Raw genomic sequence first — 69,177 nt, forward strand, 5'->3', positions numbered from 1 at the left:
CCCGCTCGGTTCAATGAGTGAAACCTCACCCGGAGAGTCAGCTGGCTCAGCCACCTGAATTAAATGAAAGACAGCCTCAAAAATCAAAGTCAGCCCCACCCAGCACACGGGGGTGCTGCAGGGGTCGGGAGGAGCCGTCGCGGCTCTCACCTGCAGAGCCGACCGCAGGCCGCAGCGCCCCCTGCTGGCCAGCGCCGCCTTGCCTCTGCCCCTCCTGGCTTCCTCCAACCACACAGACCGGGGGTACCAGCAAACCGCCGCGGCTCGGTGTCCAGCCCACCTGGGTGCAAACCCTTGCTGGCTGTCTGGGCAACCCTGTAAGCGTCGTTTCCTCCCATGTACCACGGATTAATCACGTAAACCCTCAGAGCACTGCTGTGACTATGAAATGCCTGGTACCCAGCCGACCTTCAGTGCACAGGGCTGTCCTTCTTCATCAACTACATCCTAGGCACTTGATGACCACTCTCCCATAGGACCCCAGGACAAGGTTGAACGAAGGCATGAGGAGGCAACAGGTCCAGCAGGTGTGCGGCCTGCCCGGGGAGTGGCTGGGCGTGGATCTGTACTGCAGAGGGTCTGACCTGGAGCCAGAGCCCCTGCTAGGAGGCCACATGGCCTCCCCAAGGTGCAGCATGGCCTTGATTTACAAGCCCGAAAGCCTAGGGTTCAAATTCCAGGCCCACCACTCACGGGCTGTGGGCTGCTTTTCTGGAGGGCCTGTTTCCTTTCTGTTCAATAGGGGGTTCAAAATACCATGGGGGTTCTTGTGGGGGTTTAAGCCAAGAACACTCATAATGTGCTTAAAACAGGGCCTGGGCATTGAAAGCTGTGCCGTTGTTACCATCTTCCTGAGCTCCCAGATCACAGCGGCCACTCTCCCTCGCCCCCCAAGGCCCTAGGAGGGGCAGCAGAGGGGTGGGGATGGAGCCAGAGGCTGTCGCTTCCCCTTCCTCCTCTAGCCCAGTTCAGGGCTTCGTCCCCCAGTGCAGCCTCTGCCAGCCCCCTCAGCTCTCCGCATTTATCGAGGATCTTTAAAACGAAAGCTGCAGGGGAGGGTAATTAAGTTTAATAGGAGCCGCTGTCGATTTAAAGCCACAGGGGAGAAGTAATTAGATTTAACAGAAGCCAAGGCTTTCTGAACCAAGACGCGCAGCGTGGGGGTCCCTGGTCTATAAAGCCTTCGAGATGATGTCTTTTTGTAAAGACTTTCCTGGTGACATTTTCTGCACGCTCCGTCATTAACGCCAGTCACTGACTGGGGCATGAACATGGCCTTTGCTCATTGAAATTCATTAGGCCTGGCATTGCTTTCTCTCCCGGCGTCTCCACTGTTTGACCTCCCATCATCTTTGCACTGAGCCAGTATGGCTTGTCCCCAAAACCAGCCTCCTGGGGCCCACACTCAGGAATTGGGGGGGTTGGAGGAACAATGAGAAAGAATTAGTGTCCACCCAAAGTCCCCTAGGAGGAACCCTCTCTTTTCCCCCAAGGCGTTCTCTGCATGCTGTTTCCTTTTTCAGAGCATTTTAGACAAGGCCTCTGGTTTGCAGGAGCCACTTCACTGGGTGGCCCCAATTTCCCCACCTGGTGTCTGCCCATCTCTGCTCCTCTGCTCCTCCGCACCAAATACGACCTCTCCGACCATGCTGCTCCGCATGTCCCCCGCAGACAGCGCGCCCCGGCACCGGAGAGCGCTCAGGGACCCAAGGACCGGGCCAATGACAAAAGACACCTCAGAAACAGAGGGGCCTCCTTGCGCCGCGCGCCCAGGCCTGAGCTGGGAGGGCAGAGTTTCCTAATCTGCAGCTTGTAAGCCCACCCTGCCCCCGAAAGGCGCCTTCACAACGACTGCCCTTCCAGGCTCCATCTCCGGGGACCGCCGCGGGCCGCGGCAGAGGCCGAACCCAGAGGGGGCGCGGCCCGAGCCAGCCCAGAGGCCGAAGCCGGGGCTGAAGCGCCATCTAGCGCTCGGCCGCGCGCGACTCCCCCATTGTTCCTCCGAGGGCGGAGATCGCGCCCGGCCCCCCGTCGGGGGGCAATTTACCGGGATAAAGGGGGCGGGGCAGGGGACAGGGATCGCGAGACCATAAAGCCCGGAGACAGAGGTTCCGAACCGCGGGAGAAATTCTAATGGACGGCTTTATGTCTGGAGATCTGAGGGTTGGGACCGTCGCGGAAGGCAGTGGATGTAGGCTTTTAAGGGGAGAGAGCCCCAAAGCCGAGGCGAGCCCTTTCCGGACAGGGAGTGACGAAGGCAAAGCTCAGTGCCCCCCAATCTCTGGTCCCGGGGTTCCTGTCCCCCGCCCCTGCTAGCGCCCCGCGACGAGCGCATTCCCCGGGGAGCCGTGGCCTGGGGGCGGGGCTCCGGTTGTCTATTTTATTGCTTTATAAAATCAAACTCGCCCAGCCAAGAGCCACCGGGCCGCCGGCCCCGCCACCGAGCCGCGGGGAGGAGCTCCCCCGAACCCTCCCGCGAATCGGGGCCTCCTCCTCCCCCAGATCCGGGCGGCCTGGGCGGGGTCACCCGGGCGGGGCCCGGGGAGGGGGCTGGGGCCGGAGGCGGGGTGTGAGTGGGTGTGTGCGGGGGGCGGAAGGCTGATGCAATCTTGATAAGAAATGCTCCCGGGTCGCGGGCACCCACCCGCCGGGTAAGACGCACTATTTAAGGCCGCCGGCCTCGAGCCGCCGCGCCGTCGGAGCAGGAGGGCCCCGCGCCTAGAGCGCACGGCTGGCTCGAGCGCCGCGGGCACCGTATCTCGGCACGCACGGCCTCGCAGCCCGTCCCGGCTGCCGCCCAGCCTCCCGCACCCCTGCCGCCCGAACTGCGCCCCGAACCCGAGGAAGGTGCCATGCGGAGCGCGCCGAGCCGGTGCGTGGTGGCCCGCGCCCTGATCCTGGCCGGCCTCTGGCTGGCCGCAGCCGGGCTCCCCCTAGCCTTGTCCGACGCTGGGCCGCACGTGCACTACGGCTGGGGCGAGCCCATCCGCCTGCGGCACCTGTACACCGCGGGCCCCCACGGCCTCTCGAGCTGCTTCCTGCGCGTCCGCGCTGACGGCGCCGTGGACTGCGCGCGGGGCCAGAGCGCGCACAGTGAGTGTCCGTGGGGCCCCCCACCCGCCCCAGCGCCCCTTCTTTCCGTTACTTCCTTCGGCTCTCGCGGCTCCCCACTCACGGGAGCCCCAGGGCTTGGCACCTCGGCGTTTCACTCCCTTCCGGGGCCCCCAGACAGCGCGAGGAGCAGGAGGAGTGGGGGAGGGGGCACAGGCCCGTGCACCAACCGCATCCACGTCTTGTGGGCCCCAAGGCTCTTGGATGCAGCTTTTTGCTTCCCTTGCTCCCTCCCAGGTTTGGTGGAGATCAGGGCCGTCGCTCTGCGGACCGTGGCCATCAAGGGCGTACACAGCGTCCGGTACCTCTGCATGGGCGCCGACGGCAGGATGCAAGGGCTGGTAGGTGTCTCCACCGGGCGGGACGCGCTGGGGCGCGGGACCTACGCCTGTCCCCAGGCGGGGGCCTGCAGGGGAGAGGGGCGCGCTGGATCGGATCCAGGGTTTCCTCGCTTCCCCCGCCCTCGCCCGCATGGAGCTCCGAGGGAAAGACTTCGAGGGGCCGGATTAAGCTCTTGTTCGACTTTTTTTCTACGGAAGTTTTTGGTCCCGGCCAGTAGCAGAGAAGGGGTGAGAGCAGCCTGTGAATTTCCAATTGAGCCAAAGGCCGGCCCAGTCGGACAGAGGAAACCCATTACTCGGCTCTCTTTGATATGAAACAGGAAAACCCACCTCCGGCCTTTTCAGCCTCCGCCTGCGCGTGTGTGGTCCTCGCCTGCGTTTCCCTCCCCGCGGTATTAAAAAAAAAAAAAGAAAGAAAAGAAAGAAAGAAAAAGGGTATATTCATAACTTGGATCTTTTTTTAAAAGTCATTATTCAAATTAGCCAGAAAAAAAATTGGATTGGAGAGATTTTTTTAAGCTAATTTTTATCTACCAGAAAAGCAATGTGGTTTAAGATGCAGACGCGTTAGGATATCCCAGTGGCGGCGGTGCTCCTGTCTGGCTCACCTCACCTGTACTGTAAACGCTTTTTGTTGGGGGGGCTGGGGGGCCGGCTGGGAAAGCCCAGGTAGCCACGGAGGTCTCAGGGCAGGAAGTGAGCGGATGCTGAGGCTTGGGTCGCCGGGAACAAAGGCTGAGAGTTCAAAGGCAGCCCTCGCCTCCTCCGCGCCCGCGGGCGCACAGAGGAGCCTGTGTGAGGTCCCGGCCAGGCGCAAGTCTTCAGTGGAGGGGCGGGGGGTGGGGGGATCGCGCCTCACGGGATGCCCCCACCCCCCAAGAAAAGATGAAGATGCCGGGCCTCCCCGGAAGCGCGAATCTTTTTAGTGTCTCCAAATTGTTTTGTGGCTCTGACGCCCACTTACTGTCTTTATCCAGAGTGCCTGGTTCAGATTTTAGGGCGGAGTCCTGCGTGAAAGAACAAGAATGGAGGCAAAGGAGGTGGTCGGCTTGCTGAAAGCTGACACCCAAAGCCACTTCAAACCCTCGGTTGCAATTTTGTCATTGTGACATTTACTTACGGGGGGGCTAATGGAGGGAGTGCCAGCAGGGGCAAATGGGTCTAACCCGCCATTCTCCTAATCCAAACTGGGGTGGGGGTGGAGGAGTCCCCACCTAAATCCTGTTCTTCTTCTTGATCCCGCAGGCATGGCTTAGCAAGAACTGAGATTTAAAAAAACAAAAACAAAAACCAGAAATTCCACATTCTCCTAGAAACTCGAAATCATTTCATTTTCTGTGTGGAGAAGAGAATGAGATGCTAATTTCTCCCAAAGACCCAGCAGAGCACCGTTTGGTTTTCCTTCTCTTGTTTGTTTATCACTTGGAACACCCGCAGCTCGCTGTCTGGTGGCTTTATCCCCTGGCAGGAGCTTCACTGGAGGCGGGCCTTATCAGAGTTCTTATCAGCAGAGCGCTCACCCACCTGCAGTTCAGCGACCTTTGTAGGCTTGGGCAGAAAGGAGACTGGGTGCTTCCTGGGGCTGTTTACCTGCCAGCCTTCCTGGCTGTCTGTGTCCTCAAGGGGTAATGACATTCCAGTCTGAGACCAGACTTGCCCACTGGCACCTCTCCACCGGGAATGTTCTGGGATCAGGGACTGGTTCCTTCCTTCAGCATGCATTCCGGGCCACCCGCTGGGTGCAGGCTCCTGCCCGGGCCTGGGGGAGGGGGCTGTCTTTATCTTGAAGATCCTGGCAAGCTGCCTGGAAGGCTCTCAGCAACTCAATGAAGGAGCAGAGGGGACAAGGGCCCCAGACAAAAAACGACTTAGAATCACTCACAGTCTAAACAGGCAGTGGATGCTTTAATCTCTGCCCCAGATTGGATTACAGGTAATTCTTGATTAAAAGATTGATGCTAAAAGGGTAACGTAGTTTAGCAGTATTTCCAAAAGAGCCAGTGGAAAGCAAGGGACTTTGTAATGTCAGTGGTTAGGTATTTAATGTGAAGGGTGAGGGAAGCATGAATGCGGATCATCATGCTTCTGATTTTATGGATCTTATCGCTCAGAAGACAACTAAGTTTCAAAAAGGACATATAGTGAAAAATACTAAGGATCCATGTAAAGTATTTATAAATATTGAGAATGTACATAAAATACACATATATGAACTACATGTATATACTCAGAGTATTTATGTCTATGTATAGGTAAGGGTTATAAAGTATGAAGGTATATAAGGTATGAATACATATAAATTTATGTATAAAGTATATATGTTTAATGTTACTATATATTTATATTGTATATTAATCTATGTGTTCAATGGGTGTATTAATAGAACAATACATGCTTTATGGATACTTTATATATATGTAATATATACATATTATGTTATACTAACTACATACACTTTACATATAAATACACGTGCTTTACATACCTTCATACTTTATAACCTTGAACTACACCCGCGCGTATATACGACTAACCGTGTGGACCTGAGCAGCGGTGTGCAGCACAGAGCCCCCCTGGGCGCAGTCGCACCCACTGGTGCTCACGGGCTGCCGTTTGTCTCCGCAGCCTCAGTACTCTGCCGAGGACTGCGCTTTTGAGGAGGAGATCCGCCCTGATGGCTACAACGTGTACCGGTCCAAGAGGCACCACCTGCCCATCTCTCTGAGCAATGCCAAGCAGAGGCAGCTCTACAAGGGGAGGGGCTTTCTGCCCCTGTCTCACTTCCTGCCCATGCTGCCCAGGAGCCCAGTGGAACCCCGGGACCTCCAGGACCACCTGGAACCCGACATGTTTCCTTCGCCCCTGGAAACAGACAGCATGGACCCTTTTGGGATCGCCACCAACGTGGGACTGGTGAAGAGTCCCAGCTTTCAGAAATAGCTGAGGCTCTGGCCTCCCGCCTGCCCCTGAAGGCCAGGACCCCAAGCCTGTGGTGTTGGCAGAGTGGGCTCTGGCTGTGCTTCTGCAAGTACGATCTGGGTCCATGTGCTATTTAGCTTTAGGAAGAAATGTTTAGAACTTGTACATAATATAGAGTTTTACATTGGCTGTGCCAGTTACTAGCAGATAGACTTGTATGATCATAAAATAGTGGCCCTCCACCCACCCAACCCCAGCCCCGTACCTGCACCCAACTGCTACCTACCCCAGCCCCCAGGCCTGTAACCTTTGCCATTCATTGCTGGACAAGTCACTGTGCTGCCCATGTTCTGCTTAAATACCTCCAGTGATGGGGAACTCACTACCTTTGGGAAAGTTCTTAACACCAAGCTGAAATTCTCTGCTGTCGTTTCCAACAGGGGCAGCCAGAAGGTAAGCAGTCATTTTAAACTCATGTACAGGTGATCAGCTCTGTGAAACCTCAGATAAATTTGACTTGACCGCATGTGAGAATTGATCCAGATCTCAACGCCAAGGAGGATGGTTGGCTCTCCCCAAACCCCTCCAGGACAGAACTGACTGGACACAAGCACAGCCCACCAGGCTTCAGGAGCCTGGGGATCCCAGAGCCCCCCTCCAGCCTGGGTGAGCCTTGAGAACTCTGTTACAGCTGGTTCTGAGATGCACTACTTGGCAGATAAGGCGACTCACCTACTTCCGCCCCACCCCTTTCTGACAGCCAGCGCCCTGCACATAGTCAACACGTGCCCGGGGTTACCCAAAGGTGAATGGCCATGCTGCCACCTCTGCCACCTGCTCAGAGAGACAGGACGTGAACACAGCCGGTCCCTGCAGCCCCTGCTTGCCACGGTGACTGTGGGTTTCCAGGGAATTGGATCTGCTCCGTCACGTGGATTTCCCATGAGGGCCCTTAGAGATGGAACCCCACAGGCCCACACACCCTTCCTAGTTCTCCCCCTTCACGCTGGGGCTCTGGCGCTCTCTCCTTTCTTAAGCGCTGTGGATATTGACCTGAAAGAGCAGACACCATCTTCCAGAAGCTGCTTTCACTTCCCCAGCCCTTTGCCCTGGGCACCAAGTCATTCTGTGCCTTGGGGAGGCTTGGCAGCCTCCCACCTTAGGGAAACCCGCACGTTCAACTCAAAAGCCAGGAAAATCCCAAATCTTGCCAGTAACTTGTGGACGGAGCAGGGAAGGCCGAGTCCTTTCCCCAGCACTTAGGTTCCAACGTGCTATTTATGAGTAATTTATTTTGTTTGATATGTACATCTCTTTATTTTCTTACTTTATTTATACCCCCAAATTGTATTTATGTATGTACATGAGTTTTGTTTTCTACATTAAAGCGGGATTGTTCGTATCAAAAGTTGCATTCTGTTATCCAACTGGAAGGTCTGTGAGCAAAAGGGAGGACGGGCCAGGAAGGAGATAGGGGTGCTGTGCACAGAAGGAGACCCTCTGCGTGTTCGCCACGTCCGATACTCTGCTCTTTCTACTGTAAGCTCCTGATCATTGCAACAACCCTCAGGGAGTTAGACAGTACATTTAGGTTAACCAGCTTGTGATGGGGGCTGGTTTGGACCCAGCTGCACTTGATGCCTGGATGCTGGCTTCCTCACACCACCTCTGCTGGGAGACTGAGTGGTCAGAGCGGCCACTGGGCCAGGAGTGTTTTCAGCCGCAGGAAACAGAAACCACGACTAGCAGTGGCCTGACTCAGGTGCGCCACCCTCGGCACACTGACATTCGGGGCCACGTAATTCCTTACTGGGGAAGGTGTTCCTGAGCATTCTAGGATGTTAGCATCCCCGGCCTCCTTAGATGCCAGTAGCAGCCCCCCATTGTAACAACCACAAATGTCTCCAGAAGGTGACACATGTCCTTAGGGGGCAAGATCACCCCCAATTGAGAACCACTGTGGAAACAAACAGGGTTTCTTTTTGTAAAGAATAAACCCGGAGGTGACATGTTTGTTCATGGCCCAGCGATGCCCAGGCTGTGTTCTCCGATTCTCGGTGTCTCCAGCAAGCTGTGGCCTGGTGGTCTCAGAGTCATTGCTGTGCCCAAGCCAGGGAGAAGGAATGCTTGCCGCCCTGAGCTCTGGAAAGCCAAAGCTTCCTTAGAACCTGCCAGCAGATTCTGGTTACATTCTATGAGCCGGGACTGGTGGGAGGGCACCCCCAGCTCAAGGCAGGCTGGGAAAGCAAGTGGCAAGTGGGGCGGATGTGCCCCCTAATCAAAGGGGGGGCTCTGTTAGCAAGGAAGACGCAGGGGAGAAGGACAGTGGGGTGACTAACAGTGTGGACCTACGTCATCAAGGCAAGTACATGTACGTGAACTCGGCTGCCAAAATGTGATTGAAAGTCGTGATTCTAACTTAGTGGCTGCCAAGTGTCAGGGGTGGGGGAGGGGTGGGCGTGACCATAAGTGGGTAGCAGAGGGAGGTCTTCGTGGTGGGTCCATTGTGTAGCTTAGTTGCGGTAGCGGCTGTGTTGAATCTACACACGTGTTACAAGGACAGACCACGCACGTTGCACTGACATCAATTCCCTGGTTTCGACATGGTGTTCTGGTTACTTAAGATGTAACCACTGGTGGAAGCCAGGCGAAGGGGACTCAGGACCACTCTGTACTGTCTTTGCAACTTCTTGTGAATCTATAATTATCCCAAAACAAAAAAATAAAAAAAAAAAACAAAAACTGTTCTCTGACGGCATAAAAACCACAAATGTTTGCTCCTCAAGCTGTCCGGGCCACCAGTGTGGTGTGGCTGAGTGTGAAGGCTGGGCGACAGACTGCCTGGGGGGCTCGGCAGATGCCCCACTTACCAGCTGTTCATTCTGGAGCAAATCATTGCCTCGACTTCCTCATCTGTGAAATGGGATGAGGATGGACATAGAAGATGAATGGAGGACTGACCAGGACGGTGCCCGGTACGGACAAGTGTCCAGTCCACTCATTCAGCGGGGAGTCACTGGGTGCTTATGTTGGCCATTATTATGAATAAAATGATCGTTATAGTCCACGAAGGCCATTTCACAGGGCGCCTCCCACCCCCACAGCAAGGGGTCCCCACTCTCTAAACCATTGCTTACGCTGATGACACCAGAGTTGAGCCCCCCACTGTCAAGATGCCACCTCACTCTTTAATGCCCCCGCTGTGTGACAAGGCTAATTTGAGACCTGGGCCAGCAGGACTGGATGTCGCATGCTGACACAGCATCCTCTATCCCTCGTTTTACAGAGAAAGGAGTACAGGACCAGAGAGGGGAAGGCACTCATCCAAAGTTGCACAGCCAGGAGGCAGCATGGCCCAGGGGCTGTGGGGTCAACCTGGCAATGACTCCTACTGTGTCACCTTGAGAAAGTCACGCCACTTCTCTGAGCCTGCATCCGCGTGCGGACGGTGAGATTAACAACGTCTGCATTGCAGGACCGCTGGGAGAATCAAATGGAATTAAGTCTGCAGGATGCCTGGTGCAGAGCTGGCTGCCGGCCGATGGCAGCCCTCACCAAGACTAGAACTCCCGGCCTGAACAGTCGTTTCCACTGGTTCTCAATTTTGGCTGCACATCTAAATCACCTGGGGAAGATCACCAGAGCTAGGCCTCCCCCGAAGAGATCCTGGTGTAATCGGAAGAGGTGTGGCCCGGACACTGGGATTTTGTAAAGCCCCCGGTGGTTCCAATGTGCAGCCCAGGTTGAGAACCACAGGAAAACAGTTTGCATTCGATCCTTGGTGCTCTGGAGACAAACACTTCAGGGGAAAATGAAGCACGTCCCCCTGAGTCTCCTCCCTGTAGTACAGCTCACAATAACGAGTAAATGCACAACTTTGTAAACTAATTCACACTAGAGTCTTGATGGTTAATATGTTTTCTTTCCAGGTCATGTTTTCACTTGACCTGGCAGCCGAAAAGCCGTGATGACTGTGTCCGTGGATGATGTGGGTCCTCTGGCAGGAGACGGGGAAGGTTATTTTTTGAGGCTGAATCTTAGGACCCCCCCACCCCATCTCTGCTCCTCATAGGATGGTGGCCTTGCCCTCTTGCCGCATCTCCCTTCCCTGCCTGAGACAGTGTTGTCAAATTTAGCAAATAAAACCACAGCATGCCCAGCTGAATTTGAATTTCAGAGAAGCACTGTATCTTTATAGTATAAGTATGTCCCATGCCATATTTGAGATATACTAAATATGTTCATCTGGAATTCAGATTTATCTGGGTGTCCTGTGTTTTATCCGGCAGCCCTAGCTTCAGATTCCCACCACTGACGTGGGGTTACATAATGAGGGAGGGGCAGGGGCAGAATGTGGCCCAGCTGTACACGCCTGTCCCATGGAGAGTGCCTTGAAGCAGAATTCGAAAGATCCCAGCCAGGGGCGGCGTGGCCTTGGGACAATCCCACGCTTCCTTTGGTTTCTTTCTTCCTTGGGTTGTGAAGCGAGAATCCTTACACTCCCTCAAGGCTGTGTTACCTTGGCGGTGGTTCCCTTTCCTGAAATGCTGGGTGGTGTCTGGCTCTGGGCATGCCGGGCCCCGGGGCTCAGACATCACCAGACATGAGTGTCTCTCTGTCTCCCAGCTTTTAGGCATCTTCCCCTTCCTGATGACAGGATGGTCCCCAGCAGCCGCAGTCTCCTTAGACAGGGCTCTCCCACCAGCGGCTCCAGCCACAGTCCCAGAATCAAGTCCCGTGAAACCTTATCCTTCCCAGGTTCATTCCCTGCCGGATCCCCACCCCTGTAGCCAGGGGCCAGGGTGCTCTGCTGGCCAGCCCTGGGTCACCCTCTCCAGCCCTGGGCGAAGTCAGCCCCAGGACCTCAGGGACTGAGGGAGGGGAGGCTCCCCAGGGGAGAACCCAGGGGGACAGAATGCCCTCTAAATGCCTGCTTTCATCAATTCGCCATCCAGTGCTGTGTTGGGTGAGCTTCCCTCTTCTGGATCGCGAAATGCCACCTAGATGTGATCCAAAAGACGGGGAAGTGTGAGGGGTGGGTGGGCGTAAGGCCGCCCTGGACCCAGAAACTGGTCATCCAGTTACAGAGGGCAGAACAGTGGCTGCCTTGGCTGACTCCCCTCCCCCACTCTCAAGGTCACCAGAAAGGGGTCTCCATGAGGGGAACAAGGATGGGAGGAGGTGTATCATCTGTAAGTGAGGGCGGGGGAGATGGGAGAGAGACAGAGAGAGAAGAGAGTGAGAGAGAGAGAGAGAGGCAAGGAGAGAGAGAGATTGAGAGAGATTTCTGAGTGGCTGTGGCTCCGGGACCACAGTATGCACAGGCAGCTGAGCACAGTCCACCACCATCAACATTTAACACTGAGTGAAGCGGAGGGACATTGCTTTTGTCGAGGTCCCTTTATCCCCCCCACTTTTTAAGTATAATTGTCTTAAGTGTTTCCTCTACATACACTGAGCACCACGTCCATCAGATGTTGTTATAATTTTTGCCTCAACCATCGAATATGATTGTAAAAAACTTAGGAGAAGGATAGGCTGATATATTCACCCTTGGTTTCACCAGTCCCATGCCCCTCTTTCCTCTCTGAAGTCTCAAGCCTTTTTCTATTGTAATTTCTTTCTCTTTAGAGAACTTCCTTTAGCCACTCTTTAATGGCAGAGTTGCTAGCAAGAAATTCTCTTCGCTTTCCTTCGTCTGGGACTGTCTTTATTTCTCCTTCATTCCTGAGCTGTCCATCTGTGTACTGTGTTATAGCAGCCCAGGCTGACGAGACAGAACTCCACCATGTCCTCCCTCTTCCCTCCCTCCTTCCTGCCTCCCTCTTGGCTTCCCTGATAACTTCAAGCTTGCCTGTTTGCTCTCTCTTCCTCCCATCTAGGGTTTAAGGCAAATGTCTCCTCCTTCCCATGTGCTTATGTGTGCAGGGGGACACCTCTGGAAGGAAGTACAAGGAACAGGTGGCTGTAGGAGGTGTGTGTGTGTGTATGTGTGTGTGTGTGTTATGGGCTGAGTTGTATTCCCCCCAAATTCATATGTTGAAGCCCTAACCCCTGTATATCTCAGAATGTGACTATATTTGGAGAGAGGGTCTTTAAAGAGGTGATCAAATTAAAATGAGGTCATTAGGGTGGGCCCTAATCCAACATGACTGGTGTCCTTATAAGAACAGGGAGAGACACCAGGGATGCACACAGAGGGATGACCACGTGAGGACACAGGGAGGAGACGGCCGTCTACACACCAAAGAGAGAGACCTCAGGAGGAACCAGCCCTGCCCACGCCTGGATCTCGGACGTCCAGCCTCCAGGACTGGGAGACGATAAGTGTCTGTGGTTTAAGCCACCTCATCTGTGGTATTTTGTTATGGCAGCCCTAGCAACCTAAGATAGATAGATAGATAGATAGATAGATAGATAGATAGATAGACAGACAGACAGGTAGGTAGGTAGGTAGATAGGTAGTAGATAGATAGGTAGATAGGTAGGTAGATAGGTAGATAGATAGGTAGACAGGTAGGTAGGTAGATGATAGACAGATGATAGATGGATCTCCATAGATTTTGTTAAGCACAAAGACTGGATGAGAGAATTTTCCTGTACTCACCCCCATCTTTCCTAGGACGTTGGCTCCACAACACGAGGCAGGTGTAAACGTCCCACTCCCTGCTGTACCCCCAGCCCCAGAGCGCCCCCTGGGCTCATCCAATGTTGGCGGCAGGAATGTGTGCAGCTCAGCATTCACAGCCCCACAGGAGGACCAACAGTTCCCTTGATGGCGAGCTCCCTGGGGGCAGGCCCGGTGCTGGCTCAGCGTCCCTCTCCCGGAGGTGCTCACAGGCTCAGTGACGGAGGGAGAACCTAGCGGAGGAGGGCTCCTTTCGGCCAGAGGAAGAAGTTTAACTGCATCCCCCGGGCCATGGGGGGTCATGGGAGGTTTCTGAGCACAGGGGTGCTACAGGTCCCTGAGCAGCTCCATCTGCCTTGGGGTGCAGAACAGAATGAGGGGGGCATCATCTGAGGTCCAGCCCACCAATCCCCCATCCCCCAGGCCACGTGGGTGGGGGTGCAGTCTCTACGGTGGAGGGGGGAAGCAGGTAGCCTGGTGAGGACTCCTCACCGGCCGGAGCTCTGACACCAGCGGCAAACACCCTTGGCCCTTTCTGGGCCTCCACCCTCCCGCCTGTAAAATGGGCTGTCGGACTTAGGTCCTTGGATTCCACGTGAGGTTTGTGACCTTTTGAAAGGGTGTGTATTTAATTATGACTCGTGAGTTATTCTCGTTGTGAAAAAGCAAATTCTGTGGGCGAAGAGGAGTCTGTCTCTCCTACCCTCCTAGTCCCCTCTCCTGCCCCCTCTCAGGGGGCTGTGTATTGCTACATACATTGGGGCCGCTGTGGTCCCAAGTGCCACATAGCCCCCTCCTCACCTCTCTCCCTGCCCTCACCTCCTACCTCTCTCTCCACCCCCCTTCCCTCCTTCCACGCCTGCCCCTCTGGCCTCCCCAAACCTGACAGCTCACCGTTAGGGTCTTTAGTCCCCTCTGTCTGGAAGGATCTTTCCGCAAACTCCGCACAGCTTGCTCCCTCTCTTGAATCCAGCCCCTCTGGACCACACCGACTGAACTGGCCCGCCTTGTCCTGCAGAGATTCCGTCCCCCAGATGGACGAGCTCTCGGCATCATGGCCTGTCCGAGGCACACAGGGTGCTGTGACACTTTTCCTCTACCAACAACACTCGTGAATATGTCTCCGTGCACATCAGCAAGTGTTTCTCCAGGGCGCAGTATTGGTTTCCTGGGGCTGCCGTAACAAATTACCACCAACCAGGAGGCTTAAAACAAGAGAAATTGATTCTCTCATGATTCTGGAGGCCAGAAGTCCAAAATCAAGGTGTCACAGGGCTGTGCTCCCTCTGGAGGCTCAAGGGGAGGGTCCTTCCCGCCTCTTCCAGCTTCTGGGGCTCCAGGCGTTCCTGGGCTCATGGCTACATCACGCAGGTCTCTGCCTCTGTCTTCACCTAGCCTTTTCTGCGTCTCTCCTCTTCCGTCTGTATAATATAACACTTGTCACTGGATTTAGGGCCCATGTGGGTAATCCAGGATGATCTCATCTCAAAATCCTTATATCCGCCAAGACACTGTTCCCAGCTCAGGTCACTTTCACAGGTTCTGGGGGTTAGAACTTGGACATACGTTTTGGGGGCCAACATTCAACCCACAGACAGATGGACAGACGCGAGTGGAATTGCTATGTCAAAAAGGGTATTCACATTTAAAGTCTTTCCAGAGGCTGCTGGATTGCACTCTCAGTTTATCTAAGGGCAGTTTTCACGCACGCTTGGGCACAGAGCCAGACTCATCAGTGAGACCGAAGCTCAATTTACTCTCAGGAAGACTGACATGGCAATGGGGCCAGGCCCAGAGTTTCATGCACCACTGACACCGGTCCAGGCTGCGAGCCCCCTGCTTCGGGGAGCCCTGCCTTCCTGGAACATGAGGGCTGGGGGAGCCCAAGGCAGGCTAGGGGTTTGGGGGGGGCACCTCCTTCCTCATAAGCTGTCCTGCCCGGTGGCCCCTGGGCCCGGGGTGGAGTGACTGATGCCTGGGTATCATGGGGGAGCCCAGGCTCCCGCTGAAGCCTGGACCCCAACACCAGCCCTGGATGAAGAGTGTGAGAGCTTAGGGGGCAGCAGGGCCCAGACCCAAGCAGGCTGACGGGGAGTGTCCAGATCCTGGGTGCTCTCCCTGGGGGACCCTGGGAGGCAGGGCTCCATAATGCTGCCTCTCCCTTCAGAACTGGGTAACCTGTCAGCTGGCCAGGGTCTCCTTCTCCTGGTATGTGCTGAGAAGTCTCTGAGGCTTCCAGAGGCCAGGACCCCCTGTTCAGCCTCGGCCGGATAGGGGCTGGGTAGGCAGAGGCTGGGGCCAGTTGTAACTGAAGGAGACCGTGCAGCCTAGGGGGCCTAGCCTAGGACGGGCTTTAACATCTGCCCCTTAGAAGCTGTGTAGCCCCCCAGAGCCTCTGTGTCCTCCGCTAAGTAATGCTGACAATCCATTTCTAAGATACAAGTGATAACCTAAGAAAAGGGTCCTTATCATCATTATTACGGCCTGGGTGGGGAAATGCAAGTTCGAGAGAAGAATGTTCTAGCAAAGGAGGGCACCAAGGAGGGAGTGGCCGAGCCCTGGCTGCGGGGTGGCCGGAGTAGGGCGGGAGCCGGTCCGAAGCGCAATGGCGCCCCCCGGTGGCGGGTGCGCGAAGTGCCCCGCGCGTCTGGGCGCCGTCCCCCCGCCCTGCCTTTACGTCCGCGGGAGCCGGCCTCGGGGGAGGCGGGTCCGCAGAGACCCCAGCCGCTGCGCGCGCCCGCTCGCCCCCTCGCGCGGGCTGATCCCCCCACCCGCCCACTTGCGCAGACAAGCCCCCCAGGAGGCCAAAGAACCTCGGATACTGGACCCCGGGAGAGGGCGGAGGGAGCCTCCACCCGTTCTGCAACCTGACATTACGAATCGATCAGGAATTTATAATATTTATTAATACATTTATTACATTTCCTGCGTGCCAGGTAATCATCCTCTTAATCCAGCGAGGTGGGTACCAGTGTTCCTCCCATTTTAGAGATAAGCAAATCGAGGCACGGGGAGGGAATTCCACGCATACCCAGATGGGGAGACCGAATTTCAGATGTGGAAAAAGCGGGTTTCCTGGACCAGCACCGCCCACCGTGCAGAGGAGGAAATGAAAAGCCGTTAAGGGCGCTGCCCACCCTTTATCGCACCGACTTCGGCGCCGCAGACCCCACACTGGGCGCGGCTGGGGGGTTAGAAGCAGCCCCAGCCCTGCCTTCCGGATGTCGCCCTCCAGGTGGGGAGGGGAATATTCAGGGGAGGAGGAGGAAATGACAAAGCCGGCCCCACAGCTCCGGGAAGGAACCCAAGCAGGATTCTGCTGCACCGAGGTGGGGAAGGAGGGAGCTCGCCAGGGCTGGGGAGGAATGAGGGGTGCCGGATGGGGAAAGGAGGCCGGCAGAGGAGAGGAAAGCCCAGAGAGGGATCCCAGGGCCAGAGGGGGCCACAGCCCTGGGAAGGCAGATTCTGGAGGCCCCGAGCTGAGGCCCCTCTGAAGAAAGGAAGGGGTGTCAGCCATGTGGGGCCCTCTAGAGCCTCCTCAAGGGGCGGTCATGAGTCCTACATGCCCCCCTTCACCCCATAGAGGGAAAACACGTGGAGATGGAGCGGAGCTGGGTCCTGCCTTCACCCACCCTGTGGTCTCTACAGGACAACTCCCTCTCTGACTGTTTCCATGGGTCCACCCAGGCCTGGACCAATCATCGCACCCTGTAGCTCCTCTCCCTCAACTACAGATGTAGGGAAATGCCCTGAGCTCTGAAGGGCTGGATCCCATTTTGGTAAAAGGACTTTGAGCTCTGGAACCAAACCCTTCATCTGGTCCCCGCTCTATTGGGTGACCCCGCAGGCCATGGTCAAACACCCTGGCCAACCCAGCCATGGTGGCCTCTGGCCCCTTCTCCCTCCCAAGGCCCAGGTTGGGGGGGGACCCTTCTCAGCCACCTGCCACCTATATTCTTTCACTTATTCATTCAACAACCATTGATTGAGCAACTACTCTGCTAGACCCTGTGCGAAGTAAGCTTTGCAATTTTGGTGGTCTGCTAATATTCAAACGTGCGTATTTTCTTTTATACCTTTATTTACTTTGAAAATCCTAGTTTTGGAGAAACCACTGCCCAACACATACTGAACACTGCATGGGTGGGAACAGCTCTTCCTGGGGTAGGCGGCTGAGACATCAGGGTTTATTGTTACTGCAGCACATCCTAGGCTGACCTTCCTAAAACCAGGGTATGCAGTGAAAAATAAGTCTCCTCTCAGCGGCAGTACTGTTATCAGATCTTTGTGCTGCTTGCCCCAAATACTCTCTGCTCCTCTGTGAGCATCTACCACCCACCCCCCTGAGGCCAGCTTAGGTTTAAGGAGTTTTGGTGGTGCCCAGACTCTCCTTTCAAGGAAGGAAGGGGCAGTCCCCACCGTCTCTCCTTCCTGCATTTGGAAGCAATGGCTCTATTCCTGTGGATCCCAGAGCAGAGTCAGGAAGGCGAGTGATTAGGAGCTGGGGGGCTGGGGTCACATGGTCTGGCCCAAATTTCAGAGCTTGTCCCAGAGGGCACTGGACTATGCCATTCAGGCCCCGGATCCCTGCTGCCCTGGGGGTGGGCAGGGCCGAGGCTGACCCCAGCTGGTCAGGGCCCTTCTGTAGGGGGCCAGTGCTCAGAGTAACCCTGCCCTTGGTCGCTGGTCACAGCACCAGGCCCTGCTCCCACTCCAGGTCTCCTGCGCCTTGGCTATGGGGAGCTCCTGAGGAGGCAGGTAGAAAACGGCCCTCCCAGGCAGGCTCCCAGAGCGCCTCCTCTAGGGAAGGAGCAGAGGGAAACCAGCCCAAAGGCCCCCGGGGTGGCTCTCAACCCTTGGCTTCTCCGGTCCTTGCCCCAGGGGTCAAACTCGGATTTAAAGCTGAAAAATGCCTCTTTTTCCCAATTGTGTTTTCATTTATTTATGATAGATGTAGAAGGAGAGGAAGGTTTATTTCCTGGAAGTGAGCTGTCGTTTAACTTCCTTTTAAGAATTTGAAATCGTGCTTTTTTTTTCTTGATTATGAAAGGCATCATGCTAAAAAAAGTTACAAAGCCCAGAAACATATAAAGGAGAAAATAAAGATTACTCACAGTCGCATCCATGCCGTCCCCTTGAGGCGAGCGCTCTAACTGCAGGCTGGAGATACAGTTCATCTGCGATCCAACAGGGACTCTATCCTTGCAGATTATTTTTAAACATTTATCAGAACCTGTTGCTATGCTCTCAGGCTTCTTCTTCAACCACCATAGGAACAAACGCCACAGTTTGTTTTTAATCTGCTTTTTTTGTCCTCATGAAATGGATGTGTTTCAGGGGCCGGCCCAGTGGCGTAGTCGTGAAGCTTGCGTGCTCCGCTTCGGCGGCCTGGGGTTCGCAGGTTCGGATCCTGGGCACGGACATATGCACCACTTGTCAGGCCATGCTGTGGCGGTGTCCCATATAAAGTGGAGGAAGATGGGCACGGATGTTAGCCCAGGGCCAGCCTTCATTAGCGAAAAGAGGAGGCAACAGATGTTAGCTCAGGGCGAATCTTCCATACACACACACACACACACACACACGGATGTGTTTCAGGCTAACAACTATAGATCTGTGTGTCAGGTTTTGTTTGGTTAGTTCTGGAGGCTGCCTAGTATTTTGCTCCAGATATATAAAGAAATTTTTTTTAATCAATTCCAATAAGTGAACACTTTTCAATAAACTTTGATGAACTTTGTTTTCCATTTCAGTTATAGCAACCTGGTTCTCTTTGAACTTGAGCAAGAATATGTGAAACGTTTCTATCATTTAAAGTGTGTTTTATTTCTTAATATGGTGGATTCCTGGGAGTTGATTATATCATCTGGTTTATATCTTTTGTTGTGAATTAAATATTTAATAATAGTATTTTGAAACCACTGGAATAAATACAATCAAGGCAGCTTTCAGAGAAACTAAAAATTGACGTTTAGAAAAAGCTCTATAGGCTGGCCCCGTGGAATAGTGGTTAAGTGCGTGTGCTCCACTGCTGGCGGCCGGTGTTCGGATCCCGGGTATGCACTGATGCACTGCTTGTCAGGCCATGCTGTGGTGGTGTCCCATATAAAGTGGAGGAAGATGGGCACAGATGTTAGCTCAGGGCCAGTCTTCCTCAGCAAAAAGAGGAAGACCGGCAGATGTTAGCTCAGGGCTGATCTTCCTCACAAAAAAAAAAAAAGAAAGAAAGAAAAAGCTCTATACCTTTCAAAATCTTTTTAGATAGTTTCATTGTACCCAAGGAAATTTATCATTTTGTATTCCATCCAATTAAGTGGAGAAATACAAGTTTATAAGATACACACAAGCAAATTGCACAACTGTTTTCTCAAAAACTGACATAACAAGGAGAGATGTTAATTCAGATTTTTCCTACCTACTTTTTATGAGTTCAGTTGCTAAAACGGACACGAAATTCGAAACTTACATGAGGATTTTGAAATAAATAATATTTGCACCTTTAAAATTCTGCCTTTCCTACCTTCAGGCCCTATTTTTAAAGTCTGGTCCTTTATTTGAAAACGAAGCAATTTGTGGATACAATATTGAAAATCCAAGATGACATAATCAGACTTTTACCCTTTAATGTTAATACAATCTGAGTTCAAAACAGTACTCAAGGAACAAATAGGGGGAAAATCTCCCCAAAGCTTTATTTTCAAACTAATAGTATGAACCTATAGTGTTGATTTTTGTAGCACATATAATCTTTCAAAGCTTCGCACAGTGTTTTAAAGTTTGAAGTTAAAGACTTGTGCTCTTCTGTACAAATTTTTATGTCCATGGGTTTTATCCCCTAATTGGTCTTTTTTCCATGCCCAAAAGTATAGCTTATTTTATTTTCTTTCAGCTGATAAAGTTTATGATCAAAAAATGTATTTTATATATGTAACGGTAAGGCAAGAGTTCCCTTATTTAGGACATGTTTGTAATATAATGTTAAATGGGCCGGGGGAAGGACTTAAAATTGTACACACACTAAGATTATTTTTATGTGAAAATTCAAAGGAAAAAATGTAACAAAATTAGCAAAAATTAATTGGTGGCCAGCGTGGGGGGAGAACAGATTCGTTTGCTTGCTTATTTTTCCCTTTTTCCTACATTCCAAGTGTTTTGTGATTTCGTTTGCTTATGAAAAAAAAAACAACTAAAAATGAAAAGACGTTTTAAACACAAAATAATACAAAGTCTATTTAATTTCATCTTCCAAAAATATATTTTATTGGGCTTTTTTGTGCTTATAAGAGTAACTCATGTTCATAGTGCAAACATGGAATACTTAGAAAAAATATAAAAGAGGACATTTAAAAATTACTGATATCTAGAGATAGTCCCCATTATCATTTTGGTGTAGGTACTTTGATTCTTTTTAAAAGAATAATTGTTTAATGGAATTGGAATTGGAGTATATGTAGAGTTTCTTTTCTTTTTCCTTAAACATCAGGAGCATTTTCCGTGATTTACTTTTGTTTCGAATATTATTTTTGGTGGTTGCTTGAGTCTTCAGTATGAATATCCTAGGATATACGTGTCATCATTCTGTCATTGTAACCTGCTTTTACAGATCATGTTGCATTGAATATCATTGTACAAAAAATTGTCACTTTTCCCTTTTTCCTTGAGATGAAGTCCGAGAAGTGAAATTACTAGGGCAAAGGGTAAAAACATTTAAAATGCCCTTCTTATCTTTCCAAACTACCTGACCAAAAGGGCTTTAATTTATGCATCCGTGGTTAATGATAGCATCTTTTCATTCTAAAAAAGAAGAAATTTTTTTTTTTTTACTATTTTAAGATAAAAAATGCATCTCGTTCTTTCAATGACCATTCTTTTGATGACTAGTAAGGCTGTAGTTTGCCAGCCTGCTGTTGTTCTTTTCTGTCAATTATGTATTCAAGTCCTTGGTCCATTTTTTTGTCCCTGTTAGGATGCATTTATTTCTTATCCATTTTAATAAGTTCTTGATAAACCAGAAATATTATTCCTTTAGTTGTAACACTTATGACAGATCTCTCCCCGGACTGTTCTTTGGCTTTTCATTTTGTTTATTACCACTGTTGGCATGCACGAGTTTGCATGTTCACATAGCGAAATATATTGGTTTTCCTTTGTGATTTCTTCCAGGGCTTTTCATGTGTTAAAAACGCATCTCCACGCTCACCTGAATGTTCCATCTAGATTATTAAATGTCTTCTTTTTATGTCTTTAATTCGTCTGGAACTATTTGAACGAATGGCATGAAACATAAGTGGAACTTGACTTTCCCCAAACAGCCAATTCTTTCGTTACAGTGATTGATACTGCTTTTCCCTTTTAATTTGCAGTTCTTCTTTTTATCATGTGAGAAGGTTTTACATTTACTAGAGTCCCCTTCTGGGCCATTCCACTCTATTTCATTCATCTGTCTATTCTTGAACCAACATCTCACAATATTTTTACTGAAACTTTATTTTTTCATATCTGGCAAGGCAAATTCTCCATATCATTTTGTTTCAAAAACATCTTAGTTATTCTTATCAATTTAGTCATCCAGACGACGTTTAGAATTTTGAGACATTTCCCCCAGATCACGTGGAACTTTGATGGGTATTACATTTGTTCCCATCCAGGGCCACGGTAGAGCTGTAGTTTTCTTTAAGTAGGTCCTGCTTAAATCTTAGTATTTCTAAAAAATGTATTGTGACTGTCATACAGTGGATTTCCCCAATCACCCCTGCTCAGGCTACTAGTACTAATTATTGTTAGAATAACAGAAAGAAAGTTATTTTTTTTTTGCTATTCATTTTGTATGTAGCTACTTGCTCAACTCTATCACCAATTCTGAGAGTGTCTTAAATGCTCGTTTTGGGGTTTCTAGATGGGCCAGCACACCTGCAAATAGGGATGCTTCGCTGTCTTCTGTTTGACAGTTACCCTTCCCGCTCCTGTTTCGTGCTTTACGGCGTTGTTTAGGCCTTGCAGAGAAACGTTCCCCTGGCACGTGATAAAGGCATCCTTGTTTTCCTCCTGATTTTAATGGGAATGCTTCTGGTACTGACCATGTTCCATCGTCTCTGATAGTTGAAATACCTTTTTAAAACCGTGTTCAGAAAGTCTCTCTCGTGGAAATGACACGTGGGAGGACTAAAACTAGATGCTAATTTTTTAAACAAAAGGGGGTGATGCCTCCAGCTGCAGTGCGGGCGCCAGGTCTTAACTACAAACCCTTCGGCAGAACTGCATTCTTGACTCTGCATGAATTACGGCTCACTCTGCTTTCGCTTTAAAAACGAACAGCAGCAAGGATAAAAACACAAAAGCTTTTATTTCCAGTTTTTAAATAACTCTCGAGTTTCAAGAACGGATGGCAACGTTTTCTATGGCCTCTCGGAGCCAGTGTGAAGACGACCAGGCTGTCCCCGTCACCTGCCCGTTTCAGATTTCCAGGGGTCGGGTCAGCCTTGCGTTTCCTGAACAAAGGCCCGCAGTCAGGATCAGCGTCAACGGGGATTGGGGGGCATTTGGGGCAGGGTTCTGAAGCCTGACGTCGTCCTGGAGGGGCCCCCCGGCCGTGGCTCGGGGTCAGCCAGCGCGGGGCGGCCACCCGCTCTGTCCGGTCTCCACCCGGGAATTGCCCTTCCGGGAACTTTTCCCCCAAAACCCCCACGGGCAGAGCCTCCTGGCCCGGAGCCTCCGGAGGCGTTCCCTCTCTGCTAACTTTCCCAGCTTCTTCCCCGGTTCTCTCCGAGCCGCTTTTCGCAATCCGGTGCCCTCTGCTTGGTTTCTACGGGTCGCCCCCCACCCCCGGCGGCCAGGTGGACGCTGCCGGCGGGGACGACCCGGCCCATCGAGCACTTGGGGCGGGAAGGGGGAAGGGGTACGGGGTCCCAGTCCAGCTCCGCCTGGCGCCGCCGCCGCGCATGCGTCCTGGCCCCGCGCCGGCGCCGGCTGGACCCTCCCGCGTGCCGTCCTTTCCCGGCCTGCCCCGCGCGGCCGCCCCCGGAAGTGGACCTCGCCGCCTCGGGAGGAGTGAGTTGGTGGCCGAGCCCGGCGGGTTGTTGGCGGCGGCGCAGGGTGGCGGAGCCCGAGGGGCAGGGGCGGGCCGGGTTGCCGCCATGGCCGGGAGTCAGGACATGTTCGACGCCATCGTGATGGCGGATGAGAGGTGGGTGGCGGGGCTGGGCCGGGACCCGGACCCCCGCCTCTCAGGTCCGCGCTCAGCGGCCGGGCTGGGGGGTCCCGCGGGCGTGGGCGTCGGCGGAGCGCCCCGTGGCCCCGAAGGCGGCGGGCACGTGTGGGGCTGAGATGGTATTGATTCTCCTTTACTCCTCGGCCCTCCGGGCCCGCCTCCCCCGTCCGGGGCTGCCCCGAGCATCTGCTCGGCCCGATGACCGCCTTCCTCCGGGGACGCCCCGTCCTCGGGTGGAACGGACCCCTGCCATCTGGGCGCTGCCCCTTTTCCTTATTCATAGTGGTGGGCCATACGGCAGCATTCATGGACAGGCTGATAATAAATGTGTCAGACGTCGTCGCTTTCCCTCCGGAGCCCCTGGGGAGCCCTTAGGCCGGTGACAGGGCGAGGGGGAGGAGTTGGGAGTTGTTTTCTGGCTGTCTTCAGCGCCCGGCCCACTTGAGACGTAAAAGACGTCGCTTAAGAAAGAGTGAACACTTAACCATCAGTCGCTGACGTGTATTTGGAGCTTCCTGTGCATCTGACATCGCGCTGAGTGTTGGACCCCCCTCGTCTATTTTAGCCCCACTTGTGAAGTGGATCCTGTTATTCACCCTATCTCATAGATGAGGAAGGTCACTTCAGGGTGACACAGCCAATAAGTGGGAGCTGTACTCTCTGCCTCCTTGGGGCTCCACACACTCCCTTCATCTTAGGTGACTGCAGGTTAAGGTGGTGCTGCTTCCACTATAGAGCTCTCAAAATCAGAGCCTTCGTTATACTCCAAGCACCACGGTCACCGTACGTTTGTGGTCGCCTGATGGCGTTCCTCTCTGCTAGTCTACTGAGATGTGATGAGAAGCCCTGTATATAGTGCAGTTTTTTGAAGCAGTTGACCAAGTCGTGTAGCTTATAGCCTCCCAGAACTCTGGCTTGCTAACAGGCTAGAGTCACCTAGGAGATTTTGAAGACTAGATTCCTGGGCCTAACTCCAGACTTACTGAATATCAGGGGGCGAGGCTCTTGAGTTTGTATCTTTGAAATTTTCCCTTGTGTTTCTGGTATTCTACCAGGTTTAGGAATTGCTAATTTAGCCCATCCTCCTCATTTTGGAAGAGGCAAATTGGGCTTCAAGAGCTACAGCGACTTGCCAGAGGAGAGACTTAGGAAGGGTGGAACCTAGGTTTTCTGACTTAAATTCTGTACTTTCTCTACTGTGCTGTGCCCTGTCTTGCTGGGTCTGGGTAATACGGGAGAGAAAAGATTTCCCAGGAAAAATACTCGTTCTCATGTGTATTTGATCAAACTTGTTTCTTCTCCATCACAGGTTTCATGAGGAGGGGTATCAGGAAGGCTATGAAGAAGGCAGCAATTTGGGTATAATTGAAGGAAGACAACATGGCACGTTACACGGAGCTAAAATTGGATCTGAGGTAAGGGGGAACCCCCATTTGGAAATGAATCCTTTTCCTTTACAGTTTATAATTTGTTTTGATGATCCGTATGATGGAGCCAGAACTTCAGGCCTCTTGAAATGGCAGTAGACTAGCTAGAATGTTGATGGGGAAATATTCTTAGTGCAGAACCACCAGAGCATACTGCTGTATAGAGAATGAAATTATGCGGGCTGGAGAATGAGAAGACAAGTCCTCCGTCACCTCATTTACATTGGGGTGTCCTGGTGCTGCCTCGTGTCTTCAGCCAGCTGAATCCTCACCCAAAGAAGGAGTGCCGTGTGTCACGTGAAAACATTCCATTCACATGTGCGTTGAAATTCCATGAAATTTATAATTTTCCTTTTCTTCTGCCCTTCATCCTAGATTGGCTCTTGCTTAGGGAGAACTGGCCCTAAATGGCAAAGTCTGAGGCGGTCATGACTGTATTAGATGGCTGTTGCTGCAAAACGAATCTCCACAAAACGCACAGGCTTAAGACAGCAAACATTTTAGCATCTCATACAGCTTCTGAGGGTCCAGAGTCCAGGAACGGCTGAGCTGAGTGGTTCTGGCTCGGGGTCTCACGATGTTGGGGTCAAGATATCAGCCAGGGCTGCAGTCATTTGAAGGCTTGACTGGGGCTGGGAGACCCACTTGTAAGGTGGCTCACTCACACAGCTGTTCTCGCCATGTGAGCCTCCCCGCAGGGATGCTTGAGGGTCATCAGGACACTGGAGCAAGTGGTCCAAGACAGCAAGGCAGAGGTGACGTTGTCTGTTATGCCTGGATTCAGAAGTGTGCGCTGCCTCTTCCCCTGTGTTCTGCTGGTTATATGGGCCACCCTGAGACAGTCAGAGGGGACTGCACAAGGGCATGAATACCAGGGCACGCGGTCAGTGGCACCGTCTTGGAGGCTGGCTACCCCACTGATGCCTTGGCCTCCTATCTTCCGTGGCCTGATGCTCAGCAGGTTCTCCCAGAACAGCACTATAAGAAGCACCACTGCCCGCTGCCCCTACCTCTTGTTTGGAGAGTGGACAGTTAGGTCAGGGGTAGCTTGTTGTTTATTAATCTCACGCTGAAATGTTTTGTGAATTCACAGATCGGGTGCTACCAAGGTTTTGCCTTTGCCTGGAGATGTCTCCTGCACAGTAGTGCCACTGAGAGAGACAGGTGAGGCTCGAGACTTCCTTCTTCTTCAGTGTGGGCACCAGGAGTCCTGGTTCCACAGCTTCCTGTGACCTTGGACGTTAATGTCTCAGTCTCCCCATCTGCAACATGGAGAAAATCATCAGGCCAGACTTGAATGTTGTCGTGAGATTTATAGGAATAGCAGACAGGAAGTGTGGACACGTTTTCAGTGTTTGGTGAGCACTGGTTGTTACTACTTCTCAAGAGTTCTCACCCCCCTGCCTTTTCCCTGCAGGTCTGAGAGCACTGAGTGGCTTTTAGATAACCTGCCGACAAAATAATGTTGAAATGGGTTGCATGTTCTCATTCATTTTTCCCATAAGCTTCTATTAAACAGTACAATAGTCTTGGCATGACTGGGGCTCAGGAACAGTGACTCTGTTGTCACCAGTTTTTTAACGTAGGCAGCTGGGGCTGTTAATGAGAATGCATGTAATGTTTCACACCTGTCTGGTACTTGAAAGCATGGAGTAGATGTTGGCTCTTGTTTGTATTGTTCGTAGCCTTTTTAAACTGTTCTTACCGTGTGCCACCTACTGAAGCCCTGTGACCGTGTTGCATCTGTCTTCATTCTTAAGCTGGAAATGACCCCTTAAGTACAAGGCACACATGGTTTGGCCGTCCTGCTGCTCATGGGAGCCAAACTCGTGGTGCCCCATCATTCTTGTGCCCCTCATGGTTCTGATGCCTGGTGGCTTTGCCCAGTCTGGGAGAGGGTGAGGAGAGTGGGTAACAGAGCAGGGAAGGTGGCATTTCCCTGTCCATGCGACTCGTTGTCTTATTTGAAATATTTTGAATTTCTAGAATTTGGGCCACCGCCATATTCAAATGTAAGAACAAGGATGCTCGCACCTGAGTGTGATGATTCTGGGGTTGCCTGCCCTCGGCCTCGTCCGTGTCCCGGGGCTCCATTTGCATGAGTAGTTGGGAGTGGCCTGCACTCCTACGTTAGCTGAGGGGCTCTGTGAGGACTCAGCGGGAGCGGGAGCGGCAGGGTGGCCTGTGATCTGGCTGGAATAGCGGTTGGCAGCCTGTGGCGCCACTGGGTGGCAGTCAAAGCCGAGCTCGGCTCTCCAGTCGGGTCCACAAAAGGGCCAGGGGAGGCTCATCCTTGGAGTTCCCCGTCAGTCTCTTCTCCCCAGCACCAGTCTGCTGGCTCCTGGAGGAGCGCCGCATGGTGCGGGAAGGTCCCACGCCCAGGGGGCTGCAGCCCTCGCCCCGGAGCGGGAGTTCCCTGACTTCTTAAAGCTGTGCCCAGCCTGTGTGTCAGGTAGGGGAGGACCCGGGGTGGTTGGCACGAGGCTGGTGGAAGGCCCCCCCACCACAGTGCCTGAGGGGCTCCCTGAAACACAGCCTCAAAGCCTTTCTCTTGGGGCAAGGGTTGGCAGATTTGGGGGTTTTATAAGTCAGTACAATTTTTTAGAAATGCTAGAAGGCTGTTAGAGGATCTTGTGCTTCATGTCCCAGGGAAGGATGTTAGAAGAGAAACACCTGCCCTCTGCGTGGTCATGCTGTAGAATAAGGGGCTTTAACACCCACGAGGCCACAGGGAGCCTCGTGGTCTCACAGGAAAGGATGGGGCTTTGTTTACGTCGGGGGCCGGAGCTTTTTGACAAACGCGGAGAGGCGTCTTTGCCCGTGTGCGGCCTGGTGAGACTGTATGCGGCCCGGCACTCGGCCCGGCCTCCGCTCCGGGGCTCTGGCATGGTCATCTTGGTTCCCTCAGCCGGGAGCAGTGCGCACCCTCCTGCCGTGCTGGCCTTGTCGGGGCGACGGGCTGGCGGTGTCTGGGGTGGCTGCGCTGACCAGAGAGGAAGAAGTCACTACTCGCGGAGTTGAAGACGGGTGGCGTTCCTGGTATCATGTGAGCAGACGGCCCTTTCCTGCAGGTTGGCCTCTGTCCTCCATCGCCCTGGAAACGGGGTACTTTGTTGCATTAGTTAACTTGCTTTGGCCTTTCCCAGGTTTGTATTTTCTCGGAGAGGTGGCCATCGTGGTCCTGATGAAGGGATTTGCCGTTGGCAGACTTACACACGTGTCTGAAAACAGCAAATGTTGGTAGGGGCTCCGGGGTCTTGGCTGATTACATTGCTGCAGGTCCCTCCTAAGGATCAGCTCTTTACAGATTGCCGTTAATCGAGTATCTGGCTTATTCCTGATGCCCTGATGATCAGACGTGCTCTGGGGAGGGTGCTCGCCAGGGTCCCCTGTGGTCCGTTACCCGGACGTGCTCACATGTGAATTGTTTGACCCACCCCGCCAGGTGAGAGCCCTGGCCTCCAGGATCCGGTGGAAGTGGGGTGACTACCATTTATTGAGCGCCTACTCTGTGATCGGTTCTGGGCTTTCTGTAGATTATTCATCCTCCTGAAAGCCCGTGAGGTCACTGTTGACCCCCCATTGTACAGATGAGGCCGCCAGGGCCCAGGGAAGTTGCGTGACTGAGTGCCTTGGAGCGGTCGTGCTCAAGGCTGCCCTTTCTGCAGAACCGCCTGGCCTCCCAGCAGAGCTCTCTGTCCTCCTGGGAAAGGGAGCTGAACTCAAACACCAGATGCTGATGTCTGCCCTCTGGAGGGGGCGGGCGGCTGACTGGTTTAGCTGCCGCTGCACTCCCAAAGGCCGGGAGCACGAGTTTCTCGGTCCTGGAAAATCCCCAGATCCAGAGCAGGCTTGGTCGTGCCCGGTGCTGTCTTTCTTGTTGAGTTTTGTCTGTTCCCATGTCTGTGACCCGGAGCAGCAGGCTGCCTCAGTCCCTCGGCTCCATGGCTGGGACAGAGGCATATCTGTAAGCTTGGTGCGCGCTGGATGGCGGGGTGCGGGGTGTGGGCGAGAGCACGTTGCTAGGAACCTAAATATTATTTAGTGTAATGAGAAAGTTAATCATCCAGCTTCTGAACCCAGGCGTGCTCTCACGCCCAGGGCCTTTAAGTTAGAGAGCGACAGAGTCCTTACGTAAGCTGAGCCTGCTGTGTACAGAGACTCAAAGTCTTTATTTCTGTGTTTTACAGCAAAAAGATGAAAGTCGTAGAATCGCTGATCGGAATGATTCAGAAATTCCCCTATGATGACCCTACTTATGATAAACTTCATGAAGACTTAGACAGAATTAGAGGGAAATTTAAACAGGTTTGTCCACTGTACGTTTGTTTGCGCCTTTCTCTGACTCAGCTGACCCGGCCCCGGGGGCTCACTCCGCAAGTGGTCTTGGGGCCGCCTGTGCCCTGCGAATGGTCAGTAGAAGCGAATCGTTTTTGCGTCTCGATGTAAGAAAACAAGGCAGTCTAGAGAACAGTGTTAGAACTTCTCTCAGGGTCGGTGGCGTAGACAGGAAAAGCTGCAGCTAGAGTCAGAGTTATGTTCTAATTTGGGAGTAAAAATACACGAGATTTAAAAAACCATCTTTTTTCTTTTGTGTTTTCAGCTTTGTTCATTACTAAATGTTCAGCCGGACTTTAAAATTAGTGCACAAGGTTCTGGACTTTCATTCTGAGGATGACAGATGAACAAAGACGAAACATCAAGGAACAGATGTCCGTATGTTAAGTGTTTAAAAATGTGATTAAAGGCAAAATGATGGGGTATTCATTGTCCTGTAGGGAGGGTTCCAGTTTGGCCAGTGAAAGGACTTCCTCCCCCAAGGTCTGCCTCTGTCGCTTCGGTGCCCCTACGGGGCCCTGCACATAGCCCGGCCTTTGTTGGCCCCTGTCTGCACTGCTGTCTGAGTGAGTCCCTGGCAGAGCGCTCACAAGGCCGCTCACTGCTGGTCCATAGTCTGTTGGCCTCACCACTCCTCCAGCTGGACAGGCCTTGCTGCTTCTAGACTGGGGTTGGCTCTGGGTAGGATTACCCCCAAGCCTGGACTCTGCTCAGAGGAACAGTTTTTTAAAAAAAGGATGGGATTGACATGAAATAAGTTAATGGGAAGTAATGACAAGCACTGTGACATCTGTTGAACTTGAAGACGCGCCAGGTCTGTGTGCTTGGCTTCCCATGTTTTATTTAATCCCTTCAGTAGCCCATGAGGTAGGTGTTATTCCCGTTTTTACAGATGAGGAAACTGAGGCCCACAGGGACTGTCTGGTCCAAGGGCACCAGGCAGCAGGGCTGGGGCTCTAATGCCAGCGCCCGTCTCACCACTGCCTTGTGCTGCCCGCTCTGGAATGTGTAGTTGCACCCACAGTTGGGACCCCTGCCCTCAGGTCCAGATGGCAGGTCCCCGCTGTGCTCCCTGGAGCTCTGGGGAGTCCACTGTGGCCAGTGGACGTGGGCATCTGGCTGAGAGGACGAGAGGCCAGCCTGGTCCCGAGGGAGCCTGGACACGCTCTTCACTCTGTCTTCAGATGGGTGTGGGGCTTTGCTGCATTAAAAATGGTTAAGGGGGCAAATACTATAGACTAAAGACTGAACGTCAGGCTACCATTGTATGTGCAGACTCTGCTGGAGCCTCGCATTGAGGACTCTGCGTCCTTGGAGTGTGAGTTCTTTCGTCTCTCAGCCCTCACAAGTGTGCCGAGGGAGAGAAAGAGCTGTCCGTTGTTGAAGGACGGGACTTGGGCTTTGTCCTGGCACGCTGTTTCAGGTGTGTGTCCCGCTGTGGACGTTCCTCATCTGCACCCCTCAGTTCTGGGGGAGTCCGTGTGCCGGGCGCTCTGCCTCAGACACGGCGCCTGTGCCACAGCTGGCTCCGGGAGCCACTGAGGCCAGCAGCGCTCTCGAGGCGGGGGCTTGAGGGGCTTTGGTTGTCTTCCTTGTGTTTCCTAAGTTACCTGTTTTGATCATGTATTATTTTTATAATTGGAGAAAAAAATAAATAGCCTATTTTCCAGCAGAAGGCTGTCCGGGACCATGTATAGTGTGACGTCCAGCCGGCTCATTCCTTGCTTTAAGGGGTCTGGGGTCTGAGTGCAAAGGAAGGCGTGCATAGATCGGGCAGCACCGTGCAGCTGTCTGTTGCCTTTCTGTCCGCATGTTTCATTAACACGTGTAGAAACCGTTACTGAGAGAGAACGGTTGCCCAGGATGTTCAGGAAAGGGTCAGTTCCTGCTGACCCTGGCCCAGCCACCTGCCAGCGCTTATTACTAATCCTTCCTGCCCCACACTCCCTCACTGTCTCTCTCAGCCTCGCCCATGGCAGGTGTTAGTCCGAGCAGCAGGCAGCCACTTCCTCTTCTGCTCTCCGTCCCATGGGGCCAGCTGCCTCGCTGATCTCTTCTTCGGGGCCCCGGACGCTGGACTTGACCGGTGCCCGCCCAGCTCCTTGGAGGACTTGACCCAGTTTCTGAGAACCCTTGGTCGCCCCAGACGGACCCGTGGATTATTGTGCACACAAAGCCCGCCTTCACAGTCACTGCCCCCTCCCTGGTCATGCTGTCTGCAGCGACCGGTCCAGGAATGAGCATGGCTCCTCTCTGGCCGATGAGATGGTAGTGGAAGTCTTCCGGGGAAGGGCACCTCACTCCTGAGAGAAGTATCTGTTTGGGAAGTTGTCCCATGGGGCTGTGGCACCTGGAATTACTACAGGCAACTTGTACCTCGGCTACAGATGCAGCCGCGCCTGGGCATGGCGGAGCAGAGAGCTGGAGAGGACCGGGCCCTGAGACATCTCCGGGCAGCTGGGCTAGCCAGCCCCTGAGCCGCTGTGCTTACGGCCTCCACGTTCTAGGAGCTGGTAGATGTCCTGGTTGGTCAGGGCCGTGTGGGTTGGGTTTCTGTCATTTGCAGGTGAAGGTATCCTGCTTGCCCTCTTCCCTGTCCCATCCTGTCCCATCCTGTCCCCTACTTCTCTGGGATGGTGACCCCTGTCCAGACTGGCCTTGAGTCCCAGAGCTCTGTGGGTTGGACTTCCTCCCTTCCCAAGGCTTTGCCTTACTCCCTGCTTCCTGTTGGAAACTCCCAGCATATTTTGTGCCACTTATGTGGCTAGGGCCACCATAACCAATACCACAGACTGTGCAGTTTACACAACAGACGTTTATTTTCTCACGGTTCTGGAGGCTAGAAGGCAGAGATCTGGGTGCGGGCAGGGCTGGTTCCTCCTGAGGCCTCTCTCCTTGGCGTGTAGACGGCTGTCTCCTCCCTGTGTCCTCACATGGTCGTCCCTTTGTGTGTGTCTGCGTCCTGATCTCCTCTTCTCATAAGGACACCGGTCACACTGGATTAGGGCACACCCTCGTGACCTCATCTTAGCTTGATCACCTCTGTGGAGACCCCATCTCCGAATACAGTCACATTCTGAGTGCTGGGGGTCAGGACTCCAACACAGGAATTTGGGGGAGACAATTCAGCCCGTCACAGCCACCTGTCTGGCTGTCTGGACAGACTGTGAACTGAGGACTAGGAGAGAAGAAAGCCATTTTACTTAAAAGTTGAAGTCACTTCATTCTCTTTTTCTAGAATGTTGGTAATGGGAATAAGCAGATTGATCAATCCTCCACCTAAACTCACCACCTTGGAACCACACGCTTAGAGGCACCCTGGTGGCCAGCGGGAAATACCTAAGCACAGGCGACATCACCGTCCTGAAAGAGGGCCACATTTTACTTCTTTATTTCACATTCACCCCGTCATCTTTCTCCCCCCGGTGGTGAGAAAAGAATGGAGAGAGATGGAGGCAGGAACAAGAAGTCTGATTTACTGAGCGCTGCCGGTGGCCGCCTTTACCTTCCTCCTGTCACCAGACTGTCCACTGGCCCACTGAGGCGGGGCTGCTACCTGCTGTCCCAGACGGAGGCCCGGGCGCCCAGTGGAGTTGAGTGACGTGCCATGGTCACAGCAAGTGGCTGACCTCAGGCCCGCCTGAGCACAGCCGGGGCCTGAGGAGTTTGCTTCAGTGCCTCTTAGCCAGAACGGAGCCTCGTCCTTCTGATCATTTGCAGCCTGTCTCTGTCACCAGTCCTGCATCCAGTGGAATGAGGCAAAGACATGACTTCCCGGAAAAGGACCTTGCTTGCTGCTGTGGAGAGACAGTGACCAAATGGGCCATCAGCCCCCTGGATCCTGTGAGCAGGGCTCACCAAGGGAGTACGTGGCACTTGGGGAGCCCAGAGATGGGGTGGGGGTGTTCAGCTCTGCCTGGGGAATGAGGGAATGGGAAGGTGGGCAGGGAAGGCTTCCTGGAGGAAGTGACCCTCACACTCCTAGCTTTGTGAGCTTTCATTTGACCTCACCACGGAGAATTTGTCTTCCACCCTACCTGAGAACACCAGTGTAATTTAGGGGTGTCAAAAACTCTAACAGGCGAGGTCATCCTAACTCCCACAGTCATCCCAGTCCCATGGACGAAGGGAGCAACTGGTCCGTGACTCAGGAAACTGAGGTCACCGAGCTAGTGTGATTGATCAGAGGAGAGTGGGCTCTGCGATCAGTTCTCACAGGACACGAGAGTCCTACCGTTGAGGGAGCAGGCCCCAAAAGGTTCAGTGGCGTGTCCACGACATGACGAAGTGGCTCAGCGGGGGCCTTGTGGATTAGTTCTCCAAGAAGGTAAGTCACTCGTTGCTCGTGAGTTTTGCCATAACTCTTTCTTCCTGGCTGATGAAACTCCTCCTCACTTGGCATCGAGACCCTCACTCTGTCCCTCAGCTTTGGCCACATCTCCCTGGTGCCCTTTATGAAATCAGCTGGGTCTTGGGTTGCCGGGCCTGGAGCTTCTGTCCTGGGTGACACCTGGACGTGATCCTGTTTCTGCCCGCTCAGGAGTGTGGTGTGCCAGGGCAGCCCCAGCACCCTGTAGACGGTCACTGAACTGAAGACTTCATCCCCCCAGCAAGGATGTATTGAGCGTTTGCTGTTTCCAGTGGGTGTGTGCCTCTGCAATAGCAGGGTGCTTGTTGAACCTGCCCCGTAGGTTTCAGAGCTCACACACATCTGTGGCAGGTTGAGTCATGCCCCCCCAACAGATAAGCTGAAGCCCCAGCCCCCGGGACCTGTGAATGTGACCTTGATTGGAAATAGGGTCTTTGTAGATGTAACTCAGGGCTAAGTTCAGATGGGTTGTACCAGAGTAGGGTGGGCCCTGCGGGTCCTTATAGCGTGAGAAGACGCGCAGAGAGGGGAGTGCCGTGTGAAGACACTCAGAGGGGGAAGACGGCCGAGCGAGGACGGAGGTGGAGGTGGGAGCGATGCAGCTGCAAGCCAAGGAACGTCAGGGAGTGCCAGCAGCCACCAGGGGCTTGGAGAGAGCACAGCCCTGCCAACGCCCTGATTGCAGACTGCCAGCCTCCAGAGCTGTGGGAGAATAAATGTCTGTTGCTTGAAGCCCCCCGGTCTGTGGTCATTTGTTCCAGCCGCCCCAGGATGCTCACAAGGTCTGTTTCTTTGTCTGGGCTGTCGTTTGCCTGTCCCCAGAGCGTGGGCACTGGACACACGAGGTCCAGACCCTTCCTGGCCTGACCTGCGGGGGGCTGGGGGTGGGGTCAGAGCTACAGAGTGGAGAATGGCGGATGCCCCAGAGCAAAATCTGGGCGCTGTCAGCACCGGGAGGGGGACTGGTGCTGGCACGAAGACCAAGCACTCCACTGTATGAGCCAAAACCGGGAATAAGTATGGCCCCAATGCCACCACCCGGGACCCACCCTTGGCGTTTTGGGGCCTCCTTCCACACCTGGGTTATGGACTGAGGATGGTGGCTCTACTGGCGAGATGAGATGAGGATGACTCTTATTAACACCCCGAAAGCACTCGTTGAGCAGAGATCTGCTGAGCCCCAGCTTTGCTGCGCATTGTCACAGATACCGAGGACGCCCCGGAGAGCGAGATGGAGAAGATGCCCCCTCCCCACCCCGAGCTTCCGTTCTCCGAGACACGATTGTTCCTGTTTGGCAGAGAGGGAAGCCCCCCAGCCTGAGAGTCGCAGGGCTGACATCCAACCCCCGGGTCTTTTACTCCAAAACATGCACGTTCAGCGTGTGTACGTACATGCGTGGGCTTTCTTTTCAAACAATGACTGATCACTCAGCCATCCACCGCCAGCAGGCCTGGCTGCCCCTCTCCAGGCCAGCTGACCAAGACGCAGCCCTAACCACAGAGACCGCTGGCTTGAAGCCCTGGACATGGGTGGACCCGACCTCGCCCCCGGGCCTCCTGGCAAAGCAGGGCCCCGAGTGTGTGCACTGGCTGTTGGGTGCAAATGGTCACATGAAGGCTTCCTGCATTTTCTTCAAGCCCGTTTTTGAAGACCTTGAGCTTTTCTTCTCTGTGAGGCAGCCAAGTCGACTCACGGGAGGGCAGCCTCCAGAGACACAAACCTGGTCACTGGGACTGGCTCGGTCAGTTCCTGGCTGTGTGATCCCGGCTCAGTTACTTCACCTCTCTGGGCCCCGGTTTACTCATCTACAACGGGCGCCGGAGAACTACCATCCGCAGCCCAAACCCAGCCTGCTGCTGGTTTGGTGAATGAGGCTTGACTGGGCACAGCCGCGCTCATTCGTTTACCGTTGTCCGTGCCCACTTTCGCTTAATGGCAGAGTCGAGCAGTTGGACGGAACTCGCGTGGCCAGCAGAGCCTGGAACCCCGCTCTCTGGCCCTCTGTGGAAAGTCTGCCGACCCTTGACCTAGAAGATGGGATAATTACACCTGTGGGAGCCTCAGCTCCAGGGCCCACCCACCTGTCTCAAGGTTCAGAGAGAAACTGCCCGTTGGACGACGCTTTGCACAACGCCTGGTGCCCAGGCCGTGCTCGGCGAACTTGAGCTCTTCTGTGGTTGAACGAGGGGAGGGAAAGCTGCCTGCCGTGCTCTGCCGGCCTGGGGTCCAGAACGTGGGTGATGCTCTGGCTGGACCACTGCTCTTAAGGATACTGCGTTGCGAGGCGGTCTCAGCTGCCGGTAGCTGAAAATGAGGATTAATGGACGCTGCCTTCTTGGAGAGGCTCAAGGCCCCTGCAGCCCCTTCAGTGGAGGGCTTCGGATTTCTCTTCCCCATCCTCCTTGTGTGCCCCTCTGAGTGGCGGTGACAATGCCCCCGGATGTGGGCCTCAAGGCCTGCGGCTCCCGAGCTGCCCGCCCACCGGCCACCCGCTATTGTCTGCTCGGCCGGCGGTGTGGCTCGGGGCTGGGGGCCGGCCGGCCGGGGGACTGTGGGAACGGATTAGAGGCCCTGGGCTTGCTTCCCCCTCTGCATAAACTCCTGATCAAAGACATTCCTGGAATGACAGAGCCCTGTGTGCTGCCGAGGCCGGCCCAGCGTGCAGGCCACACGCCCCACGCCGCCCAGCCGCCGCCCAGCACAGGCGTGCCCCCCGAGCCCACACCGCAGTGTGCACTGCTGCTGTTGGCCTTGTGGTGTGACCACCGTCCCCCACCAAAGGCAGAGCCAGGATGCGCGGGCAGCGAGGCTTCCAGGAGGCCCTGGGTGGGATGGGCTCGGGGCCTGGCACTGCAGCGGTGGCCCCCCAGGAGCCTGGCACTGCCCACCTCTGCAGGGGCAGCTGCAGTGCGCGCCCACTCTGGGCCCCCGCTTCTGCCCCCTGTGGCCCCAGCACGGAACTGACTTGCCTTAGCGCACACCGCCCTCTCCTGGGGCCTCTGGGCCTCAGGATGACCGTGGGTGCTGCTTGGGTCCCCTGGCGAGGCCCCCTCCCCTCGACTCCTCACGACACGGGGGCCTGCCACCCCACCCCGGGTCAGGCAGGGCTGTCCCTCTGCAACTCACAAAGCAGGCTGGGGCTGACCTGTGGGATTCGGCCTGCTGCCCCCTTCCATTCAGCTCCCACTTCTTAGCAGCTGCTGTTTGCCAGGCTGGGAACGGGGCAGGCAGAGAAGGATCAGCGAGGTGTCTGTCCTCAAGGGCTTAGGGCCCGGAACAGGAGACACCCAGGTATTCCGATTCCCAGACCTCCCAGAGCCAGCTGCCTGGGGCCGGGGTGGGGACCGCCCTCAGAGGGTCTTACGCAGCCTTGAGGGAGAGCAGAGGGGAGGGCGGTTCAGGCACAGACTGGCCGGAGTCTGGGGTGTCATGCAGTTCCATGGGCAGAAACTTCGGGGTGAGGGGAGTCTGAGGCTGGGGGGAGACGAGGGTGAGGCTGGGGAGACATGGGCCAGGTCCCAGCACCTGGGATGGAGCTGGAAGCGCCAGGAGGGTTTGAGCAGAGGGTGGGGGGCCGCCTGGGGCGGGCGGGCAGGGCAGGCCCCAGGCGAGTGGCGGTGGGCCGAGTAAGCACGGGAGTTTGGGCCTCCGAGAGGGGCAGCGGGGACGCCGCTGGGAGGCTTTGTCTCAGAAGTCCCTCACGGGCCAGTTTTATTTTTGCCATGTGCACACACGGGGCAGACAGATGCCCCCCAGGGGACGGGGCCTTCACTACCACCCCATGAGGGGATGCAGGCGCCCCAGGGTGCTTTGAGAGGTCCGGGCCCGTGGCATAACCGAGAGGAGGAGCCTCAGAGACGCCTCTCGTGGGGGCTGCGCACAGAGACGGCATCATGGGGGACTCCGGTCCCCTCCTCGCTCGGCCCATTCTGGCCCCCCACCCCCTGCACTACACAGGGCCCTGGCTCTCCCAGTCTGGCCTCTCCCTCTCCACTCTGTCCTCCTGGCAGCCTACGGATAGATCTTCCCTCCTGAAAACATGAAAATCCGTAAAGCGCCCCGCTGACCTCACCCCCCGCGTGCTCCCCTCCCGGCGTACAGCAGAGCAGAGCTCCTGCTTCCTCTCGGCCGACTCTTATTGAACCTAATCAAGTCGTACCCTTACCCCCTCCCCCGAAACCCTCCTCAAGATAACCCGAGGCTCTCGGGGTGTCAGAGCCACCGCTCAGCCCCCTGCTATGTCGGGGGGGTCTCTGGGGACACAGAGACCGCCGATGTCCCTGGGTCCCCTGCACTGGGCCACCATGATGGTGCAGACCTGGACCCCGCCTTCAAGGCACCTCCTCCTGCTCCACCTATCCCTTGGTCTCCTGCTGGGCGAGACCCCCTTTCGGTGCACCCTGCAGGCTCCTGGGGCAGGCAGCCTTACCTCACGCCCCGCACACGCCCGGCGTGAGGCTACCGTGGGAAGGCAACAGTTGCAGCCTTTACACCCCATCTCCTCCCAGCAGCTCCGGTGCCCGTGGAGAACCAACACGGCCACCCTCATGGGTTCTCGGTGGAGCCCCCGGAGGAGGAACACCTTCCTGGGCAGGGCCGGTACCCAGCAGGTGCCTCATGAAGGCCACGGTGAATTGACCTGACAAGCAGTGACATCTTTGGCATGTGACCCAAGCTTCCTCGTGGCTCCAGAGCACTCACTGAATTCTCCCACAGTCCAGGACACAAGGGGGCCCTCAGCTGGGGAAGAGGCCCCGGCCCCGCAGAGCGGGGACCATGGCCTGCTGATGCCTTCCCGGTGCGCTCCCTGGTCCCCACCTCTGACGGGCTGGCAACAAGGCCGGTCACGCGCCTCTGAAGCCTGGAGGTGGCCGTCACAGGTGCCCACTAGGCCTCCCGGGTGGCCGGGTCTGTGTAAAAGGCCACAGGACCACGACCCAAACACGCGCTTTGCTCTCCCTGCGCTCGGGATGCCTCAGGACCGTGATTCACCAAGAGCAAACAGCAGTTTTGAGCCAGGGGAGGGTTACTGAATGCTGGCTTTATTCTCCCATCTGCAAGTGACCCGGGAGAGCGAACTGGCAGAATGTGGGCTGGAAGACGGTTCTGACAGGTAAGCGCGGTCACCTCGCTGGGGCCAGAGCTGTTGTCCTGGGTGGTAGGAGCACCTGCGAAGCCATCCCAACTCCTCTCAGGCCCCTCCCACCGCGTGTCCCCCTGGTCTGGGTTTCCTGCGAGCCGGGAGTGTCACGTGCTCCCTCTGCATCACCAGTGGCTATTGGGTGATGTCAGGAGACATTTGTGGTTGTCACAACTGGGGACAGTCCTGTCACTGGGTGAGTAGAGGCCAGGGATGCAGCTTAACACCCTACCGTACACAGGACAGCCCTCCATGACAGAGGAGGATCTGCCCTGCTGTCAGCAGTGCCCAGGCGGGACCCCCTTCCTGCCTACCACCCCCCAGCCCAGGAGCGGCACCAGGCCCCGCGCTCCCTGCCCACCCCAGGAAACAAGCAGGCAGGCACCAGGGTTTTATCAATTTTATTTCTAGACTTTTCACGTTTGTCTTGTTTTCTGCTGGAAACGTGCCGGTTACATGTCTGTGCTGGGAAACGCCACGGTGTGCAACCAGAAACACACAGACCCCATGTGCCCACCCACCAGAGACCCTCACAGACTTGCTGGTCACAGGACAGGCTCCGCTGTGCTCCCAGACCCGCCACCGGCCTATCAGCACACAATGTCCACCCCCCCAGGACAGACCGTCCCTCCAGGACCCTGTTTGGTTCAGACACAGAGATGCCGCAGCCAGAATGGTTGAGGTAAGCGGAAGCAGTGTTCCTGCAGGGCAGGGCGGGCGGGTCCTGGACCTGCCAATGGCCTTGGAGCAACACGGGCTGACCCTGCTGGGGCAGGGCTGCAGATGGTGCAAATCCTTTTGGTTCGGCAGCGTGCTAGGCGACTCCGGGGCACACAGCACCGTTAGCTGGCTTCATTGAGATTTGGAGTCTCTTTAAATTAGCATGATGCTGTAATGAACAGAACAGAACACTAGTACATAGTTAACAGATTCAACACACCCGAAACTGGAACGATTTCAGAAGCTATTCATTTCACTCATCCCAAATGACTGAGTCTTCCAGCACAGCACCACGGTGGCACGTTAAGACATACTCGTTACAATAATAATAATAATAATAATGCAACTTTCATAGCTACACGCAAAGAACGATACAGCGGTAAAAACTACTATGATGGTAAATCCCAGGTCAGATGGAGAGTCCAGCATAACAGGCGCAGGGAAAAGGAAACGGACACAGCCTGGTCCCAAGAGATGCCGGGGGGCCGCGTGAACTCGGCCCGCAGCCCGTCCCCACCAGGCCCGTTTTGGGATCTCGTCCGCGTGTCTGTTTGCCGAAGCAGGAAGCCGCGGGTCAGACAGAACCTGACGGCCGGGTCTACGTATGGCTAAGTGAAGCATGAGGTATTGTGAAACAGGAACCTTTTTGGAATAGCGCAGTAATCACATTAAGTCAAAACTGATCACATAAAAAAAATCTACAAAAAAAAAAAAAAAGGCATCCATCATACATTTTTCTATGAGAAAATTATAATGAGAACATGGCAGTATATGACACTGTAAAACAAAACAACTGATCCTCCAATAGCAGCAACACAATGTGAAAGATACAGAGAAGCGATGTCAGTCTGTTTCCGGACGAGCTGGGGAGCCATCGGTAGCAGCGAATCAGCAAACAGAGCCTCAGCCTGTCCCTCGCGTGGTCCCCGCGCCTCCCCTCCACACACTCGCTCCCTCACATCCTCCCTCCGAGCATCCCGCTCGGTGCTCACTCCACCTCAACACTCCCCACATCACAATTACAGAAAGGAACGTAGTCACCATGTGCAAATCGTCTATGGGTTGCTAAAATGTTCTTAAAAGGAGAGGGCAGGGGGTAAGAATTTACTGGAACTGAACATGTTTCGAGTACCCTAATTTTCCTTGTAACTCTGATGCCCCTCAGATTGGATCACGTTGGGAAATGCCCAACAGGCCGAATCAGCCAAATCCACGTGATTTTTCTGCTTCTTCTAGGGATTCTTTTTCTTTCCTATGAAAGGATCTGACTTTTATAAACTGTACTGTACCTGCAACATCAAAGGCAGAAAGGGGTGTGTGTGTGTGTGTGTGTGTATTTAAATCAAGGGGAGATTGCATTACTTTATAACTCATACTGGCCTTAACGAACATCCTCTGCAATAAATATTCTTTTTAGCCTTAACTATAAATTATATATTTTAGTGTTTAAAAACCTTCCTAACCCTTAAACTACGAGTTCCCTAGGTAAACCTTTAAGGCCCCTACTTTCAAACACCAGTTGGCACCAAAGGATCCCTAAAACTTCAACTTCTCTACAGAAAAAGGAACACATCATCCTGGCAGTGTGAGGATGCACGTCTTCTTCCTCCTCCTGACTGGAACCTAGCCTTCCCAACATCCCCCTTCCGCTGACACCACAGTGACATGCACTTGCCTTGCGATCCTGTCCGCACACAAGTCCGTGAATATTCCCAAACCATTCCATTAAGAAATTGCTCCCCGCCTCCGCACACAACCTAAACAAAGATAGCGCCTCTACCCACTGGACCGAAAGTGCTTGGAAATGGAATGGTTTAGAATATTGAGAAGGAACAACAACAAAAAAGGAGCTGTGAATTTCACCTGGATGTGAGCAGGCTGCAGGTCTGTGGGGTGAAAAACCAGCATCTCATCAACAGGCAACTACAAAAATATGAAGATTACAAAAATAGAATATATTAGGTTGCTATCGCGGTTTCTCTTCCTAGCAGCAGACGCTAGGAGCCGGAGGGTTGGCCTTCCGTCACCACGATGCTGGCCGGTGCCCGACGCACCTCCAAGGTGGCCGGTCCACAGGCAGAAATGATTAGCACTCGACGATGCTGAACTCTACACTACTCTAACCGAGAGGTCACACCAGCCACTGACAAGGTGGAGAGGTTACACGCCTACCTACGAAATAAAATAAACACGCACAATGACTTATAAAGTGACTACATGCAGGAGCAAGCAAGATACAGGATGCTGAGAACCGCCTTAAAGCTGTGCTCCTTAAGAAAAGCACAAGGGTATGTTTTTCTATCTAAAACCCTCTTCTACTTTAAAAATGGTTTGCTGACTTGTTTCTATTTTTTTTTTAAAGGTTTTTATGCTTTTTGTTTTAAACACAGAAAGAATCAAATCTAATCCTCCCCTGCAGAATCATTCCTTGTGTTAATGCCTATCCTTACAACACAGAGACACAAACACATTAATATAAAAACTAGTTGATTATGGGGTATAAAATCCTCTATTTTTGTAGCACGACCCTCCTCCCTCCCGGCTCAGGGTTATGCAAATACTATTTTTTTTCTCTCCTTTTTTTTTTTTTCTTTTTTTTAAAGACAGTTTTTCAGGTACTTTTTTCTTTCGCTTAAGTCAGAGACGGAAGGGAGAAAGAGCAAAGGAAAAAACTGACAGCAGGGAGAAGGAAGCTTTCCCTTCTGGTCGTGACCAGTCCTGCAGAGGACGGTCTGTCAGGGGAGCACCTGGGGCCGGCCCCTCCCTCGCTGCCGGCGCCCTCAAATGTTCACGTCCCGCACGTCGGTGGGCGTGCAGGCCAGGTCCTCCTCCTCCTCCTCCTCCTCCTCCGCAGCCTTGGGGTCCAGGTTCTGCTGCTGGGCCTGGCGCAGGCTGGACTCCAGCAGGGCTTCAATCTGCTCCTGGCAGGCCCGGAGGCAGTCCTGGGCGAGACAGACAGACAGGGGTCCTCAGAAGGGGCCCACAGTGAGGGGCCGTCCCCCAAACGCCATGACTTGGTTTCTGTAAGAGCAAGGCTCATCTAAAACGCCGCCTCCCCAAAAGCTGGTGAGCCTCTGCCCCAAACCCCAGGACCGACCAGCATGGGCCCCATTTGGCCGCCGGCTGCCCCGGCCCCAGGAGCCCACAGGTCAACCAGGCGATGGTGACCCCACCTCAGGACCACAGGCTTCACAGGCCACGGGGCTGCTGGCCGTCTTCAGGGACGCAGACAGACGTGCCCGCGCCATGCCTCCCCGGCCTGCCCCCCGTCCCCAGCAGGACCCTGGCCCCTCGCTGGAATTCCTCCTCCGCTGGGCTCAGATCTCGGGCCCCGCCGTTCCCACCAGCCCCAGCGATGTCCTCGGCGAATTCAGCCATTTGATCCCGGACCGGAGGCCCTCGGAGCTCTGCTTTTCGGACTTAACCTCTGCACGTCAGCCCTCGCGGTGAACCCAGCCTTCCGTGATGAATGGCCGTCAGAGCGTTAGGCCGCGCATGACTGAGAACGAATGTTGGGTGGCCCGGGGGACCTGGCCTGTTCATCCCCCTCCGTCCTCTCCTCTCCCGTTCGGGCCTGCGTCTCTGGCGGCGCTCTGGCCTTGCCCCGCGCCCGCCCGCTGCAGGTTCCCTCTCAAGGCCACCACCCTGCATTTTCAATGGGGAAGAGGAATCCGAGTCTGGGGGCCACTCCTGGTCTCACTGGGGGCAAATCTCCCCGCAGCTCAGAGGTGCCTCTCACAGCCGAGTGGCCTCACGGCCCCCAGGGTCTGATTAGAGGCTGGTCCAGGTGTGGGGGCCACCTGTCCCAACTCCCCAGATGGCATACTGGGGCTTCTATTCCAGAACTAGTCTCCAGTCCAGCCTAGAAGGCAGACCTGCACCCTTCCAGAAACAGGCTTCAGCCATGGGCCCACCACAGGGAAGGCGCTGCTGAACTTCCAACCAGCTGGGGCTGGACACAGGGGTTCACTGCCCAAAGGGAGTGGAGCGGGCCACAAGGGCTTCACAGTGACTCCCCAGGTCTCCACAGAGCTCTGTCTTCACAGGGGGTACTTTCCTGCCCCTGCCACCTTTTTAGTATTAATCATGGCAAATCAGGGAGGCAGGGGAGGTGCCAATAGCCCCATTTTACAGATGAGGAAACTGAGGCCCGGAAGGTCTGGTGTGGAACCCAAGATTCCTGATGCTATCTCAGGCTTCGATCCAAACACCCAGCGCCCACGAGGGATCACACAGCCATTCCCTATGATTGTCTGTGGAAGGCATTCTGTCCGTGGTGTTTCCAGCTGAGAGGAAGATACGGGGATGATGCTGGCCCCCAGCCGCTGAGCAAGGATGCTCCAGCCCCCAGGCGGCCGCCTGAGCCTGTGATGTGAGCCCTGAGATGGAGAGGGGAGGCTCCCTCCGCCTCCAGGAGCTGCCTTGTGTCTGGGTGAGAAAGCTTCCTGCTTGGGGGGAGACACCCAGGCCGGGCAGCCGAGCGGCGCTGGGCAGAGCACAGGCAGATGTCCGTCTCACCCCCTAGCCCTCCTTCCCTGAATTGCACCAGTGAGGTGGCACCCGGCTAGGGCCCCCCCGAGCCTCCGGACGCGGGGCGGGGGGGAGCACCAGAAGGCAGCCCGAGCCGATCTGGAGCGGGGTCAAGGCGGTCACCGGCTCCCACACTGCACACCCACGGGGGCCGCCGGTTGACCCGCCAACCCCGCTGGTCTAATTTGGCAAATGCCACAAACCCTTGTAATTGTTATTTTAATTCTTTAAGAAAAGAACTGGGAGTAAAACAATGGCATTTTTAAGAAGAAAGACACAACTAACTGGGCTGTAACAGCAGCAGCCTCTCTAATAGGGCCGTAAAAAACAAGGTTGTCTCTACCGGCCCATTGTCCCGTCCCGAGACCTCACAGGAGCCCTTTTAAAGCATCTCTTTATTGGCCATCCACAATGTCACCCAGACAAAGCTCGACCGGGCCCCAGCTCCACACCCCATTAGGGCACGGATCATTGACTGGCCCGCCGTGTGGCCCCTCTTCCTGGACGGCTCCCCAGGGAGGGGTTTATGGCCCCTGCCTGCTCCCGGGAGCCCCAGGGGACGCCAGCAGCCTGTGAGGACCTCCTGGCCTCTCAGCAAGTTCCCAGAGGTGCTTCTCCTTCCAAAGCAGCCCCCGGAGGAGGAGAGTAAAGCCGGCACCCTGACAGCCTGTGGCAGGTCCTTTGCCTCTGAACGCAGGCACCCGCCCCTTCCCCGTCACCTCCAAGGGTCTTGGCACCAGCCATGGCATTTCCCATCAGTGAACTGCAGCATCGGACCCCCAGCTTCTAGACGTTTCTAGTACCCAGTGCTCCGCAGGCCCTGGCGAGCCAGTGCGGGAGCAGTGCACGCGATCACTTACCGGGTCACACTTAATCACTTTGGAGAGGAACCGTGTGAGGCGGTGATAGGACAGGAAGCCGTTGGCGCTTCCCAGATGCAGGCCCTGCACTGCGGCCACCACGCTCCCCGCAGCCACCATGGAGGGCGGGTTGGAAATGAACTTCACGTCTGCGGCAGAGGGAGAGAGAGGCAAGGGGCCATGAGCGGGGGACACGCCATGGGATCCGGGCACCCCCAGCACCAGCCTCGTATCAGGCGGCTTGTCCCGCAAACGGCCAGGCTGGACGTGTGGGTTTTGAGGGGCAGTCGCTCTAGTCATGACCCGGGCGCTGGAAGGGCAGGAGCCGGGCTCGGGGCGCGCCTCAGGCGAGCCTGTGAGGCTCGCTTACAAACAGCACCGACAAAGCCAATCCGGAAAACAGCCCCTGGAGAAGACAGCAGAGGCCTCTGGAGGGGCTGGGTGGCTGAGGGGACGTGGCCGCATTCGCATCCTTTCAGCATCATGAGCCTCGTGAACGTGTGGCTGACTCACAGAAATGAAATAAAAGATGCAAGCCCACAGGGGAACCGAGGTGCCTCTGCGCTAACCCTGAGTCCTGCACTGCCAGGCCCAGGGGACCTCACCTGCACAGGGGCCCAAGCCACACCCAGGACAAAGCTACTCCCCAGATTCCTGGAGGAGGCCCCTGTCTACCCCACAGACCCATGTCTGCCTGGGAAGATGAACCCAGGCGGCCCATCGGCCTGCAGGAGCTCCCTGTGGTCACATGCTTGTCGCACTCTCTCTTCCCCCAGGGACGCCGCGGGGGTGTAGCGCTACTTCATTACTTCACCTGCCAGCCGGCCGCCCACTCCCTCACCAAACTACAGGGAAACTCGATAGGTGGGAGGGCCCCGGCCCCCTCTGCGGGGCCAGCACGAGCTCACTGACGCAGGGAGCATCTGCTTTTCCTTCTAAGGGCAATCCGCAGGCCCCTTGCACACCCCTAAGGTAAGGACATTTACGTGGCCACGAGGGCCGGCCCCATGACTTAGCAGTTAAGTGCGCGTGCTCTGCTGCTGGTGACCCGGGTGGGGATCCCGGGCGCGCACCAACGCACCGCTTCTCCGGCCATGCTGAGGCCGCGTCCCACATACAGCAACTAGAAGGATGTGCAGCTGTGACGTACAACTATCTACTAGGGCTTTGGGGGGAAATAAATAAATAAGATTAAGTGGCGATGAGGTGCCCAAGCCTGCTTTTTTTTGCACCCAAGATGGAATTATGGGTGGAAAAGGCCAGAGTTCAGCATCTTAATCAGGGGCCCTTGGGCCTGGAGCCGGGCGCCTATAAGGGCTGAGCGTGGCATCTGTCAGCCCCCATCGCCTCCTCTTGCGCCATTGAGCACCCAGGAACGGGGGCTCGGGTGAGCTGAATGGGAGGGGGCTGGGCACAAAGGGACTGGGGCCCCCAGGGGCTGGGGCGCATCCCCACAGCCCATGTGAGACTTCATCCCGAGAGAATAAACAACTTCGGCCTTGTTCAAGGAAGCGGGCGCCGTCAAGGGGGGGCTGGGAAGAAAGGCAGCCACCCTGAAGGGGCGACAAAGCCAGCTTCTGGGCACTGCGACGACTCAAAAAAGAAATCCCTAACAAGGCTCGCCACCTCTTTCCCCTTTAAATAGGAGCCATTCCACCCAGTCTGAGAGCCGGGGGCCGGGAATGAAAAGCTTTTCATTGAGGCAAATCAGGCCAGCACACAGGAACCGTGCGGCCCAGCAACAGGTTCTGACCGGCCGCACCCCGAGACCCCATCTATAAGGGAGGGAAGAATCGGGGCAGGCTCCGAGGCCCATCTCGCCACTGAAGTGTGTGTGTGTGTGTGTGTGTGTGTGTGTGGTTGGCGGTCCCAGATCTCAACGCTGCCGCTCCAACAACTGCTCCTAGTCACTGCCCGGTTGTCAGGAGCCCAGCGGGCCAGGGTGAGCGCGGTCCTCAGAGCCGAGCGCCACTGCCGACCCTCGCTCAGACCCCTCCCTCGACCTCAGTTCTGTGCCAGCCTCAAACGGCACTGATGATTTCGTCACCTAACCCACCGCAGCTCAAGGAAAGGCTCTAGCGTACGTGGCTGTACACGGATGCCGAAGGAAAAGCAAATCCCAGCGCTGGGGGTGGGAGACGTGCGCACATGTGCAGTCAGTCAGGAGGCCCCGTCTGTGGGCCACACGGGGCAGGGGGAGCAGAGCCCCCCTCACGCACCTTTAAATGGGCCCCTGGACATGTGGAGGGCAAAGACATTTTCCTGGACTTCTGCTCATGCCTCCACCTCACGAAACCTGTCTCTGTTTTTTGAACTGCAGTTATGTCACTCTCATCTTGAGAGAGGTCCCCTTGTGACCAAGAGCATGGCTGAGTCTCAGTTATGTTCAAAACGTGCAGGCACGGACCAGGACTTGGTAGGCAGGTGTCGCTCTGCTCCTCCGTCCGCCAAGGGGCCCCACCCTGGAGTTCATGCACGTGGAAAGCTGAGTCACCTTCAGCCCTCCCCCCACCTTTACCCCAGGTGTGCCCAGGTATCTGAGCCCGGGCCCCACCCCAAAGGCCAGGGGGTGCCTGCTGGGCCCCGCGTTAAGACAGAAGGCCAGTGACCCACAGCAGCTTGAGCCGGTCTGCAGCCTCGGCACCACGCTCGCTTCCTCACTGCCTGCGCACCGCACAGGCCACACACCCCGCTTCCCAGGGGTCCTGGGAGAGAGGGAGCTCCAGGCTGCCCCAGCCACCCTGGGGGGAGAGTGTGCAAGAACCGTTCCTCGCGTTATCTCCAGGAAACTTTGCCGTTTCTCTGAACCACTTTCAGCTCCATAAAAGGCTGCCTGGAAGTCTCTGGAGGCCTCTCTCCTCTGAGGCGCCCCAGCCAGAGAACGCCTCCCTGCCGGCTTGCAGGGCTGGCCCCTGGAGGCCGAGGGGACGGCAACGGGAGGCTCCCCACCCCCACCCAAGGGCCAGCACTTCGGGACAGGAATGCCTGGGGAGGGGGGTGTGCCCCCACCCCTCGGATCAGTCCAGCCCAACCATGTCCTTGGCATCTCTACCTACACCCCCCCCCCACCCCCCCACCCCTGGAAGGACTCAGAGAAGGAGGGTAGGGACGCTAGCAGAATCTTCCCAACTCTTGCCTCACTCAGAAATACCAGCCGCCAGAGTGCCCAGACACAGGAGGGTCAATGAGAGGCCAGGTCAGGGGGCCCTGCCCCTTCTGGGGAGGAGCTGAAAGACACCCACTCGCGCCTTTGATGCCATGTGGCCCTCAGGTCACCCAGAGCGAGCCCCAAACAGATGTGACAGCTGAGGCCTGACCAGGGGCAGAGGTGGCCCACAGCACAGCCGGGTGGGATGGGGCATGGGTCCCTGGTCAGGGTCTCCAGTTCTGCTGGACCCAGCTCATGTGGTCAGAGAAGAGGAAAGAAGAGGTCACAGGGGGTCAGGGGCAGGGCTGGGGGAAGGCGGGCACGAAACACCGTTGGGCTGCGTCTATCTGTCTCTCGCTCTGCACTGGGTTCCAAAAGGCTGGCTGCCTGGGGGCTTGGGCCAGGCCAGTGCCAGGGAGGGGCCTCCAGGGACCGGCCAGAGGCGTGCTAGGGGAGGGTGGGCTGGCCCCCCCGCTGCCAATCACAGTAGCCCAAGCCCAAGCCCCTCCAAAGGTCCTCCCAGGGCTCGGCTGAGCCGAGTGGCCCGTGCCCCCTGGCGGGGCCTCCGGTGGCCGGGCTCCTCTGCTGGCCGCCCCCGCACGAGGGCTGCCGCGGGCCGCCCAGAGCACGTGGTGCAGGCCCTGCCGGCCGGCCTCCCCACCCCTGTAGGCGCCCCTGGCAGGTGGCCCAGCCTGGGAGAGGCCAGGAGGAGGCCCCCGCAGCTCAGGCTCCTTGAGGACACGGGGAAGGACTGGGGGGGGCGGAGACGGGGTCGGGGCGGGGGAAGGCCGGGCGGCCAAGGTAAACCCTTTCCAGCACAGAGTGGCCACAGCCGGGCCCCTGCCTCGCGTGGGGAGCAGAAGCCCCAGCAGCTGAACACGGCAGGCCGGCCTACCACCCCCATCGCGAAGGCACTGCATGGTGGCCGCCCGCCCCCGGGGGGCAGCACCCCTCCATCCAGCACAAACCGCCCAAGCTCTCTGCTCAGCAGAACAGAGACGGAGGAGCGCTTCCCAGGGCAGGCGGGGCCGGGGGAGCATCAGATGGGGAAACTGAGTCAGAGGGCAGGAAGCTCCGCCGGGGGACCCCCAGGGAGGCCGGGGCAGCAGGCCAGCCGCCCTACCTGTGGCGCAGAGGGCGACGAAGGTCTGCGCGTGCTTGCGGATGATCTGTTGGTTGTCCTCTGCCACCGGCATTTTGGAGAGGAAGTGCTCGATGAAATCGTGCGGGGTCATGGCCGCCAGGTTCCATTTCAGCTTGTTCACCAGGAGCAGCTCCATTTGCTGTGGAAACGGGGTGGACGAGCATAAAGAGGCGCGCAGGGCAGCCGCGGGGGCGGGGGAACAGGGGCCTGGAGAGAAGGGATGGGGGATGTCGGGCTCCAGGAAGAGGGGGACAACACGCGATCCCAGGTCAAAAAAGAGAAGGTGCCGCCGGCAAACGCCGCTGCTCACGGTTAAGCCGCCTGTTCCCAACTGGAGACAAAAAAGACCTCCCACACCCGGGACGCGCCGCCCGGTCGTAAACGCGCTGCCGCCGCTAGAGGGCGCGCGCCGCCCACTTTTCGGCCGCGTCCGGGGCGCAGACGCGGTGGGAGTCCGAGCGAAAGTGCGAGGTGGGGCGGCGGGGACGGGGGACGGGGGGCGGCGGGGACGGGGGGCGCCGGGGGTCGCGCCGGCTCCTCGAGGCGGGGGCCCCAAGCAGTGTGGCCGCCCGCCCTCGGGGCCCAGGGTCTGTCAGCAGCCGGCCGGGGCCCCCCACCTCTGCACCTCCCCCACCCCCGGGGTCCCGCGGCTACTGGGGCGTCGGTGGGCGGCGGGGGTCGCGGGGTTACCAGCAGCTCGTCGGGCCGGATGGAGTTGTCAGTGTAGATGCACAGCTTCTCGGCCGTCAGGGGGATGGTCTCCTTCATCTTGGAGGCCACGAACATGCAGGTAGCCCCCAGCAGCTGCAGGCGGCTCTTCTTCACGGGCTCCAGCGACAGGAAGCGGTCCAGGTAGTTCATGGCCAGCGGGAAGACCTCCTCCTCGCACTTCTGCTCCTCGCAGACCTGCCGGGGCACCGGGGCCGTGACCGCCGCCGCGCGCGCGCCGGGCCCCCTCCGCGGAGACCCCGCGCCCCCCACCCCGCGCGCGCCGGCCCGCGGGGCCCCGAGCGCGCCGAGGGTCGCGGCGGGGGGCCGCAGACGCTTCCGGGGACGCGCCCCCTCCCCCGGGTGTCCCCAATACCCACCCACCCTGAAACTGAAAGGGAAAGTCCCCGCGAGGCTGGCACGGCGGGGGCGGGAGCGGGCACGGCTGGGCGGCATGCGCCGCGCGCGGGCTGCCAGCCCCCGAGACCCCGGCCCGCGTGGGGGCTCCGGGGCCCTCCTGGCCGGGGGTCGGCACGAAACGGGGTGCGGGGCCGCGGGGCGGACCGCGGGGCCGGGCGCCGCGCTCGCTGCGCCTGCGAGACACAAAGGTGGCGTCCCAGGCCGCCGCGCCGCATTTCCCCAGACGTCATCTTTTCAAAAAATATTTAAAAATATAAAAAAATTATTTGGGTACATAAAAAACCCATGAAAATGACCCTCGGACGGCCCTTTACCCAGTCCGGGGGTCGGGACCTCGTTGCAGGCTCCGGGGAGAGCCCCAGGAATTAAAACTCGGGCCCCCCCCTCCCCTTGGGCGCGGGCGCCGCTTCTCTCTCGCAAGGGCACCACGCCGCACTTTCAAAAATTATTTTAAAATACTTGCGGGCGCCCCAGGCACCCACTGAAAGCCTGAAAATGTGACCCGGGCCCCCGGCTCGCTCCACACAGGTCCCCCAAGCTGAGACCCCTGCAGACAAGGGTCAGTCCCTAGCCTCTTGGGGGCCACGCGACCTTGCAGCCCGGCGTGCTCTCCGGCCCAGGCTGGCCGTGCGGGGCGCCCCGGGACTCGGTGCTTGAACAAAGGGGCCCCCCTTCCCGAGCGGGGTCCCCCCAAAACTGCCCACGCTCTGTCCCCGCGCCCCTCCCGGCGGCCGCGCGGCCCCTCGCGGCGGCCCCAGCGCCTCGCCGGCCGCTCCCCGCCCCCACCCTGCCCCCAATTATTAATAAACACTTTTGCTTTGCAATAAAAGAACAAAGATGGCGCATAATACTGGCACGAGCGGCCCTTGCATACGTGTCCATGGGTATTAATTTAAAAATCAAATCTATGCCCCCTCCCCCTGGAGCTGGCGGCTCAGCGGCCGCGCGGCCGGGAGAAGAGGCACAGCCGGGCACGGGCGCAGGCGGGGGTGCGCGGTGGCGGCCCAGGAGGGGGCCATAAGGGGCGCCCAGCCTGCTGGCCCGCACCCTCGAGTCAATTGGGGTGCCCTTGGCACGGGCTTTCCCCGAAGGCACCCCTCCCCGACCGCTCCCCGCCCCCCCCAGGAAAGAGTATTTCTAACTCCCCCACCCCCTCCTCGTGCAAAAAACACCCACAATATCTATGTATTTTGAAAATACGACTCCTAGCAACAGTCCCGCAAACTTCAAAGTTGGGGTGAGAGAGAAGGGAGGGAGACGAGTGGCAAAGAAATGTGGGTCTGAGCAACAAGTTGCAGGAAAGTCTCAAGAGAACCGCCGAAGCCCCGCACCTCCAGCATCCATGTGGCCACGATCTTCCGCATGGACGGCAGGATCTCCTTCTGCACACACTTGAAGTAGGACACCGAGGGCGCGCAGGTCTCCTCCGCCTTGAGCATGGCCCGCAGCACCCGGTCGTTGAGGAGGTTGGCATCGGGGTACGCCCGGCGGATGGTCTCCCCCTCGCAGCACAGGAGCTGGTGTGCCATGGCTGGGGCTCTGCTGGGTGGCCTGGGGCGGGCGGTGAGTCCGGGGCTCGGTCTGGGCTCGGCTCTAGCTCCTGCTGCCCCGCGCTCCCTCGAGCTCTTCTGCCCCTCGCCGGAGCGCGCGGACGCTGCTGCTCGCTGCTACTGCGCCGACAGCCCTCTGGAGGCTCCAGGACTTTGCAACTTCCAACAAAACTCCCCTGTAGTCCGTGTGACGTTACTGTTGTTAAGCAGAGATCAAAGCCCGGCAGAGAATGGGAGCGGGGGTGGGGGGGCGGGGGCGGGCGCAGGGGGAGGGGGCGCGGGCGCCGAGCGCTGGGGAGCGGCGAGGGGCAGAGCCCAAAAGCCATCCCGGAGGCGCCGCGCCTGCCCCGCGGCGGAGTTGCCCCCGAAGTCCGGTTTTCATAGAAATGCAAATCGCCCCATGGCTGCCTTTCTCCCCGCTGGGGAAGAGGGGTGCAGGTGGGGTCTGTCCTCCCCGAGTGGGTCCCCTGGGATTTTGAGGGTGGGGTGGAGGTGGCTCTGCAGAGAGGGACAACTAGGAGGGCGGGCAGGCCACACGCAGCCGGGGAGACCGCATGGAGGGGGGACTCTGGGGCTCGGCGACACCCTATATCCGAGCCGGGAGAATGGGCGCATTTCCGAGAACGCCACGAGGGCACCCACGGGCGAAGAGGCCGCCAAGGAATCTCAGCGTTTACATCTTCATTTTCATTAACACGTGTAAATTTCAGGAACCATTTAACGCTCAGGGACGTAGGGCAGAGCCCACACTCCCGGTGGAGGCTTCATTCCGGCGCACAGGGGGGTCGTTGCAAATGCCCAGGGGGTAACCCTAAACGTTAAAGGGATTTCAACCTAGCATGCGCTCGCGCAAAAAATAAAATAAAATAAAATAAAATAAAATAAATGCCCGAAAATTCCAGCAGCAGCCCAAGATGGTGGCCAGCATTTCCTTCATCCTGTCCTCCTCGCCGGGGGGATCTCCGGGCTGTCTTCCCACCTTAGGCAGTCCATCCTTGCGGGGGTCTCCAAATCCCCCCCCCCACGTCCCGCCAATTTAACAGCTGGAAAAACACCACTGAATGGAAGGCTGCAAAACGGGTCTCTGTCCTGTCTCACTTTTTAATTAAAGAATAAATTAAATCGCTGGAACTATTAGTCGCCTCTCTGCCTGGGAGAAGACCACCGGAAGCGTCCTAATTGGTTTTGTTAGGGGTGTGGACACCTTATCACCTTTAGAATTTGCCCTGGGGCTGCATTCGTGAGCTTGAAGGGGATGGCAGGAGCTTGCCAAAATTAGGACAATTATTAAGTTAAAGAAATGGGTGTGTTGATCTGATAATTTTAAACAAAATCTATATATGTTCGTGGTTTTATGAGAGGGTCCCCAATATTATCGCAACCTTCAGAGACATACAAAAGAATAAAGTGTTTTCTTAATCAAAGATTCTTTTTGGTGCTTTTTTTTTTAAATAAAAAGACATTTTACCCAGTCTTAACATTTTTTTTTTTACAGTTTTTACACTACCTGCCCCAAATTAAGAAAACTGTTCATTTACTTCCCTCTGAATATAGTTTAGTGTCATCAAACCACCGGATCCCCTAACAGTAAAGACGCAAAGAAAACGGATAAAAAAGCCCCCTCCCCTTCACAAGGGCGCGCGCAACAAGATAAGACTCTCCGCCCTTTCGGGGCTGATTGTTCCTGCGCCCCCTCCCCCGCCGGGAATTAGGGTTACTAATATTCAGGGTCCGGGAGGGTAATTACCCCCGGCTCACGCCTCCGAAGTGGTGGGTGGCCCGAACAGGGAGCGCCCCCCGCCGTGTCCCCCTCCCCGGGCACCCACGCTCACGCCGGCCCGGGGGCACGGCGGAGCCTCGGAGCATCAGCCCGCGCACGAGGGCTGCCGACTGCTTTTTCATTCATAAAATCCCGACCGGGCGGCCGCCCCGATGATTTATGGGGCCGCGCGCTCTCGCCTGGCGACTCCCGTCCCGGGGGGCGTGGGGGCCCGAGCCCCGCGTGCGCCCCGGCCCTGCCCGAGGCGGGCGGGCGACAGCGAGGGGAAGCGGGGCATAAAGAGGCTCGCCCACTCCGGCAAAAGGGGCTCCAGGTCCAGGAGGGAGCTTCCCCCCAACCCGGGAGAAAGACAGAGGAAACTGGAATTAGCATGAGCCAATGGGGGCGCGGCGCTGTTACTAGGCGGACCGGGCAGATCTCGACGAGGAACTTCGTTGATTTCCCCGCTCAGGGACGGGCGCAAAAGTGCAAGCCCAGCCGGCGAGCGTGAAGAGCCGTCCAGGAACCCGCGGGGGAGGCGCTGGAATTTGGGGCCGGGCAGGGAGCGCCAGCCGCCCAGCCCCCACCCCGGGGAGCCCAGATCTGCGTGCCCCGGAGCCCCCGAGGGGGCCAACAGCCCCGGGCCCTGGAGGGCGATTGCTTCTAGGAGACAAAATAAAAATTTTGATTTTAATTTTTTTTTTCCAGAGAAAAGCAACTTTTAAAAAGTTTTCTGTTGCAGTTTTAATTTTGCACTGCCTTTAAAAAAAACCCACCAAGAAGCAGGAACTGCGAATTCTGGGCTCATTTAAAGTGCTCTGCGCTTATTTCTTGGTGACCATTTGGAGATAAAAGGCTGGTGGCACAGTCGGGAGGGAAACCACTTTGATTGGAAAGAAAATCCAAAAGTAACTTAAATCACCTTCCCACTTTCCTCGCCCCCCGGCCCCCCACTGGGGCGACCACGGCCGGGGCGGATCGTCCCCCCGGAGAGGGCGAATTCCGCGGCAGGCGCGTTTGCCACCGTCCCTGGCTGTGGGAACCTTCATTCAAGGCGGGGGAAGGGAGTGCGTTCATTCAGGAACCGGCGCGCCGCGGCGCCGACTCCGGGACGCACCGCGGCTGCGCGCTGCCCAGTGAGGGGCTTTGGGGAAGGGGTTGCAGACCCCAGTGGAGACCTTCCACCAACGTTGACATCTGACACCCGCCCTCTCCCGAGAGGACCGGGGCGGCGGGCGGGCGGGCGCAGCAAGGTGGGGTCACCTGCAGCCGCATACCTGGCGGCGACTTGAAAGGACTTGGCTCCGGCTCCGCGAGTTTTCCATTGTTAAGCCCTTAAGTAGCCCTGGAAAACGCTTCCGAATGTGGGCCGCGGGGTTCCGGGGCGCTTGGGCTCCCCTTCCCCCACGCTTCTCGCTTTGGGGGCACGCATGGCGGTCCACGTGCTGCGGTAGCTCCTGGGCTACGCGGTGCCGATCCCCCGCGCCCCAAAGCTGCGGGACGCGCTGGGGCGAACTCTGGCCCAGGCGCCCACCCGGGACAGTCACACGCTGGGAACGGGGGCAGCCGCACCTCCCACCGCCCCAAGCCACGGACGTGCGTTTCCGCCTCTGATCAGTTAATTTCAGGCACACACAGATTACCCCTCTTTCGCGTGCCCCCTTCCTGGGTCGGGCAGGCTGCGGGGCCGGGACACCCCTCCCCCACCTCTGAAGGCGGTGGGCGAGGTGTGTGCTGGAGTTAAAAACCAAACCCCAACGTGGGGCGGGGGGGGAGGCTGACTCCCAATGCCTCTGGGATCCCAAGGGAAAAGGTGCACACTTGGGGGCGAAAGAAGATTCTAACTCCTTGACCTCCGCCCCTCAAAACGCATCGCCTGGTGCCCGAAGCAATAGGAAACCCCAAAGTCTACTAGGAATTCCCTGGCCTCTTGGCTCAGGCCCCTGGCCGAGTGTCGTGGAGTGGGCGCCCAGACTGAGAAAATAACCACCTCCAACCAAGGCAAAGAAATCGGACGGGAGGTGGGGGTAATGACCTAAGAGGCCTTGTCCCTCCCGCGTCTCCCGTGGCCAAGCAGGGCCGCGGCCTGCCCGAGGCGAGCAGACTCCCGCCCCGGACGAGGGCGCAGGGCGCTGCTGGGGAGACTCGCGGGGCCTCGGAAACCGGCGGCAGCAGCTCTCGGGAGCCGGACCTTCCCGGGGGCGGGCCCGCGCTAAGACCATCGTCTCCGGCGGCGCCGCCGCCCCGCCCGGGAAGGGCTCGACGCCCCATCCCTCGCCTCCAGGACTTGTCACTCGCCCCCCCATCCCTGCCGTTTCCCGGGGACTGTCTGCGGGGAGGCCCCGCAACCTCGTGCCTTCCAGCCTGCTTCTTTGTGCCCTTGAAATGCCCCAAAACATTTCCATCCATCGTCTTGGCCCTGGGGGTGGGTGGAGGGACGGTCGGGGGCTTTATTAGAGGGAATCTCCGAGTTCTGGGGCTCGGACACTTGCCGGGAGGGGAGGGGGAAAGTGATTTTTTTTTTTCCAGGTGCGGAGAGAGGGGTTGCATACTTAACGCCCTGCACCCCTCTTCTTGGGTCCCTCGGCCTCGCGCCGTCGGGGCTGGTGGCAGGACACGGGTTTGGACCCACCGAGGAGTTCTGGGTGCGAGGGGTCTGAGGGGCCGATGGGCGGCGCTCCATCCCCAAGCCCCGCCCGGGTGCTTGTGCGGGGCTCAACCTGCCCCTGCGAGTCCTGGGCCGGGGTGCGGCCCGGCGGGGGTGGGGCGGGGGCGGGAGCGCGCGCCGCGCGAACCTGGGCCGTGGCTCCGAGCGGCGCGCGGCCGCGCCGCACATTCCGCGCATTCCCGCCGGGCCTCGGTTCCGCCGCCACGTGGTTGCTCAGCGCGCCGCGCGTACCGTAAGGCTTGGAGAAGGCGCGCACCCGCGGTTCCTGAGCACGTGCGGACCTCCCAGAGTGCAGAACGCAGAGGGCGCGCGGTCCAGCCGCTGCGCCCGACCTCTGCGCTCGTGGCGCACATAAGGGTTGCTTTTTTACGTAAAAAGGAGAGTTGTACTGCGGGCGTAGTGACGTACTGATTTGTAAAGACGGGCAGGAAGGGTGCTTAGGCCCTACTGGTATCCATAATAGGGTGACTGTCCGTCTGAGGAACGTGACTGAACCGGACCGGCGACGATTATGCCTTCCCAGCAGTGACAGAGCACAGAAGAGGAGTTGCAGCCTCTGATAATTTTCTCCTTTTCTTTAATATTCAAAATCAGTCGGTGGCTCGGTCCAATGTACTGTGCGATTGGGAAGCAGAATCCAGGAGCTGCTTAGCACGGAGGAAAACGTCGTAAACTGGCTATAAGTTTTTTTTTTTTAGGTCCTGAAGGGTCCCTTTTCTGAGACTCAGTCCAGATAAGGAATCAAGCGCATCACTGGATCCTGAGCAGCTGACTTTAACCAACAGGGTGCCTGCCTCTGCTCATGGCACTCACTCGCGCCCACTGGGCCCCTGGCTAGACCGTGGCCCCCAGGCTTGGATGGGTCAGGGGAATTCTGAAAACCCTCCTGACACTGCCACCTCTCTGACTCCCCGCTTGGACAGAGGGCTTCCCTGTAATCATATGCAGAGAGGAGAAAAGTCTGCTGCAAACACACCTCCAGCCCCCACCAGCACCCGTCCCCCCGGTCTAGGGGAAGCCTGCCTCTTTGCTCTGAACTCAGTCTCCCGCCAGGTTTGGAGAAAAAGCTTTCCCTTGTACCCATCCTCATCTCCTCACTTCTCCTGCAAGGTGACCCCCCCAACCCCCCGCCACCCTGCAAAACTAGTCATCATCATGCACTTAACTTTCAAAACAATCCCCACCCTCAGAAACGCATTAATGGGTGGGGAAACTGAGGCACCGGTCACTTGTCCAGGTTCACACCGCTGGCAACCGTGACGGCCTGACCGGCAGAGCCCACACTCTGAACCATCAGGCTGCACCTCCCTTGGTGTCATGGGCACTGTCAGAACAAACCCAGAGTCCTTCAAAGCTAATAAGGGTAATCTACTTTTTCGAGAAATTCATGCAAAACCAAGCCACTTCTTTTTCAAGATGCCAAGAAGTTTGCAACCAGATTTGTGAAACTGCATGAGAATGTCACACACAGCTTCATCTGCCAGAGGCTGTGCAATCTTGGGCAAATCTCTGACCCCACCTTCAAAATGGGGTATGATTGTACCCCTCCCAGGGCTGTGGAAAAGGTGAATTAAGGTGACATGTGTGAAGTGGGTAGCAGAGGGCCTGGCATGTGTCAAGCCCTGTCAAATTTATTCATTCACATATTTGTTCTTGTGCAGAATGGGGGCTATGCGACGCGTGCTGTATGTGGAATTAATTAAACAGCTCAGTTTATATTCAGAAAGAAGATTTTAAAAACGACTTTATAGTCTACAAACTTGCTTTTAATTGCTGACTTCTCCTGAGCTGTCCGTGAACATGAGATTTAAATCCTAGAATGCACTTTTAAGTTAAAAAAAGGAATTAACCGCATTAATCTTCCCTTCTTCCTTCTCACCCTGCAAAAGAAGTAAAAAAGTTGATTGAAAAAGGAAGCACTTTGGCCCGGCCCGGTGGCCTAGTGGTTAAAGTTCCACTCGCTCTGCGTCAGTGGCCTGGGTTCGTGGGTTCAGATCCCGGGTGAGGACCTACGCCACTCACCAGCCATGCTGTGGTGGTGTCCCACGTACGAAGTGGAGGAAGATTGGCGCAGATGTTAGCTCAGGGCTCATCTTCCTCAGCAAAAAAAACAAACAAACAAAAAAGGAAGCACTTTAATGAAGGGCACAGAGTCAACACAAGGAGGAAAGATGGAAGTAAACGGAGGGTTTCTGCTGGGTGAGAGAGGGCAAGTAGCCTTAGGCCCTGCCCAGGTCTCTGGATGGACAGGCCCAGTGCCTCTCACCATGGTGCATAAAAGGAGCCACTCTCTGCTCAGGCAGGAGAGGAGGCAGTCATGGGTGAAATTGGCCAAAGGTATGGGTCGGTGACATGGCTGGAAGCAAAGAGACACGACTGTCAGGAAGCTGCATGTCCGGGACACAGCCTGCCCTCAGGGTCTGGCTGCAGTGGGGGGGGGAGGGGCTGGTGTAAACACTTAGCTACTCTTGGGGAGAGAGGGCTCCAGCACGCACCAGTCTGAGGGCATCCCCTGTGCCCCCAGGACTCCGTTCTCTACTGCCCCTTTGGACCAGGTTGTCTAGTCACCTTCCAGCCCAAAGACAGGGCCGGAAGCCCCAGCTGGAGAGCTTTCTGGCAAAATGCAACATTGGTGCTGGCAGCTGGGCCAACAGGCTAACATTCCGTGAGCTCTGTGGGGTGGGGCGGGTGAGCCCAGTGGTCATCCCTCCACCGTGAGCCTCAGCCCTTCTGTGACCTTGGCGAGTCGGGTGGTGTGTGTGTTTCCCAGGGCGGCTGTCACAAAGGATCACAAGCCAGGGGGCTTCAGACAACAGAAACGGATTCTCTCCCAGTTTTGGAGGCCAGAGTTCAAAATCAAGGTGTCAGCAGGGCTGTGCCCCCTCTGCAGGCTCTCGAGGAGGGCTTTTCCTCACCTGTTCCAGCTTCCGGGGGCTCCAGTGTCCCCGGGCTTATGGCAGTGCCATCCGGGGTCTGCCTCCATCCTCCCACGGCCTTCTCTTCCAAGGACTTGGTTTGCGTCATGCCTTGTTAGATGTTTAGGGGCAGGCGGACAGGACCCGAACACGGCTGAGTTACGGTCTCTGCCCTCCAGGGGCTTCCCACTGCGGACCTTAGAAATAATACATCAGAAATTTTTGTTTTTAAATGAGACTTCGTGGCCAAATGAACAGGTGGCTTCTGCAGGTGACCACTGTCCCGGCCTTGCTCGCTCCTTTCCAGAGGTAGACAAGAAGTCATGAGCACAACTGCAATTAGAATTCCGGCTCCAAGAATGAGGAAGGGTCGAAACTGAACAGGCAAAGAGGGAGGAGAGAATGTTCTAGACCTTTGAACAGCAGGAGCGGAAACCCTGAAGGGAGGAAGGGCAGGGTCGGCACTTCGCTAAAAAGCAAAGAGTATCTAAACTCCTTCCAAGTTTTTCACCAGCAGGAGAGCACGGTGGTGAGAGCGTGTCCTCCGGGACCAACAGGTTCTGGTCCCAGCTCTGCCGCCTCCTATTGTGTGACGGGGCGCACGGCGAGTGCCGCCACTATTAGCACAGACCCACAATAGAGCCTACACTCGAAAACTGCAGGCACAAGACGGAACCCCTTCACTAAGTCACAACCACCTTGTCTCGCACGTTTTTACATGGGAGGCTTATAGAACTGCCAATCAGATCAACATGAGATAAGCAGGTGGTTGTGTGTGGAGTTGATATACCTCTAGCCAGGAGGGAAATCGCTGAGGTTTTCCTTTTGTCGCCTTTTCCTGGGCGAATGTCCTGTGTCCTCGGTGCTTTTTGAGTTATTGGAACAGTAGGTCTCGGAGTCTCCTGTGTAGCTTCCCGGGTCAGGATTACAACAGCAGGAAGGGAGTCATGGGGGGTCACGGCAGGCAGAGAGCAGGGTGGCGGCCGAGGGTGAGCTCAGAGCGGCCGTCTGGGAAGACGAATCTGGGCTTTTCCAGGAGACCTGGGAGGCATCTCCCCGCCCTCCGGGGCCTCACCCACTTCTTGCCCCTTGCGTCTGGTTGCTGGTGATGCGGCCAACCTCGGAATCCACCCACCAGCGAATTCCCATGCAAGTTTCAAGGTAATAGAAAGAGGCTGGTTGGAAAGAAGAGATGAAAGATAAGGATGGTATCGAGGAGGAAGGTGTGACTGTAGGCAGGGGAGGAGGGGGGGACGGGAGGGAGTCAAATGGCTAGGAGAGTGGGCAGGCGAGGGAGGCGGGAGCAGAAAGGAAAGTCAGGAGCCTCCCCTGGGATGCGGGACCCCTTCGTCTCCCCAGGCTGCTCCCAGGGTGAAGGAGAGCAGTGAATACCGATGACAGGGATAACTTGGCAGCTGATTACCAAGCTCTCCTGCCTGCACAGCATCCGTACGGATAGCATCTAATTCATCTTCACAGCCACCTCTGAGGACAGTCACTTGTCCCCATTTTACAGATGAAAAAGATCGAGGCTCACAAGATCCTTCATCTATGGCAGAGCTGGGGTGCCTTCTGGCTCTGTCTGACTCTAAAATCCAGGGGGATAGAGGTGAATTATGAAGCACCTGGAAATTGCAGGGTTCAACTTTTTTCCCAGCAGCTTTACTGAGATATAATTTACACACCATAAAGTTCACCCACTTAAAGTGTATGAGTCAATGTTTTCCATTATATTCACAGAGTTGTGCAACCACCATCAAAATCTAATTTTAGAACATTTTCATCATCCTCAAAAGAAACCCCTACCCATTTGCAGTCACTCCCCTTTCCTCCATTTTTTACCCCCAGCCCCAGGAAACCAGGAATCTGCTTTCTGTCCGTATGGATGTACCTATTTTGGACATTTCATGTAAATGGAATCCTACAATCTGTGGCCTTCTGTGTCTGGCTTCTTTCACTTAGCATCATGTTTTCAAGGTTCATCCATGTTGTAGCACATCTTAGTACCTTGTCCTTTTCATGGCTGAATAATATTCCACTGTATGGATGTACCGTATTTTATTTATTCATCTGGGTTGTTTCCGTATTTTGGCTTTAGAATGATGCTGTTATGAACATTCGTGTGCAAGCTTTCGTGTGGAGCTGTTTTTGTTTCGCTTGCGTAGCAGGGTTCATCTTTAGTACGTACTCAGGCTGAGGGTAGATCTTGGGGGTTTTAGCTCTCTGGGACCCAGGAGAGACGTGGACACGTTCAAAGAGGATTTCTCAGCCCCTTTGCCTCTCCTGCTGTGCCCGCCTTTTCTCCTCTTCCTCTTGCCCTCTTTCTCTTTCATCTGTGCTCTGGCTCCATCCACAGGAAGGTCGTAAAGTCTGGAATCATGAGCAATTATGCATAAGGAATGCTTTTTTGCCTTGAGCCCAAGAAACTCGATAGGATCAACCCATTGTCCTAATTAGGTCAGTGCATTGCGAAGAGCGAGGCGAGGGTGGGGCGTGCCCAGCAACCCTGGCTCAGCCATCTGGGGTGCGTCAGCTCTGACTTTCACTGCATACACCTGCGCCGTTAGCATCCCAGAGGTAACCCCGGGGGGTTCAGCCTGTAAATAGAGGAAATAAATGTAGACATGCTCCAGACTGGTTTCCCTTCCTCCCTCCCGAGTCTCCCTGCCTGTGCCTGCGGCTGACTCGGCCTGGAGCGGAGCGCGTGTCACCGCACACCCTCTGCGGTTAGGGAGTCGGGGGTGTGTCGGCCCCGTGGCCCTCTGATTTGTCTGCTCAGTCACCAGCTGCCCCAGAGCGGGCAGTGATGAGCCGAATTGGGAGCCGGTGGTGGACAGAATCAGAGGAGGTAGAAAATTCCTTCTGGTGTAGGACTGGCAGGGAGTCCAGGTTCAGGGGTGGCAATGACTGAGGTCACAGGGTCAGTGACAGGGTCTGGGCTGTGGCAGTGGTGCTGCAGGGTCTGGGGGCTGAGTACGATGTCCTCATGAGGCAGGATACGGGGTGATTCAGTTGTGATTCGTGGCCGTACCTCCCTTGTTCCTACTGTTTTCTCCATCTGGTTTCCCTTTTCCGCTTAAATCCACCAGCGGTGGTCATTGTTGCTGGCAACCAAAAACTAGGATGAGGCGGGCACCAGGATTGAGCACATTGGCAACTTGCATGAAGACGGTCTACCTCACTGCTAAATATTGTATTTACAAGAGTCACCCTAGAGACAATCTCATGCCCAATACTAGTGAAACGATAGATTATGGTATATGCAGAGCATGGAAGCACGTAAGTGAAAAAGCAAGATAGAAACGTACCCATACAGCATTAGCTCGACTATAGGACCGATGGCGCTGGTTGGAAGGACATGTGATAAAATGGAAGGAGCTGAGACTTTGGGGGTGATAGGAAAGATTTTTTTTCCTTCCTGCTATATTCTATTATGTGCTTTCCATATACTCTATTCTCTTATGAACAAATATTATTTTATAGCGATGAAAAAGAATCCAACCAGAAATAACTCCAAAGATACCCGGGTACTTTCCAGGTGCCCAGGCCCCCTGGCTGTCCTCAGAACACCAGAACCAGACCCCCTGTGGTCCATCAGGCCGTAGCTACATGGGGTTCTCTCCGTCATGGAGGAACAGCCCTGCCCCAGCCCCAGATACCAGCTCAGGAGGATCTTAAATTCTCACACGACCTCCCTTCCAGCGGACAGAGGAGTGGGAGGCTGGTGTTTTAGGGGAGTTGAATTGGTCCCAGGGTGGACACTGCTGGTAAATGCAAAGCCAGGCCTTCACGTCACTGGGTGGTGACCACTTAGGAGCAGAGGAGGCCCAGGATCTGCCCCCTAAGACACAGGGCATGGGCTGAAAGCAGGAGGAAGTGCAAAGAGGAACCAACAGACAAAGCATGTAGCGTGCTCTCTCCTCCGCGGCCAGCTGGGCTGGTGCTGAGTGAGATGTGGCAGGGCAGCTGTCTTTTCCTTGATAGGGACTTTGACGACGTTATCTCTGAGAATTCGTGTGGTCCTTGGGAGACACGTGTGTGTGCTTGATCTAGCAGTTACCTGCTGTCTACCAGGATAAGTAAAGACACCTTGAAGGAGGTTAGGCCTAGAGAGTCTCCCACCCCTGGACTCCTAGCAGGGGCATTGTACAGACAATCACGTGGGGAGAGACACTGCTGGGGGGAAGGCTGTGTGGCAGGTATCACTCAGTGTCCTCTGATACCCAGTCCCCTTCTTTTTAACTGGGCACCTATTATTCAGCTAAAGACTACATTTCCCAGCCTCCTTTGCAGCTGAATATGGCCATGTGACTAAGTCCTAGCCAATAGGCTGTGAGCGGAAGTGATGAGTGGAACTTCTGGGTTGGGACATTAAAAGGCACGGGCATAGAGCAAGGTTGCAGGATACAAGGTTAATATAAAAAAGGCAATCGCACTTACCTGTGTACCAACAACGAACAAGCAGAATTCGAAATTCGAAACACAATATTGTTTACATTAGCAGCCCCCAAAATGAAATACTTAGGTATAAATCTAACAAAACATGTACAGGCATACCTGGGAGATACTGCAGGTTTGGTTCCAGACCACTACAATGAAGCAAATATCGCAATCAAGTGAGTCACACAAATTTCTTGGTTTCCCAGTGCATATAAAAGTTGTGTTTACACTATACAAATAGCTTAATTAAAAAATACTTTATTGCTAAAAAATGCTAACCATTATCTGAGCCTTCAGAGAGTTGTAATCTTTCTGCTGGTGGAGGGTCTTGTGAAAAACTCTATATCTGAGAAGCACAATAAAGTGAAGTGTAATAAAATGAGATATGCCTGTACAAGATCTATATGAGGAGAACTACAAAACTCTGATGAACAAAATCGAAAAAGAACTAAACGAATGGAGAGCTATTCCGTGTTCGTGGATAGGAAGACTCAATATCGTCAAGATGTTAGTTCTTCTCAACTTGATCTATAGGTTTATTGCAATCTCGATCAAAATCCCAGCAAGTTATTTTGGGGATATTGACAAACCAGTTCTAAGATTTATATGTAGAGGCAAAAGATCCAGAATAGCCAACGCAATATTAAAGGAGCAGAACAAAGTTGGAGGACTGACACTACTCGACCTCAAGACTTACTATAAAGCTACACTGCAGGGTAGAGCCACCATTGTGAATAAGCTGTTAGCTGTTATAATCATCACCCAGATTCGAGTTTGGACTATTATACTGGTCTGTATGTAACTGTTTCCCTTTCCCAACCATCTTGCACGCCACACCTGAGGATTCTATCTCATGATGCCACTCCATGCTCAGGTACCCTCAGTGGCTCCCCGAGGCCCCCTGAAGACATTCTAAAATCACTAGCCTGTTGTTCCAAGACCCTCTTTGCTCTAGTCAGCTCCTCCTCCCTTATCTCCCTCTCCTCCCTCTAAAACCCTCATGCATCCGCCACTCCCCTATTTCTGCCCTTGGCATTCAGCCGCCCTTTGCAATGGTGTCCCCTGCCCCCAAATGCATCACACCTTGGCCGTCAGTGCAAGACCCAACTGCTGTCCAAGCCCTTCACGAAACCTGCTCTGCAGGCAGCTGCACAGCCGCCTCCAGCTGCGGGTACCTCTCATGCCATCGGGGCCACACACCTTGCTCTGTGTAAGAGTTCTTTCTTATAGAGTCTGTGGCCACCCTGTCCTCTCCCACCACCATCCCGGCCTTCCCAGGAGCTCGGGCAGGAAGAGATCCCAGGTGGGCCTCCCAGGGAAGACATCTCTTTGGAAGCCTTTGGAGTTTGGAAAACTTGCTCTGAGTTTTGATGCAGATGTGGGATGCAAAGAGGTAGGGGGTCTGTCTGTAAAGGAAATCTTTGGAAATCATGAAAACACAAGAGAGATCATGACCTACAAGCTCCTCACGATCGGAGGCCCCAGACTAAAGCACGAGGGCTCCATGGAGGCCAAACTCGCAGGGAGACCTTGCGAGATGGAGGCTCCGCTGGCGGACCTCCAGCGCCTCCAGCTGGGGCATTTTGTTGTTGTTGTTGCTGTTGTTCCGTTTGCCACAGAATGCTGACTTACAATGCCCAAAACCTCCTCAAAAGAATATGAAGAGGAAAATTAGAGGGAGACGGCCGAGGAACTTTGCAAAATTGGAAAAATGAGTGTGCTGCCCGGTGCAGAATGCGTTGGCCCATCCCCTCGCCCCTGATTAAGGGGAATTGGTGTTTGTGGGGGCGTTCAGCAAGAGGCCTCTGATTGGGAGACCACTTTGTGGCTTTGGCCTGTAATTTGGATTCGAGGGATCAGGCACAGTTAATGTGATAAACTTGCAAACCTCCGCTGGTGACCAGAAGTAGAGGGCAGCCGCCACAGGCAGCCATCAAAGCTGGCATTGCAAACGCTTGACTGCTGAGGCCGGGGACAGGCCAGAAGCCCTTTCATGGCTGGCTTTGGAATTTGGAAATATAAGTCATTGGTCTTGTTTACCATCTAGTTCTAAACGCACACTGCTATCAAGTTTCATTTTTGCTAGACGTCGGCATTTGAGATTGTCCATGTCCCAGGCTATGAACTTTTAGAGGCTGGAGGGGAACCATACTGACCCTGTCCCGGGGTCTTGCACACTGTAGGGGCTTTGCACGGATGTGTTGGATCAAGGAATGAAGGCATGAATGGAATAGAGTTAAAAGACGTTTTGGGGGCCGGCCCCGTGGCTTAGAGGTTAAGTGCGCGCGCTCCGCTACTGGCAGCCTGGGTTCGGATCTGGGCCTGTACCGATGCACCGATTCTCCAGCCATGCTGAGGCCGCGTCCCACATACAGCAGCTAGAAGGATGTGCAACTATGACATACAACTATCTACTGGGGCTTTGGGGGGAAAAAAGGAGGAGGATTGGCAATAGATGTTAGCTCAGGGCTGATCTTCCTCACAAAAAAAAAATAAAATAAAATAAAAGACGTTTTTGGCTTGAAGAGGGACAGCCTACAGGCCATGCCAGGTCGAGCATTTGCCCCAAGAGATCTTCCTGATGGCTGGGGTCATTTGAATGTTGCCAGGAGCACATGGGTTCTTTTTGGCTGGTGACTGCTTTAGTACATTTCTCTTGCTTCCTAAATCGCCAAGATCAGGCTACTGAGAAGACAAACACTGTGTGTGTGTGTATGTGTTTTAAATGTTGTGGGAAAACTGGGAGGGATGGGTTGGAAGTTGTTGGATGGGGTGAGGGAGGGATGGATGGGATGGGGAGATGCAATGAGGGATGGGGTGGGTGGGAGATGGGATGGGGTGGAGGAATCAATATGCACAGTGTGGGTTCCCGCCCTCCCTCTGTCCCTGCTGGGTTCCCCTGGGCCCGTATGCGCCACCACTGCCCTGGTGAACCTATGTTATACGTTGTGTCTATATAATCTTCGGTGCTCTGGTTTTATACATTTCTTTGGTTCAAATCCCCACCTGCTCGCTCCATGTGACCAAAGTGGGGTGAATTCCCTCTTCCCCTCCATTTGGCGGGGGAAGATGGGAAATTTTCAAACAGGAATACTTACCAGGAAACTGAAGGCAAATGACCCAGCGGACTATGAGATGGAATGAGACGTGAATGAGTTTGTACAGTGCCAGTTTCTGATGCTAACTCGAACTGAGATCTAATCAGGGGTCAGTTAGCTGAGCTGCCACCATGATGGGGAACCAGGCGTCCGTTTCTTCCCCTTTCTGAAGGTCAACGAAGATACGCAAACGTCCAGCGCTAAGTGCCCTTTCTGGTTCGCCTCCAGCCGGCATGTGATTCTTGATAACATCTCTGGACTAGATGATAATAGAGTCCGGTTGGTTTTCCCAATGAAACAGGCACCTCTGAGCATGGAAACTGAGGGAGTGGGACTCTAGCGACAAGCCACAGGGCTCTACTGTTTGATTTTGCTCAAAGGCTTCCATAAGACATTGAAAAAGCCTGCTCATCGACCTGGCAGATGAGAGGGAATTTACACGCAAAAGAGTCTCATTAAATACAGCTGAAGTGGGTAAACTTTCATATGCTGGGGTAAATTCAGGTTGTTTCAAAGTTTGCACTTTTATAACTAACATCTTTATAGAAAATACTTCTCTTATTCTGAATCTGATTTCCAGCAGCCTAGTGCTCTGTGAGGTGTTAATCAAGTTACCATAAAAAAGATTCTGAGGTCCAATTAATTGGGTAAATGCTACAAGCTCTTGGAGAGTCACAGTGCCCATTTGCATGTAAAGGCACTGACAAGTCCTGCAGCATAGAGACATGCTGGTTTGAGACCAGAACACTCTTTTTATGTCATATCTATTGACATCCCTCGGCAGGGGTCCAGACACTGAACTTAGGAAATACTGCCTCAGAACATATTCTCCAAAGGGATACAAAAGAAGGTAAATAGTTTGTCTTTTTTCCTCAATAAGACAAACAGGGCTAGTGAAGAAGTTTTGCATTTCTCCATGTGACAATTTGTAATCTGAATTTTCTGGCGTATAAGTTGCATTTTCCTCTTTTCTCTGATCAATTATTAAGTTGAAACTGGATATTGGTCTCATATATTTTATAGCGATACTTCACATACATGGAGAGTTAACTTTATATTTATGTTTTTCATGTATTTTCCCTATGCTGTCGCTCTTTTTAAAATTTTTATCGTGCATGTGATTATGTGAGAGGTTTCAATTTTTTTTTTTTACATAGTCAAACCCCTCCAGCTTGTCTCCAATGAGATGTTTCCGCTTCTTTAGTCAGACTTTGTTTACACGGATAGGAAAAAAGTCTCTTCTATTTTCTTCTAGCTTGTTAAAATAAATTTGAAAAAAAGAACAAATGTGTTTTCTTATCATACAAGTAATACATGTTTATCATGGCAAATAAAAATGAGCCAAAATAAGGAAAAAAAGCACTTACAATGTCACTACCCAGATGGCATTGGTAATATTTTTTTGTAGATCTTTTCAGACTTTCTCGGTGTTTATATACAAGTTAAAAACTTTTTTAACTTTAATTCTTAAAGTGTGCACACTCGTGCACACACGTGTACGTAGATATACACACGCGTGCAGATGGGCACATGTGCACGCACACACACGTGGACAGGCACACACATGCGTGGCCACGCACACTTTTCTCCCTCTGTTCTTCTTACTCTCCGATGGGAATTTCGGCATTTCACAATCAATTTATCACGTTCCTAAAAGTACCAATAAAAAACACTTTGGCCTTTACTAAATTTGATGGTGTGCGGGGAAAACCAGCTCTCCAGAAAAAAAGGGCCTGATTCATGGCTTTTGCTGATTTCTGTGGTGTGAATACTCCCATAGGGGCTGATTTCAAGCTCTCTGTGATTTAACAAATAGCTTGCAAATTTTTTGAATATTTAACAATCGGCTCTTGCCCTCCACAGGGACCCGTTCCTCGTCTTCATTGTGTTTCTTCTTCCTAACAGGAGCGGGGTAAAGCTGTATTTTACATCTTCCTTTATTTCTCCCATTAGCATCTTATCATGGCCTTTGAGTAGGTGTTTTGTGTCCCCAAGTAAATGAATACTCAATTATTTGATTTTTTAACTGCTATTGAAATCTCTTATTTTGCACACATTTTCTAGTTGCGTGACATTCATATAAGACACGGTTGGTAAAACATTTTTTTCTTGTGTACTATATCTTCCAGAATTAATTTACTCATACTTTTGTTTGCTTTCCTAGGTTTATAGTCATGACTACAACAAAACTGATATTTTTATGTCTTCTATTCCCACATTTATATGTTATTTCCTTTTCTTATTAGATAGCTTTCACCAGTATTTCTGGTTTTATATTAAAATAGGAGTGGTCACTGGACTGGATGCATTGCAGGATGATTCCGATTTTTAAGCACTGTTGGCTTTTTGTTTTAAATCCGCAATCTTTATTATCTATAGAATAAAACATGTCATGGATTTTTAGATAGTGCATTTTTCCAAATGCCTCCTTGACTTCTATTGAGACAATTAAATGACCTTTTACTATGTCTCATGCCAATATGATAATCATTTTCCTACTTTATTGACACCAAATTATTTTTGGGATAAACCCTACTTGGTTGCTGTAGACACTTTTTTTTCCAAGTGCTGAAAGTCTCTGCTCATATTTGGAATTTTAAAAATAAGCGTTTTGTTTAGGAATAATTTTTGATAGCACAGAGTTCCCATATAGTCCTCAGGGGGTTTCCCCTATTGCTAACATCTTGCATAACCACGATCATCAGAGCTAAGAAACTGACATCTTATATTGCAGTT

The 69,177-nt window shown here is 54.8% G+C and overlaps 3 protein-coding genes across 3 annotated transcripts; 2 read left to right on the forward strand and 1 right to left on the reverse strand.

Annotated features, from left to right (window-relative positions):
* Nucleotides 1-2,640: 2,640 nt before the first annotated feature.
* FGF19 (fibroblast growth factor 19) lies at nt 2,641-7,779 on the forward strand. Its single transcript, XM_004441082.3, has 3 exons — nt 2,641-3,093; nt 3,349-3,452; nt 6,078-7,779. Exons 1-3 carry the CDS (start codon nt 2,853-2,855, stop codon nt 6,390-6,392), a joined length of 660 nt encoding a protein of 219 aa, XP_004441139.1. The 5' UTR covers nt 2,641-2,852; the 3' UTR covers nt 6,393-7,779.
* A 15,273-nt stretch (nt 7,780-23,052) lies between these two features.
* On the forward strand, nt 23,053-30,646 carry LTO1 (LTO1 maturation factor of ABCE1). The gene is made up of 5 exons (XM_004441083.3): nt 23,053-23,182; nt 24,516-24,621; nt 25,727-25,797; nt 28,824-28,941; nt 29,237-30,646. Exons 1-5 carry the CDS (start codon nt 23,133-23,135, stop codon nt 29,303-29,305), a joined length of 414 nt encoding a protein of 137 aa, XP_004441140.1. The 5' UTR covers nt 23,053-23,132; the 3' UTR covers nt 29,306-30,646.
* An 8,219-nt stretch (nt 30,647-38,865) lies between these two features.
* CCND1 (cyclin D1) lies at nt 38,866-51,698 on the reverse strand. Its single transcript, XM_087422509.1, has 5 exons — nt 51,343-51,698; nt 49,574-49,789; nt 48,863-49,022; nt 44,592-44,740; nt 38,866-42,143 (listed from the first exon to the last, which is right to left on the reverse strand). The coding sequence occupies exons 1-5, from the start codon at nt 51,538-51,540 to the stop codon at nt 41,982-41,984; spliced, it is 885 nt and encodes a 294-aa protein (XP_087278635.1). The 5' UTR covers nt 51,541-51,698; the 3' UTR covers nt 38,866-41,981.
* Between the last annotated feature and the right edge of the window lie 17,479 nt (nt 51,699-69,177).

This window comes from Ceratotherium simum, chromosome 34 (genome assembly GCF_057802395.1).
Source record: "Ceratotherium simum simum isolate JZ-2026a chromosome 34, ASM5780239v1, whole genome shotgun sequence".
Classification (NCBI taxonomy): Eukaryota; Metazoa; Chordata; class Mammalia; order Perissodactyla; family Rhinocerotidae; genus Ceratotherium; species Ceratotherium simum.

Coding starts and splice junctions, on each gene's coding strand:
- FGF19 (XM_004441082.3), top strand. CDS start 2,853: ATGCGGAGCGCGCCGAGCCGGTGCGTGGTGGCCCGCGCCCTGATCCTG. Junction 3,094..3,348: donor GCGGGGCCAGAGCGCGCACA/GTGAGTGTCCGT, acceptor GCTCCCTCCCAG/GTTTGGTGGAGATCAGGGCC. Junction 3,453..6,077: donor ACGGCAGGATGCAAGGGCTG/GTAGGTGTCTCC, acceptor TTGTCTCCGCAG/CCTCAGTACTCTGCCGAGGA.
- LTO1 (XM_004441083.3), top strand. CDS start 23,133: ATGGCCGGGAGTCAGGACATGTTCGACGCCATCGTGATGGCGGATGAG. Junction 25,798..28,823: donor AGTGCCACTGAGAGAGACAG/GTGAGGCTCGAG, acceptor TGTGTTTTACAG/CAAAAAGATGAAAGTCGTAG. Junction 28,942..29,236: donor TTAGAGGGAAATTTAAACAG/GTTTGTCCACTG, acceptor TTGTGTTTTCAG/CTTTGTTCATTACTAAATGT.
- CCND1 (XM_087422509.1), bottom strand. CDS start 51,540: ATGGCACACCAGCTCCTGTGCTGCGAGGGGGAGACCATCCGCCGGGCG. Junction 44,741..48,862: donor CGTCGCCCTCTGCGCCACAG/GTAGGGCGGCTG, acceptor CCTCTGCCGCAG/ACGTGAAGTTCATTTCCAAC. Junction 42,144..44,591: donor AAGTGATTAAGTGTGACCCG/GTAAGTGATCGC, acceptor TGTCTCGCCCAG/GACTGCCTCCGGGCCTGCCA.